This window comes from Pholcus phalangioides, unplaced genomic scaffold (genome assembly GCF_987345545.1).
Source record: "Pholcus phalangioides strain wild (caught in Gottingen) unplaced genomic scaffold, Ppha-v1.0 ptg000009l_1, whole genome shotgun sequence".
NCBI classification, from domain to species: Eukaryota; Metazoa; Arthropoda; class Arachnida; order Araneae; family Pholcidae; genus Pholcus; species Pholcus phalangioides.
This window is the reverse complement of record NW_028301602.1, coordinates 20003349-20074180: the sequence shown is the minus strand read 5'-3', so window position 1 is coordinate 20074180 and position 70832 is coordinate 20003349. Positions and strand designations below refer to the sequence as shown.

Below are 70832 nucleotides of genomic sequence, written 5' to 3'. Positions count from 1 at the left end.
ATAATTCAGGAAAATTACACTAACATTTTTACTCATTTCAAACACAAAACAGTACAATATGCCGCGAGAGAAAGGAATTTTCCTTTCCTAATCATTAGTATGTGCTCCAAGAACAGAATGTTCTACCTTTCTTTCTTTCTTACAAACCGAGAACAACTCAGGTCTATCACTATCTATGGGCGATTTACTACCTAGTGAGTTGTATCGGAAGTGTAACTGTGTGTGTATCCAACAATCTGAGTGCGTATGTAATAGTGTTGTGTTTGATTTTTCAGTGCCGCCATCTATATTTCAGAAGTGAAGTGAGTGATGTGTTGTGATTGAATTACATTTGTACTGTTTGTAGGTCTGTCTCTCTCTGTGGCGAGACTTTTTAAAGGGGAGATCGGCTCCCATTCGCTCCTTGAGACCATGTATGATCGAAAGTGGATTTTTTTTCTTAGTTTTTATTAATTATTATCTAACATTCCACGTACAAAATATGAATACTTAAACCAGTGTTTCTCAGTCTGAAACCATATGGTCATCTTGTGGTCCTGGGATATTCTAGGGGTGGGCTACGGATAAATATTTAGTGGAAGAGTAGCCATGCCAAGTAGTTTGAGGGGGGAAGATCACAGAGCGCTTAAAAAAAATCTAATGTGAAGGGAAAAACTATTAAATGAAATATGATGCGAAAAAGGGGAAAGCTTGACTACTGTCAGAATCCAACAGAACTGCCCTAATAAACAGTTCGATCTTAACGCATTAGTCCATCCGGGCATGGACCGGAGGCCTGGTGCTTGCAGGAGGTTCGACACGATGAGAACTGGTACTATGATTTATGAAAGTAAATATAAAGGTATGTATACGTATAAGCTGTTAACTACCACAACTACGTACAGAATCTCCCCCCCCCCCCTCCCAGAACATCACTTTGCGTGAGAGCCCATGATTTTGAAACGGCCCCTGCATAGAACTAGGGAAAAAAAGAAGCTCACTGAACTTTAGCCCAGGGTCCATGGAGAGTGATTTCATTTATATCTTTGTTCACTACTTAACCGTACTTGCATTTCGTTCCCACTTGGAACTTTCAACAAATCGGTACTTGCCAGAATGTCTGCTCTGAGTGTATATGTTGCCCGCCACTGGGCCGCAATTGGAAACTAAGACTTACTCTTGCGCTTAGGGTCGGAGTTCATTTTGGCAACCCCGTAATTTTGAACGAAAAAAACTCAGTGCTTTACTAATCCAGCACCCGGGCACCAGATTCCCCTGCTCCCTAACATATGTATAGTGTCAAAATTGTGCTTGTATCGTGTTCTGCGTGCGTGCGTGCTCGTGTGCTGCCACCTATACAGGGTGATTCAAAACTCAACGTAAAAACTTTTAGAGGAGGTAGAAACAAACTCATAGGAATGTATGACCGGAAACCCCAACCTGATCAGCTGGAGTATAAACGAAGATGCAGAAATGACAAGCCAATAATGGGTGGAAAAACTCTTTATTTACCGTTACTTTTACATGAGGACAGTACGTATACACAACAAATGCTCAAAGTTCTTACCATCCACGGCTATACACACTTTACAACAGTGACGCATTGATCGTCGAACCCTTTCAAAAATACCCGTCATTTCGCGGACGTTTGCAGCTGCGACGGAGATTCTTGCGTCGTGGATGGTAAGAACTTTGCGCACTTGTGAAACTTGACGTGTACACGTACTGTCCTCTTGTAAAGTATCGCTAAATAAAAAAGTTTTTCCACCCATTATTATTGGCTTGTCATTTCCTTGTACTTCCTCTAAAAGTTTTTACGTTGAGTTTTGAATCACCCTATATAGTCATATGATACTATCAATTTGTATGGTGCAAAGTTCTACTGTACTATAAATTTGAGGAAGATAAATAAATTCGAAAGTATGAAGAATCTCGGTCCAGGATGATGGTGGAGGAAAGGCACTGGATGAAACAGGGACATGGGAAGAGAAATGGTTTAAAAAGGAGCGCCATGTGAGAAAGAAAAGGTAAAGAAACAAGGGAATATAGACTGCAGAGGCTAATGATTAGCTTTCGGAACTGTCTGGTGCTTTCGAAACCATGTAAGAGTTACACACAGTCTAATCCCGTTTTAACGAATACCGTTATAGCGAAAATATCGTTTTAACGAACACTTTTCTAATCCCCCCCCCCCAGAGATGTTTACGTAGGGACATTTTTGAATAACCTGGGATTCTTTTATAACGAAATTTGACTATAACGAAATTATTTCTACGGTCTCTTGGAGTTCGTTATAACGGGATTCGACTGTATACAGTGTACTTACGGGCAGGTGAAATTAAATGATCACATTCATGGTTAGCAATAATGCGAGAAATAATTTGCAAATCCGAGGGAAAAAAATAATGATGGGAGAAGAGAGATAGGGAATTCCCCCCCCCCCTATATATTTTATATGACTGTAATACGTGGCCCCAAAGTGGTTGTGGCCCACAGTTTGGGAACCACTGCGCTATTATTATGCGCGAGTGAAAAAAAAAAAAGCCTTGGACTTATCAAATAAATACAAAACTACAGTAAACTCTCAATAATCCGGCCCATCCAGTAATCCGGCATTTCTTTAGGAGGGTTTTCTTCGAGCATAAGAAGAGGAAAACATGTCACTGCATGTCTGTGTGCAGAAGTTAATACTGTATTATTTAAATGGGCTTTTTCAATTGACTTCCAGTAATCCGGCTATTTCGATAATTCGGCACACCCTGGTCTCATATGCGTCGGATTAGTGGGATTCTACTGTATTCTTACAATTCTGAAAGTAAAAGTAGTTGTTCGTTCTCACAAACCTGTGCAGCGTCAAAATAAACAATCAAAAGAAATTTTTTTTTTTTAATTTTACATATTGGTGTGCATATCAATTACTATATTCTTATGTTTGTCGTAGAATTACAGCGATAAGTCAAATATCTACGTTAATACAAGATATACGGAAGACTGGATGTTGTGAAGATATTTATTATTTGAGATGTTAATTTTTTAAGGAAGGAAAAAACTCATCTCTGCCTCTACCAGGAGTCGAACCCGGGTCCCTCGATTGCCGGACGAGTGCTCTGACCACTAAGCTACAGAGGAGATAGAGATTTTCCTTCGCTAGAGCGTATATATGCCGAACGAGGGACCCGGGTTCGACTCCCGGTAGAGGCAGAGATGAGTTTTTTCCTTCCTTAAAAAATTAACATCTCAAATAATAAATATCTTCACAACATCCAGTCTTCCGTATATCTTGTATTAACAAGTGGAGAGCGACATTCATGTCATATCTACGTTAATATTGCATTTATTAGTATGCAATTTTTTGTAAATAACTTCCCAGAGCCGTTTATGCACTAAAGTCTACCTACCTAACAAGTTGGTCTTTCTATTTTTTATGTGTACGACCTCTTCTTTCATATTATTCTCGTGTTTCTAAACTTATACATAGCAATAGATCATTTTCATGCTAAATGTTTTTATCTTCAAAAAATCAATGAATAATATCATATTCCTAAATAAAGGGGCCATCAATATCTATTGCTGATATACTTGTATATCAATATCAAAATCTATTTTTCACGGTAACTGGAACATGTGAAGCTCCACTGAGATTCCAGTCTATTCTCGATCATTCGGTTCATTATATTATTTATCATTTCATCATGCAGACATCACAAAACAAAACTATTAAAAAAAAAAAAAATTTTTTAATGGGGGAAGAAAAACGAAATAAACTTGAAAATCACGATGTATTCGTGCCTTTACACGTTGTCCTACATATCGTACCGGTTTTGCCGTCTAGATCAAGTGAGATGTCTTTGAAAAATTTATGAAAATAGGAGAAAGAACAGGTTTTTTTTTTTTTGAATGAACAGAAACCAGTGACGTTAACACTTACATATCACATTATTATTTTTTTTTATAAATATATATATATTTTTAAAAAATGGCCAATATGGCCGAGTTCATAAGACACGGCATAAACCGTCAAAAATTCGTCTGTCCTATTTTATATACCCATTTTTTGTTTTTTTATTGTTCGCTGACATGTACATGATCTTGAACTCCTTAAAGATCTGAGATGTTGGGGAGTGGCTCGTGGTATGAGTTTTTCCTGAGAGAATTCGGCTCAGAATGAAGATCTGAATCTCATCCGTCTTTTATTCTCGTTTAATATTATCCCCTCTATGTTGATGAGATGATCATGGCGGAGATCTGGAGATCTTTTGTTGTTTATGTGATGAAAATATAGCCCACATTTTAGTATATTGTTTGTATTATTTTAGTATCGTTTATACCACAATCTCGTAAATATTTTTTCTTAACCCCGTTTCTTTTTTTAAATGAGGACCATCACGAATGAGCTTTCTTTTTGAATTTTGAATCTTAAGAATCGAGTCACTTGGGTCAAGGTGCTGAAAAGATAGGTGTTGGTGGTGATGCTTGATGGATGCTGTGTAATTTCAAGAACTCATACGTGAATAGTTTTTAATATTACCGTGATATCGCTTGTTATAATCTCTCCCTATTTTGATACCTGCGATCCGTTCCGTTCTATATTCAAGAGAATATTTTCTGATTATGCTTATACTTACATCTTTTGTGATGCCCTTACTAAAAGAGGTTTGTATTGTGTTTAAATATAGGCTACATTAAGTATGTCACTATACGTTAGATACCGGTGAATGAAATAGTATTCTTAGTGAACTTGAAATTTCTTGTGGTTCATCAGTTTAATGCTATAAATATACAGTGCAATAAAGTGGAATTTTTTCTAGGGTAATGAATTTTTGGTTTGAAATGAAGAAATGCACACACTGATCAGTGCGCATTGAAAATTTTATCCAGTATATTTTAATTACTGAATATTATATTATGAATATTCTTTATCCAGGGTGATAGGACGTACGTGATTAGGCATTGACTTTGCAAGTTAGGGCAAAGTCCTACAAATTGGACCTGCTTCAAAGCAATCAAATTTCTGTAGGTTTGATTGAAGAGGACGCTTTGTATAGGATGCATCTTTCTAACATGTCAGGAACATTTTCTGTCCGTTCAGATTTAGAGTATGTTACATATCGGAGGGAGGCTTAAGCTTGTCTGGGAAACACTTGTTGGGTTTGTGATATGCACCCGCAGTGTATAACAGGAATTCTCTCTGAATTAGCCTATTGATAGCTGCACCCGAGGCGATGCAATTCGTATTGACGCTTCGTATAACAGTCTCCGGCCATAATTCGCTCCTTCTGTAAGGTAGCGGTTAATTTATCTTTCATTTTCTAGCTATGAAGCTCCCATAAAGTCTTGGTTTATGAAACTCCTAGTGTAGAAACTGTAGCACCTTAGCTCTTTTTATTGTCTTCCCTATCAGCCAAATCGATGGGGTCGCTTCCTTGAAATCCAGGGAAATCTCGTTTTTCTGTATAAAAAACAAAGGCTATGGAGATATAATCAATTTCTGATGGATTGGGACACCTTTTTTCGCTAAACCTGCTGTTCCTTTGACCGTAGGGTGAGGCGCAATATGTGTCATCGGAAAAAGCTTGGAATCGAATGCTGGCTGACCACTTCATTTTCAGCAGATCACCGATCGGTAACTAAATTCGCGAATAATACAATAGGTAATATAAACCTGCCGAGGTATTTGCTTCTGAAATCGGAAGGCAGATGGCAACACTTTTTTAAACGCCTGACAGACATTCCTCAAAAACAAACTTAACGTTTGGTACAGAACACACACGAGTCACATTTCTACATGGCCCCCAACTCGTTGGAAGGTCCTCAGAGGAATATTTGCGAAGGGAATGTGCAGTTTAGCAGGTCTAATATCTCATCAAGAACTAGATTCAATACACGGAGAACTATACAAAAGGGTGCTTGCTTTTCAAGTGCGGTCAAAAAAGTTTCCTCTTCTTCCAATGCGGCGCAGAAAACCCAAGCGGTTGAACACCCCTTTTATAAAACCATGAAGGTTTGTAAGTTAAAATTCTGAAAACTCAATTCGATGGTTGGAGAATCTCCATCAATCGCTTGAATAGTTTTATTCGCATTTCGAATCATTCGTGCATTTTACGTGACAGGGAACCGAATTCGATAGCGCATGCCCTACAACTTCAACAAAATTCATAAAAAAAACAGTTATGGTGGTGATGAGTTGGATAGTCCGGTAACTCTTGAAGGGTCCGTAGATTCAATGGCATTTCTCGCCAGGAATGAAGTTTGCTCGCGCGAGTGGAAAGAGCTCTCCTCAAGTGGTAATCCATCAGAACACCGCTAAGCGAAAATACTCATTTAACCGTGAAAACGCTTCATAGTTGCAATTAAAACTAAAAATTTTCTTCTTTGGCACATCCTTCAAAATATAAATCCTCATTCCACTTCATCTCAAGTGACCCTTTAGCATCCCTCTATGTCCCGGATGGAGTGACGTCAGAGAGAGAGAGAGAGCTCTATCTCTAACGGGGTATCACGCCCTTGACTCTTTCTGCCCGTTTTTTGTTTTTTTTTCACCCTTACCCGACATCTTACCATCAAAAACAATGGGAACAGTCGATCTTATTTGAGGAGCGAGAGTAAATATTTAAACAGCATTGTACAAACATGAACATCCTTTTCATTTTATAGGTTTGTCTTGCAGCCGTCATCATCATCATCACAGCTGTTATTGTTATTAAAATTCTTGTTTTTCCTCTCCCGTGCTCCTCGAACTGAACAGTCATCTCCTGTGCTTTTCTTTCGCTGAGGAATTTCCATAGCATATTTGTATATGTGCGTATTGTTTTTCTCTTCACCACCGGATGTAACAAAAATCGACTCTAAAAGCTTTTGCATAGCATGAATGTCTTTAATATTGCATTCGTAATACTGTAATTAATAAGCATCACGAAACCGACAGCGAGAGAAAAAATCCTACGAGGGTGAATCAAATATAAACCAGAATTATTTTAAAATAATTTTTCAAAGGAATGTAAAGATAAAAACAATTATAATAATCAATATAATATTTACTTCTCAACATAATGTCCAGATTTTGAAATACATTTTTCCGAAAATTGGTATTTTTTTAATCCTTTCCTGGAAGAAAGAAGAGGGATGTTTGCGCAGCCGAGAGAGAGAATTGCTCACGTGCTCCTTCACTCCTGCATCATTATCGAATCCATTTTCTCCCAATGCATCTTTAAAAATAATGATAGTAGCAGGGGATATAAATCCGGACTGTAGGGAGGTTGTTTCAGAGTTAACTGCTTTAAGCATTTCTATTGTTAATGAAACATTTTGTGTGGCCTTGCTATGCTGGTGAGAATATATGCACAAGAAACCTACTTAACAGACATTTTTCGGTTCTCCAGTGTCCAGGTTGTCTTCAATGATAGGTTAAGCCAGGGGTCGTCAACCTTTAACATTGCTGGTAAAATAAAATTTTACACGAAGCCCACGGGCCACCAAGTCATATCGTGATATTCTCGGTTATTATAAACAGGATTCCCAAATTTATTGAATAATTTTATTTACTCTAAATTTACTTTTTTCATCAAATTTGAATTTTTATTTATTTTCAAATAATTTCCTTTCTTAAATTAATTAATTATTTCGTTGATTTTCTTCTTTTATTAAATCTGAAATTTTCCCGATAATTCTGGTATTATTTTTGCATTAATTTTAAATTTCCATCAACTGTGAAGTTATTTCTTTCAAAAAAAATTATTTTTTTCATGAAAAATTACTCCTAACAGTTCTGAAATTACTCCTAACAGTTCTGAAATTACTCCTAGCAGCTCCGAAATTACTCATAACAGTTCTGGAAGTTTTTCCTAAGAATTCTGAAATTACTCTCAATAATTCTGAAAACATTTCTATCAGTGGTTCTGCAATTATTTTTTTCTATAATTCTGGAACTATTTTTTTCATTAACTCATCATATGAATTTTTTCATCAATATTACGAAATTATTTTTTTCAATAATTCTAAAATTATTTCTTTCATTAAGATGATTTTTTAGCATTTCTGTAAATTCTGGAATTATGTATACCTTTCGAATGCCATAAATATGGCCTTAAAATATGCAGCCTATATATATATATACATATGAAATCATAGGTCCCAAAAACTGTTTTTGCACCGGATCCTCCGAATTCATTACGACAGCTCTTTAAATGTATCAAATGCACAGCGTTACTATTGAATCTAGAAATTATATCAGTTCTAAATACAGTAGTATAGATTTCAGTGACCAAAACTCTCTTTAATGATTCTTTTTTTTTTTTAATTTAATCGTTTTTCTATGTGAAATGTTATTTTCTGAAAACGGTCGGCGGGCCACGGCAAAAAGCTCGGAAAGCCATATTTGGCCCGCGGGCCATGGATTGAAGACTCCTTGGTTAAGCTCTCTCTCATAGCTAATACTATACCACCTGCTTATGCTATTTTTGATATCTTTATCTCTCATCTGCTTCAATAATTTCGCAAGGAGCATGAATGTTTTCTGTAGTGATGCTAGTACGTAGTTAGGCTCATTTTCGACCGCATCATATATTTCAAAAATATATATATATTATGTCAATTTTACGCAAAGTTTTTTTTTTTTGAGTGGTTTCCAACCCCCTGAATTGTGCATAGAGCCTCCTTAAAATATCAAATGGTTCATGCTTTCTTTAGCCAGAAATTTTATAACGCATTACACACAACTGATACGCAAGCAAGCGAGCAAGACATGCATAGCTCATTGTGCTGCTACCACCACTATTACTAATACTAAACTGCACATGCATCTAGAAAACATTCCTCTGAGGAACTTAGATTAACGAATTGGGGCATGTCGGAATGTGCCGTCGGAATTACCTAAAATAAAGTTTGTTTCTGGATAATGTCTGTTATGTGGTTTTAAAAAACTCTGTCATCTTCTGAATTCGGAAGAAAACCACTCAACAGGTTATTTTGCCTGATGTATTTTCTGCTTGATTTTTTTCTTTTGGTAGTTAATTTTTTTTTTCAAGTTTTTAATATTTTAGGCCTGATTGTACTCTGGGGAGAGAGCTACTGAATACAGATACGAGTTTCTGGGAATAACAAGAAGAGATACTACAAAGAGCCAAACTTCACCACAGGGGCGTCAGAAGTGTTTCGAACCTGTGGGTGCTCATCTTAAGCTTTGTATAAGAAATGTTGGTTGCTGAATCAATTCTGGGGGTGCTCGGACCTGTTTCAGAAATTCTCGCAGTTGCTCGAACACCCCGGCCCCGAAGCCACTGACCACCAATACTATCACTTTCTGAAATGAAATTCTAGTGTATATTAAATACAGTACAAAATCACAAAATCAGTATCTGGGGATGCCTAGTAATAACCGCGTGAGCCATCTGTCCCCCTTTTTTTCCCAAGTTGTCTTTTACTTAGTTGCTAAAATATCGATCACGTCAAATGAATAAACTGATTTATTCTAACTACCACCCAACACAAAAACAGAGCATAAGCTCATAATGCAAATATTGAGGGCTTGGATGACATTTCATATATTCTTGTTTAACAGATGTCGCAACAAACGAAGCCATCAAATTAAGTCCGTGACTCTTTTTTCCAATAGAGAGTGTATGTATGATATCAGGGATAATTTTAACAACTCTTGTGTCTTAATTAATATCAAGTGAAGCTGTTTCAATTCAGTGGAGACAATGAAAGCGTAATAATAAAGCAAGTTTTCCAAAGGGAAAAAAGATAAAAATTCAGAACTGGTTCAAGGGTGTCAAACTTGAGTTGGTTGATCTTTCCGATTTTTTTTTCTGAAGGTTATCAATAAGAGTCCAAAGATGTCAATCTTTTGATACAGAAAAAATCGGACAAGATCTATTATATTATGACGGGAAATGTTCTCGAGATGAAAAAAAAACGTGATATTGCTTGTCGAAGAATTTCATCTTCTTCTAGTTTTATCATTAATCTGAGTTATAGTGTCCTTGAGTAGACCAGATAGCGATCGTCTTGTAATAGCTGTGAATAACCTGAACAACATCTGTGAGCGCCGGTTTCACAAAATACTGTTTGATAAATTGGAAGTGAAAACACCGAGTTGTTTTCTTCGTCTCGGCTGAAAAGTCGGTTTAACCACGTGAAGCTGATTTGCTGCAGTGATTCTGAAACTGATTTATTTTAGCCAATCACACAACACACGCACGAAATACGTAGTTGACACATAACATAGCATAAGAAAATTTTATTAAACAGGGAAAGAATCATCATTTGATTAAAATAATTAATATATAATATTTATGATTTCGAGAAACCACATATACCATATAGGGGCAGTTCAAGTATTGCGTCAGCAAATTTTTAGCCATTTTTGACCCCCTTACCCCCCCCCCGTCAGCAAAAGTCAGAAAAACTCTGACCCCCCTCCCCCCCGTCAGCAAAATTTCGTCAGCACTGCCCCCTATCTCCTAACGCATATTGGTGGAATCAGAAACGTACGCAGCAGGGGGCATAGGGGCTCGTGCGCCTCCCCCACCCCAGACGAAAAAAAAATATTTTTTAATGCTTAATTATAATTATATTTTAATGCAATATTTTTTTTAATTTAAATTTTGAAAGAAAATATCTTTATATGTTATTATAATCAATTTCTGTTAATTTCAATGCTATTTGAAGGGTAAGAACTCAAAATTTCTCTAAGAAATTCATTGCGACCCACCCTTTACGCTATATATGGTAAACACTTGGTTCCGCAGACCAAATGTAGCACTGAAGGTTATCTGATGTGGCTTGCCCCTTCAAACCTAAGTGGCCCGTAGCACATTTTCAAATCACTGAAGTAGGCCTCAATGATCACTCACATTCAAAAATCACTTAAGTAACCCGCGACACAGTTTCAGAAACGATCCGTTGCACATTTAAAGATCCCTTGAGTGACATGTGGCACACAGAGTAAGATGCCATTAAGAATATTTTATATCTTCATAAAGGGTGGTTGATGACGTAAGCATCATCCAAATCCCCCCTCCCCCCTGCCCAGAAGGCAAAAAGACGAATTTTCCGAAACGTAGGAGGATGCGTGAAATGATATCAAAACGAAGAACAGTTGGTAACCCTACCTTAGGTACACTACACAACACGCACATTCCAACATTACCAATTCGTTGGAAGTTCCGCGAAGGAATGTGGACGAGGTGCATGTGTGGTTTAGTAGTTGTGGTCGATCTCCGCTTATTTTAAAAGATAACGAAAAATACATGCTGGGTGATTCAGAAAAAATGGGAAAAACTTTTAGAGGTGGAAGTACACACAAAAACAAACAAACAAAAAATAAAATGAAACCTCAAAGTTTTTGTTGTTCAGTGTCAACCGTACATTTTCTTTGGACAAAAAAGAAGACGACAAAATGCAAAGTTTTCTGATTCAACCCACATTTTATTTATGAAAATAAAAGCTGTGTTTTTTTCCGAATGAGATTGGTCTTTCTCTGATGCAAATTTACGACCTTCCACTTGGTGCGATTTAAATTCACGAACGATATTCGAAATCAGGGTTCCGAATCTTGGAAGTGAGGCAACTTCCAAGACAAGAGAGGCAACTTCACTTGCATATGTTTTCCACAGATGGCACTAATACGCATGCATAGAACAACAATTTTTCTCAGACGAAAACCGAACCGCTTTTAATATGGATACAGCCAGGGCATAGGCGGAGATAGACTTGGAAGTCTGGGGGGGCACGATGATGATGATGATGTCAATTCATATATGCATATATATATTAGATCAGTCTACTTCATATTTGACGCTGGGGGGGGGGGAATGCCCCCCAAGCCCCCCCCCCCCTTATCTTCGCCCATGAGCCAGGGTCGTCGGAAGTGTTTCGAACTTATGTTAAGATGCTCGTCGTAAGTTTCATGTAGTAAATATATATTGATTTCTGAATCATTTCTGATGGTGTTCGGGCCCGTTCTACAAATTACCATGGGTGCTTAAGCACCCACAGCACCCGTGGCTCCGAAGCCACTGTATACAGAGTATTCTGCTAGGTGATGAGAGAGAGAGAGATGCTTTTCAAAGGAGTGCGTCAAGGAATCAGGCACTGGCTGTAGTTTCCCCAATTGTGTTTACTTTTGAATGGAAGAAAGAAAAAATAATGCCACAGAGGCGTCTTAATGTATCGGCCTAGTGTTAGGGTACATGGGGGCATGGGGGAACTCCCTGATAATGATATCTGGTTGGGGAGGGTCCGCTATTGGGGAGGTGCGATATACTGCAGAACCTCGTTTATACGACTTTCACATTATATTTTTGTCTTCGGTCGCAATTGGTTCCTATATGTTACTGTGTGCAAAAATGATACACCGGTGGTTATGCATAATCATCAATCGTCTCGATAAAGAAAGTTTCATTAAATTTCACTACATTTATTACTTTTACCGGCGATTATTCATAATTCCAAATTAAGTTGGAAAGCCTGATATAAAGTATATGGAAAAATTTATAACCTTTATTCTCTTCATCAAACCGATTAACTATTTTTTTCCCGTACATGATACACATATTTTGCAATAAAAATTGAATTAAATCAAGATGAGTGTGAGAAATAAACAAAAGTTCATAACTATCAGTTATGTTTCCTTTCTTCACACGTCTCAACATGTGCAAGCAAAACCAACATTACAATTCGGAATTAGCATCCTGGACCATAGTTATGTTCAGTTAATCAAGTAATTAATTAATTAATGGATTATCATATTTACCAATACGAGCTTGGGATTATACATAATCACCGTTGAATGTTATAAATTCCCGATTTATGAACAAAAATTCACAAATTAGAGTTTGGAAAAAAAAAAGTTATAGTTCGCCTAATTTTACTATCCGCTATCGAGAGTGTTCGCTAACGGGAAATACATTAAAGCCCTATTCCGCGGGACCGGGGATCAGAAAAGTGTCCACTAACGGGGGAGTGTCCGTTAAGGAAGGTTCCACTGTATGATTTTGGAAGTATGTAAATTGGCAGGCTAGTATTTCCCAGCCCAGCAGAAGGGAGCACGTAATGGTGTTGAGACAGCCCTGGATTGCCTAGTATCAAAGCGAGTAATTATATTCTCGATGTTGTGATTTTCTTCTTCCAAAGCTGTTTTCTGACTGTCTTCTTCATATAGTATAATGAAGCAGGGAAGGCATGTTATGTGTGTCGCTGTGGTGGTCGAGTGGTTATAGTGTCGGACTCGCGATGCGAGGATCCGGGTTCGAACCCCACAGTGGTGGTCGGCTGAAGTTGGTTTTCTGTGGTTCCAACTTAAAGGCGCAAATACGAGCCGATCTCCCCGTTAAAAAGTCTCGCCACAGAGAGCAACAGTCCTACAACGATAAATCATTCAATCATAACACTTCACTCATAGTTAGAAAAACTAGTGGCAGATGGCAGCACTACACATAACAAGCATTACAGAGAAACAACAAAAACTTCACGTCAGGTTTCACTACACGTACACGCACATTCCCGCATGTACCGATTCGTTGGGGGTTCCGCGAGGGGGGATGTGGGCGGGGTGCATGTGTGGTGTAGCAGTAGTAGGTAGGGCCTCCAGAAAATGGCTCGGGGATCCATGATGTTCTTAAGTCAGCCACCTCGTTGGGCAATTTGCCTGTTGTGGCGTTGTATTTGTGTCCTGCTTGAAGGCAACCAGAGTTCTGGTTTTCTGTGAATTTTGACGATGATTGGTCAAAGCGTATGAATAGTTGTGGGGGACAAACACACATTTTACAAATAGCCCCCGCCCAAAAAAATGATGAAATAATTCCGGAAACCAGATTTTAAGGACAAAGGGAAAAAGTTTCAAAGTCATATGAGCAGGGTTATCCAGATTTAAAAACTCCAAAATGAGTACTCACGCTTGTGCCGCAATAGTAACAACCCATTTATCTCTGTAGATGGCAGATGGCACCACTGCACTTGAACCCGAATAGGGTAACATGGATTACCAGATTCCGAAAAATAAAAATGAGGGCACGTTCGGAATGCCATTTTCATATTTTCACAACAGATGGGCCCCTGATTGATTTAATGTATTTGTGTATGTATGAATTGACAATCATCATCATCATGCCCCCCCCCCCCCTATGACTGTCAACTCTATCTCCGCCTATGATCGAAATGAAAATGGTCCTCCTCTAAACGAAATTCCTGGCTGCGGGTTTGATTAAAATATATGACGTCTGATATAAACATCACTATCAGTAACATTACTCGGAATCGGAGTCGTTCGTAAGTCGATAGCAGCTGCAGATACCGCCCTCATTTCATCGGCCATTTTAAAATTGAATATAAACTTGCTCTTCGTTTGGCAACATCTATAAAGTCCTCGATGCATCTGTTCAGTCGATACAAAGTCCACACCGGACTTTGTTTACATTTTACAACAACAACTGTGGAACATGGCGGCGGCCTTCCGCCAGTGCTTATGCTGGACCCTGCCGAAATATCAGCAAACACTTATTGTATCAACCGGTAAATAAATTTGAAATAGATTTTTTGAGATAAAATAAGAGCCACAATTTGAATTAAACGATGAGAAATTTAATGGTTTATTTAATTTACATATCCGGGCTGTTTATAATGAGACATTTTTCTTTTCTTTTTTAAACTTAAAAGTGATAAATATGTATTTGAAATTAAATTATATATTTTTTTTCTAATGGATTCAGGACTGAGAATTGAACACTACAGCACTGTAGGGAATGTGAGGAGAGAAACAAGTGCATTGCTCTATCCTTTGATTGAATCTAACTTAGTTGAGTCCATCAGAAACAGCAGCACTTTCTTGTCTAGAAGTAAGTTGGTTTTTTTTTTGTTCAAAATGATCCATTGGTTTCACGTGTGAAGCATTTATTTTTTACATGAAAATAAGCATATTTGTTGTTATTGTGTAAAAATTAACAAAAGTTCGAGTCCCATCAAGAGTTGAGAGAAATAATTTCGGGTAAATTCCCAATATACGGTATTCCGCGATTTGGTGACTTTTTTTTTTATCGCCAAACCTGCTTTAGCACTAGGGTTACCCAAAAACGATTAAAAACATGTGAAAAAAATTATACGCATTAAATATATTAATAATAATTGTTATTTAATCAATAAACGTCTGTAGACCGTACTTCATACTGGCGTGCCACGCAAATGGCTTTGCCACCAAGTTTATGCTGGTCGCACTGAAAAGAGGTGGGCCCCTGTCCCCAGACCTGAAAATATCAACCTCGGACCACCAGAAAGGCTACGGCAAGGCGCTGTACACTAGGGTTACGAACACCCAAAAACGATTGAAAAGGCCCACTAACACAGGCCCATCTCCATACGGAAGTTGATAACACTTCTCTGCCCTTGAAATTGTAGACGGTGCAGATACATTAAATCTACGTGATTAGCCATAACATGGGGGAAAAACAGGAAATAGCGTGTAAAAACGGCATGGGAAAAAAACAAAGCCTACTTTGAGGAAAACGAAATTGTAACAATAAGCTGGAAAAGAAAATCAGGTGCAGTGGTGCCATCTATGTTTTAGGACTTGGAAGAATTAGGTTGGCCACATATCGCTGTTTTGGCGCATACAAAAATTTGCCAACAAAATGGTATACCATATATTGCGAATTGGCCAAAACAAAATCATTCATTTGAATGTCCACTCAGATCAATTTAAAATGCTACATATCCCTCAAAACACCTGCCAGGTGCTTACACACTACGCACCTTGTTTGGGATGCTCTAGGACCTAGAAGCCACTACTATTCTACAGTACAGTGCAATGTTTGTAGAAGTTTGTTCTGCCAACATGCTCGTTATTCAAATCGCTCATATATGCAATCAAACTTCCTCATAGGAAATAATAGAAACTTGGATGATACGTTTGACATAATTCATTCACATAATAATGACTAATAAAAACGGCATTCAATCAATAATAAAACATGCTAATAATATAAATAATATCTAATAAAATATATGTTGTATAACGTTTCGTTGTATAACCAGCGTTTCTCAACCTTTTTTGACTGATGGAGCCCTTTTTAGTAAAAAAAATTCTATGGCAGAGCCCTATAGGCCAATTTTTTAATTTATCAAAATTATTGATTTATTTTTTCTAATCAAAAATATTTATAATTAATTTTTTTAATTGTAGTTTTTATATTTTTCTCGAGCGGCCGCGGAGCCCCTGGAAAGTGCACGAGGAGCACCAGTTGAGAACCGCTGATCTACATATAAAGAAACATTCTCTGATGCATGCCCTATGTTTTCCAATTATTGGAATTTGCTTGGAAATGGTAGTGTAAATATAGGTCGTGCTGTCTGTATATAGGAGTGTTTCGTATCTTTGACGAGTGTTTCATATAAACTTTTTCCAAGCTGGAAAAAAGTTGGAACCTACCACTCGCAAAATGTTAATACTGATTGCTGTTAATCCCCCCCCCCTTTGAATATACAGCAATCCTCTGAATTTTACCAACAGGTGGGACCAACAATAACTGTGTAAGTCAAGGTATTATTTTGCATCCAAATACATCTAAATATTTGTTAAATGGCTAAATTTAAGGGACTAGCACACGACCAGATTATCGAAAGTCTACTGTATATTTAGGTTTTAAATTTAAAGTACACATACACATTACACACCACTGCCACTACCATGCATTTCAAGCTGATATGTTGAAATATTTGCTCATAACTTAGATTACTTGTAACCTGAAATACCACTGTGTGTGAAACAATGTATTTGCATATTTGAATCACAAATATTGAAAATATTTCAGCTTCTGCTGAACAGTTATGGAAAGGTGTCACCAGTGTCAGTGCTGCTGGAAGAAAAAAAGGAAGAGGGAAGCGTATGGGCCAGAGAAGAGTTGTAGATCTCAATAGAGGTCAAGTCATAGGATTTGGTAAGAATTCTTCTCTTCTTAGTCTCTGTTATTTCAACCATTGACTCTATTGTTATTGAAATTGTTCAAGCCCATGTGATACTGCAAAATATTTTTTATGGCTTTTCCCATCATTATCCCTCGGGTTCATGGTTTTTTTTTTGCACATTGGATATTTATTAAGTTCTCGTCGATCATCTGTGGTTTTTTTCTTTTCTTTTTGTCGGCTGTAATAGGTAAAAAAAATATGCTGTGGCCAGGTTTGAATGCCCCAATCTTGCGTGGCAGAGAAGTTATTTCTCAGCGAGAGCTTCCACCAGACGAATCAAGGGAGAAGAGAATGTTAGAAATGAGAGATCGAATGAATGCCTTCAAACTTAATCGTATACATCCTCTTGAAAGAGGGTGGAGTGGAACTAGGTTGCCTGGACGTAGTCTCGGACCTCCTGATCCTGTTGGTGATGGTGAGAAATTATTTTTCAGTTTCCTCTCTTGCAATGCTTATGTACCGTAATTTTCATCATATAATCTGCAAACATTAAAAAAAAAATCTGAATTTCTTATGTTTTTTTGCCCAAAATATATTGAGAAATGAGATTTTCTCTCTCTGGATGTTATACTGAAACAAATCTTTGGAAAGAGAAATTGTTTGTCCCCTTGCAAGAAGACCCAGATTTGATTCCCAGAGGAGACAAAGATCTTTCAAAAGATTTGTTTCTGCATAACATCCAGAAAATCATATTTCTCAAAGTAATGTGTATAGGCAATTTGCATATCATTGTATATATATATTCCCCCCCCCCCCACTTGAGGACCATCAAAACCATACAAATATACAATACAATGAAACCATGAAGTGGATCAAGGTTTTTCTCTACAAAGATTGGCCCATACATGTTAAGTTGGCCCGCCCTCCTCTCCCAATTTTGGAACAAATTTTTTAACAAAAAACTTTACTCATCTTTGTATATACTCAAATGTGATTCATAAAAAATATTTCTAGATAACAGGTGACATGTAGAACAATTTACATTTTCTCTGAAGGAAAACGTAACCAACAGCCCCTTCCATTCCTTAAGACGTAGTGATGAATGGAATTTGCAAATGAGATTGTACACAAGCAATTACTTTTCTCTTCTTTTTTTTCATTTAATTTTTGAATTCATTATTATTGGTTTGTGCTTTTTTTTTCTTTTTCATTATTATTACTGAAGTTATTACTAAAAACGTTACTGCTTATTACTGTTGTATTTTTCATTTTTCATTCAGAAAAATTTGAAGGATTTGATTCTAGAGTCTTACACGTAAGTGATGTTGTTTTTATGTAACTTTTTTCTTTTTGTGTTGAAGATAATCATATATATACGCACACATCTCGCTATTTACGCATGCAAATTTAAAGGAAGGTATTACAGTAGAACTTCAATTATCAGAATAATTGGGACAAAGCTGTATTGATAAATCCAAATTCTAGCATAATTTAATATTCATGTGTATATAATTAGCATTGAACTAGCGTCATGTAGTTTTTATTTTAATTAGTATTCCATGGTTAACAACTTAATTTTCATTAGTAGGAAAATTTCAGATTTTGACGATACCTTATTGGTAATTAGGCTCGAGTTATATACGATAGTAGGCTCAGGTTATAAACAATATTTATTTTCACGTTATCACAACTGAGCCGATGGTTTCCCGCTTTCAGTCCACACATTTACTGTGGAATGGTGGTTAATATTCTCTGTGGTCTCCGGTAAGCATGGTTCACTCAAAAAATAAATGCACGTGCAAGCATGACTGTTATGATAAGATACTAGATGTAGCATTGTAGCCATGTGTATTTGCACTTAAAGTTTTCTTTTTTGATTCTGCTTGGAGAAAACTGTGGGCTGATTGTATTATTGAACATGGCTTTGAGGGGTTAGCTCATGAACATAACCAACATTTGACAAAGGAATTGTGTCCTTGAGAAAGATCATGGGGACTGGAGGTGAATGGGGATGATTTCAAGAACTAGTGGAAGAACATGGCCAGGAGTTGACTGTAGACAAACTGATGGATCTCCATTGCACGCAATGGCCAAAGCTTATGGCCATGTTTACTTATGGCATTATTAAAGAATTTCAAGTTTTGAGATATTTGAGAAACATTTCTAATGACATTAACTGGTTTCTGTACTACATGAGTATTTGAAGGATGGCAAATTGGGGTATACAGAACATTGTTTTAGTGAAAACGAAGTATCAATCAATCAACTACAAGAAACCTTTAAAAAACTCAATTTTGAGTTTTTTGTCAGTTAATGGGGTTTCTGAAAGAAAAAAAACAATTCAGTTGCTTATTTAGTATAAATTTAGTTTTCTATTTTTTAGTTATAAGTGATCTAAAGGTAAAGGGGGTCACAAATTGAGTAGAATAATTTTATCAGCATAAACTTGTGTGAAGTGATTTCGTTTTATTCAGTAAATTATTGTTTAATTTGGCAGTTCACATAATTTGAATGTGAAAAGCTGCTGTAAATTGTAATAGAAATTCTTATGTTGTTTTTGTTTCTAGTTCAGACCTATATTTAGAATGACTGGAATGAAAGGAAGGGTACGAAAACTATCTGCTTTTGTAGTTGTTGGAAATAAAAATGGTCTTGCAGGTAATGGTTGTTCATTAAAATTTTTGTTCCTACTTCTCACTATTTAAATCACTTGAAGTTATTCTACAAATGAATTACCAGAAAGTAGCTTATAGTAAAATTATTTGTTTCTTTTCATCTGTTTAAAATATGAATCATATTACTATAGATAGAAAAAGTCTTATTTACCTTTTGAACCTAACAGGGCCCAGGCTCTGCTTCTGCCACTGCCCCAAAGAAGGATGAGGCCATGTCAGATTTTAATTCAAGATAAAATTTACATGTAGAATAATCACTAATATAGAATCTCGATAATTATGCCATAAAATCATTAATAAAATTAAAAAATATCTAAAATAAAATCATTAAATCTAAAAAAGCCTGGCATATTTTTCATTGTTTGTTGTCTGTGTTCAGAAAAAATAATCAGATCTAAATTAAAGCCAGTCCAATTTATCGATCAAGTGTTAATCACAATTAAAAATTTCAGTTAATTACCCTGTAATTTAAATCAATCCAATTAATATTCTTCAATAAAAATGTGGCAAATTAAGTTTGATAGGGGTTTTAGATTTAACTAAAATTTATTGTCTCCACTTCTAACAGCAATATTCTTATTTGGAGAAGCATTAGCCCCACCCCCAGTGCCATTTAAGGTTGCAACACACACTCTTTAAGATATTTTCCTACAGTTTCCAAGAGAGGGAGGGAAGCAGCATTATTAAGATTGAAAATAATTTTGGAATCAGTGACCAAACTGAGAAATATAACTAATTTTCTCTAAAACAAATCAATAAGATTCAAGTGATAAAAGTGATTCAAGTGATAAAAGTGATTCAAGTTCAATAAGATACAAGTTTCTGGACTTGACAAAAAGTTCAGTATATTGAACTGCTTCTAACAGGCTGCCTTAATTTCTTCATCTATTTCAGTATTTGTTTAGGTTTTAGAAATGACTGCGAGAAATAAATAAAAGAAATTTTTATAGCAACAACCAACAATATTATATAGTCATCAATAATATTTTCTCACTCCTAATATATGTGCATTTTTTCTCATACATCATTCATTTTCTATAGGATTTGCTGTTTCAAAGTCAAGCAGTGGGAACACTGCAGCTCATAATGTAAGTATTTATATATTTTTTACTGATGAAATTTATTCCAAATAACATTTAATGTGATATTTTGGGGTTTAAAAAGTAATGCGAAAAATCTTTTTGTCATCTAGACCAGTCATCTGGGAGTGTATTTTGAAGTAAATTCTTTTGTCATGAAACAAAATAGTAAAGATTTTTAGATGAATACAGTCTCAACCCCTGCTATTCCACCAAGCACCTTCTCTGGCCATATAGCTATATTGCAATTTACTGCCATTAATGAACCGGGTTGGAAATGAAGGTGCTATCAAGTTCATTACAGAAAATATCTTATCTATATCCTCCCTTGGGTTTGAACCCACTTTACCGCGCACCAACTCCAGTCATATATTGTCATACAGCAATTTCCAACCAGTAGAGTTGGGTGAGAAATGAAGGTACAATCTATCTGTGGTAGCCCAGATTTTGTTGGTAAAGAATTTTCTTCTAACATTCTATGCCTAGATTTGAACCCGTGGACCTTCACAGTAACCTTCATAGTGGAAGACAAGCATCTTACTACCACGCTACTCAGGCACCTCACTCAACTCCTGCTATAACAAATCTTTGGATTTAGCCAGGGCCATAACTGAGATTTCTGTGAGGGAGGTGTGGGGGTGGTACAGACATGATTTAGCCACTCCCACCACTGTCAAATTTTTGTGATTTTATAACAGTATTTTTGTTCTTTCCTAATACAGGCAAACTTGGTTAATTCAAATTTTTGGGTATTTTAAAAAAATGTCAAATTTCAAAATTCTGTCAAAGTTTATATTAACCTGAAGTTTCTGAATTTATTTTAAAAGATACTTTGAACTCTTCTCTATATACGATAAAAAACCAGAAATGTTTGAATCAATTTTTATCTGATATTTTTGCAAATAAGAACTGTTCCATTTATGGAACATTGACCTTCAAACGGTTAAGGGTTTTTATTTTTCGTAAAAGTATAGCTACATTGATGAGTTGGATAATTTGAATTTTGGATAATTCAATCATTTTCCTGTCTGCTTGAGCTTATATTCAAACTTGGATAATTCGAAGTTCGACTGTATTTGCCACCCCCTAAAGTTTGCCACTTGGGGGCAGTTGCTGCTTTTGCCTTTACCTCTAGTTTCAGCCCTGAATATAACGAACTGGTGTTTGGTCCCCTCAGATTTTCTGTATGCAGATATATGCCTATATAGCGATACTCAAGGGACTGGAGAAAATTTCATTATAGAGGAGTTAGTGTCTATAGTATTCTGTCTATAACGATATGATAATGCGTGTAAGGACCAAAGAGTAATATTGTTATATAGACAATTACCATTATTGAGGGTATCATTACATAAGATTTTCACTGGTGTACACAATGTAATTTTATTTGGCTATATTGAATCCCAAATGTATGGAAGTCTCATATAATGAACTTATACCTGCCAATGTCTTTCACTGAAAATTTCTTAATTGTCAAGTTTTACTGTTTCAAAATAGAAATCATCTGTTTTTTCTTTTTTCTTACATAAAAACGTGTTTACTGATTGCAGTCAAACTCTGATTTAACCACCATTATTTCACTGAATTTTGGCACTATAAAGAGTTTGACAATATATCAAATCAGGGTTTAACTCATTTAAGATGTTTTCAACCTTTTCTTAGATGCAAGCACTCATCATCAAAAAAAGAACACCCTTACGGCAAGTTTGGCATATGTATGCATGTAATCAGGATTTCAGCCCTTGAATGCAATTTGTACAAGGTATCTAATTGGAACGTTTTCATCAAGTGCTCATGAGCACAAAATCAGAGAGGAGCATCGAACACTCTGGGTGCTTCAAGGAACACCAGGTTGAAGATGCCTAGTTTCACATGAAAAAGCATCGAAATGGAAGATTTGTTCACTGAAAATTTCTGTGACATGGGAGGGCATTATAACAGGGGTCAACTGAATATATGTTACCCTAAATGTGATAAATAAATATGGTTATGGTTAATGTGATAAAAATATGGTTATTATACATAAATAACTGATTATTATGCATACTTATCAAGTATATTTTGGTTTGATATATTTCCCTACATTCATCACTTTTACCGACAATTATGCATAATATGCAAGCATCGCATTGTTGGTAAACATGATAAATCTATCTACTATATGATATACTATTCATGATAATTCATACATGTATTGTATCATTAGGATATGATTTTAAAATTTATTATCATTATATCGGTATGATCATAAAATTTTTATTATATCAGGGTATAATAAACCTATTATCCCTGCCGACTATATTCATCACATTTCTTGACTCATTTGTAATTTTTTTTTCATATTTACCAAATTCACGAATTGCATTGGTATTATGAATAATCGCTGGTGAAGGCGATAAATTTCAAGTATTTATCAAATTTACCAACGACACTTGGTTATTAAGCATAATCGCAGATAAAAGTGATAATTTTTTTCAGTATTTATCAAATTTACCAATGACGCTTGGGTATTATGCATATCTGCCGGTAAAAAGTGATGTTTATCAAACTTACCTAGTCGATTGGTAAGTATGCATAATAACCAGTTTGTTTGTGTATGTAGCTGTAGTATTTCATATTATGTTCTTTTTCTCTATCGCCACTAGATGGCACTGCTTACACAATTATTATCTGTGTTATTTTTCCCGCCTTTTGAGGCAGATGTTCTTTTGTATTGGCTCGAGTCAGTCGTACCTTTGCTTCATCTCATTAATAAACATTTTTTTTAATCGTAATTTAAACCTTTGCATTCTCCTTATATAACGGCGCATTCATCGTTCGTATACACAGTTATTATGTATAATAACTAATTTATAACATTTATCGTAACATATATATTAATCCATTTACATTATCACAACATTTTCTACTGTTAGCTCATCATATTATTCTTCTAGGTAAAGACTATTTGAGGAATGGGACACTAAAGCTCAAAGTTTTAAAAGTTAGGGATAAAACTTTCTTGTGGTCATTTCAGTTAAAATATAAAAGCGATTTTGATCTTTTTTCCCCATATAGACAAGATCAAGCAAAAACTGCCAAGCTTTATTGCATTGGTTTAACTGACCCTCTTCCTCCTTTTTACCAGGCATTGAATACTAATCATAGCATTATATTTATTTGTTGTCTAATGCGCTAAATAATTTATTCAGGTTCTTACTACGGCTAATGTTTTGAATATCTTATCATTGTTTTCCCTTGCAGGCCAAAAATAAAGCTGCTAAGGTTCTTCGACACATTGACAGATATAAAGACCATACTGGTTAGAATATAATTTTTATGTCATATTCTACATGTATTCTGATATATTGTAGACATTTATACCAGGTTTGACACTAACATGCAGTGCTTTCACTTCAATTGATTGACTGCGCTGACATTACTTGTAGATCTAATGTAAAGTTTTTTTTGAAAAGAAAGTACAAAAGGGGGGGGGGAAGAAGAACCATTCTTATATCTAATGCAGAAGTTCCCAGTGTTTTTGTTCATGTGAAACCTTTGGTGGTTATAAGTTTTGGTAACTCAAACAACAATAATATCTTTCCAATATGGATATCTTTTTGCAGGGTACCCAGTGACTGGTAAAATCAGGAAAAATTTAAAATATGTAACAAATCAATGAAATATGCAAATATTTTAGAAAATTCAGAGTAAAAAATCTGAATGAATTAAAATATAATGTAAGCAAAAACAAAACTTTTGCAAGGTTGAAAATTTTGAGTTATACTTCTTTCTTCACAAGTTTTTTTCCTTCAAACAATAATCAGGTATACAGTCGGCCCCCCGTATTCGCTGGGGTTACGTTCCAGGAGTGACCGCGAATACGGGAAATCCGCGAATAACCGAAACCATACTTTTTTTTGTATATCTCGTCTATTGAACAGCATGAGAAGTACAGGGTAACGCAGAGGTGTAAGGGAATGTAAAAGAGGGTGCAGAAATTGTTGGCGATGTTTTCTGAAAGAACATTGTGATTTCTATTTGCAGTTTCTTCTTCATATCATCAAGTATGTTGGGATATGATGACAAGGCTTCCTCTACCAATTTTTCTACATGTGAAGAGCATACCATAGAGGGATCTATGCCATGAAAACAATCTATTGCTGATTTGAGCGTGCGAAGCACTTCCGCTATGTTACTCATGGTGAACTTGTCTTCTACTTTTTTATATTGATCTTCTTCATCTGGTACCGCTTGAGTTTCAGGAGCAGTCAACTGCATTAATTGTTCTTCGATCAATACCTCTGAACTGCTATTAATTAGCTGTTCGAGACTTATATATCTATATCATTGAACCATTCTCCACTCACTTGTTTCGCTAACGTGAAATGTCTCTTAAGTTGGCTCTGTAGAATTGGTTGTGTCCTTTAGCGCACATTGTGGCCAATGGGGTTAATCCAACCCGAGGTGACCGTTTCTCTCTTGGGAGTTGCCACGGCTCTAGTGATGACAGTAATGCCATTAGCGAGCCATTCTAAAAATGCACAACTCAAGTTTTGTAAACAAAACACATCAATGACAATTTCTGAGTGTTGCAAAAAAAATTTCCAGAAAGGAAAAAACCCCGCGAATATGGGGGGGGGCCGACTGTATTTTGCTTTGCTGGGGACCCTGTATTGAAATGTCAAAGAAAAATTTTTACAACTTTTCGTACCAGAATTTCACGAAACACTGTAAAAAAATCTTCCCAAGATTCTGCTGTACCACTAGTGGGAGACCTATGATCTAAAGCTTTGACAGTACATTAGTTTACTTCATTAAGTTAGATATTATTGTATATCAATGTATTATCATTTTATTATTATCTATATTCAATTATTTATTTATTTGTATATTCAATTATTTATTTATTTGTATATTCAATTATTTATTTATTTGTATATTCAATTATTTATTTATGTATATTCATGTATATTCAATTATTTATTTATGTATATTCATGTATATTCAATTATTTATTTATGTATATTCATGTATATTCAATTATTTATTTATGTATATTCAATTATTTATTTATGTATATTCAATTATTTATTTATGTATATTCAATTATTTATTTATGTATATTCAATGAATACACAGTAAACTCTGATCCTCTCATCTTTAAAAAATATCTTAATGAAACGATTTTATTTCCAAATTGTTTTGTTTTTCAGTTCTGCATGATTTTCATGCATGTTTTGGAGCCCAAAATGTGTTTGTAAAGAAGAAGCCACAAGGTGTGTATCATAATGCTGCTTGTTTGCATTTAAAATAATGTACACTAGAATCTCACTAATCTGAACCCAGCTAATCCAAATGGCTCTTTAAAAAAAAATTATGTGTGCAAGAATGTTGAAGAGTTAACAGAAGAAAAGATTCATAAATTCTGTATTATAACATGTGATATTTTACATACAAGGATGGTTATTTTAAAAGGTATTAATCATTTACCATGTTATATGTTCTGAGCACTGGAAACATGAATGTGAAAAGAAAATATTTCAGTTGATTCAATCAATAACAATTTTTAGATGTTATAGAAGTACTTAACCCCTTCGTATACAAGCTGTTGGCAATAAATTTGAATCATCTGTGCTAGTCGTATAAGTGATAAATATGGTAGCCTGGTTCGCATTAAAAAAAGGAATAATGGTGGGGAGGAACAGTACAGACAGTGTATAATTAGATAAGAGAGATAAGAGATATACAAAAGCATTCTTTTTCACCCTCACTTATGTATTCTTTTTCTCACTTCCATGTGCAGTATATAGTAGAAGAATTAGTTCCGAGAAAGATACATTGTATGCAAGGGGAGAACAAGGAGGGGGAAACTAAGAAATGAGGGGGGAAACACGCAAGTTTGTTTCATAGGGTTGCAATAAAACTTTGTGATGAGGGAAAAAAAGGTTGAAGAAACGGGTTGAATTTATTCCACAGGCATTTGGATGCAATATTACATCCTTGATCATAAAGGAGATCAAACTAAATTAAAAAAATGTCCTTTTTGTGGGCAATGAAAATAAAATTTTCAATTTTTATTTCATTTCTTTGAAAAACTAAATTCAATCCAGAATATTTTTTTTTTGCAAAATAATGTTCTTTCCTAAATGCTCTTGATGTTTTGATAACCATTAATATGTTACATTAATGTTGTGAAATGATGATTTGTGTTTCCCACACAATTAAATACCCTGATTGATGGAATATTGTACAGTGAAATGGTTGATATTCATTTACCATGGGCCAACTTTAATTGCAAATGGGTGCTTTTATATAAATTTTTCTAGGATTTGGTCTCGTTTGTCACAGAGCAATTCGGGCTATTTGTGAAATGGTTGGAATCAAAGATTTATATGCAAAAATTGAAGGAAATCCAAAAAACACTCAAAATGTGACTAAAGCTTTCTTCATTGGACTCATGAGACAAGTAAGAATTTGAAGACGTGCAATTTACTAATACTTGTTTTGGACATAGTTTATTTTCAATGCTAATTTCAGTTTCAGTACATTTTATAACATATTGTGCTTGCAAATATAGCTCATTACTAGAATTATTCAAAATATTTACTTCCCCCCCCCCTCCCTTAAATAAACAGCATTGGATTTTGTTTGACTGGATAAATGAATGAATCCCTTAAGTGAATATTTTGCTTCTAATAGTAGGCTATCCATTTAGATAGGTTTGGTTGAATAAACTCTTTAGCAAAAAAAAACAAAGCAACCCTAAAAAATGCCATGATGATTTCCAAAAAATTTCACATGCAAATTCCTTTGTACCAAGTATGTAGATGAATAAATTTTCAAGGCCAGTGAATGTTAACTTCATAGTGCACATTTCTACTGTGCAACTAGCATTGCATAAAACATGTGACAATTGCACAAATGGTTTATCTTTTCTTGTCATTGGCATTGCAGTTCCTGGAAGACATAACAAGTAACTGTGTTGCTACATTGCCAAAGACCTTATAGCCAATTGTACGACTTTGAATGCGGAAAAGTCATGCATCCCGTTATTCTGGATATGTGAAGCTTGCTGGTCATACCAAGTAATAGGCTGCCACCTGCACTGTACGGACACGGCTGTGCGAAGAGGTGCTGGCAGCAATGGTTGCTGCAAGGAACTTCTACAAAATAAAGGCTCTGGAAGGCCAAGGCGTATGAAGGCAAGATCGAATGACTGTGCAATAGGTCTAAGTTGCCCCAACGGCATAATTGTCTGCTATCCAATATGCTACAGCCTCATCCATACCACCCACGGTATCTTACATCTCACGGCACTTGACTGAAATGGGGATATACTCGCAGTGGTCTTTAAGATGTCTGCCTTTAACCCCACAACTTCGGCACAGTCGTTTAGAGTGGTGTCATAGCTGATTGTCATGGCTGCCAGCAGACTAGCATCGCATAGTATTCAGCAATGAATCCTGCTTCAGTCTTGGAGCAGATGACCATCAGATCTATGTGTGGAGAGGCTGGTCCCAATCAGCCTTTGTTTTACAAAGACATACAGCCATTACCCCTGGTGTAGGATGCTATCTTTCACGATAGCAGGTCTTCCTCTAATCATCCTATGTACAACTTTAATTACTCAACAATACATTGATGGCATCCTTTGGCCGGTTATGTTACCCTTCGTGGCATATCATCCTGGGGCTATTTTTCCAACAAGATAATGCCAAGCTCTGTATGGCACACATATCTCTGGAATTCCTCCGTGCTGTTGATACTCTTCCTTGGCCTGCAAGGTCACCAGACTTTTCGCCAATCGAACATGTATGAGACATAGTAAGCCGCCAGATTCAGGCACCCCAAAATGTTGCAGATCTGCAGCAACAATTGATAAATTCTTAGCAATATGTATCGCAAGATGAGATTAGGAATCTGTATATCAATGTGTAAAGCATGCATTGCCACCACCAGTGGGGGGGTTCACCAATTACTAATTTGAGCATTCAATGTGCAATTGCTATTTATGGATCCTACGGCTTTGAATTTTTAATCATTTCGTTATCTACGTATGAGCTTCATAACACATATTTCATTTCAATCAAAACAGTCACTTTCTTCATGGTACTTTGTTTTCTTTCCTAAAGAGTGTATTTATACACGTGAAAAAAAAACTGTAAAGGGACAAGTCTAAATTATTACCTACATATGAATTTATGATTACTGTAAAAGTATCAAATTCATTAAATGAGGTATATTTTAGCAAATTTGTAAAAAAAAATTTAATAACTATCATTATATATTCCTTTCACTTGTCTCACCAATAGGTTGGTGTGCTAACGTTTCAATGATTGACTTCCTGCAGCAGCAATGTGTTCTATGATCATCTTGTTATTTCTGTTGTACCTCCTTGTCAGAATCCTTTGCATTCAGGGTGCAACAGAAATTGTAACAAAGAATGACAATAGAATATATTTCTGCTACAGAAACTGTCTTTCCCCACATCTCAGCGAGTCACGTGAAACAAAAAATTGTGAAACACAGTCATTTAGAATCGACGAGTCCATGTCTGATTAGCCCTTGTGTGCAGAAAATGAGTGCAGTGCAACAAAAATTTAAAAATTCCATGTGGTTAACTTTTCTTGTTCTGTTTAAAGATGTAAAAGTTTAATTTTTTGTGGCCGTGTTTTATGTATTTTTTTTTTCTTCCTTCTGTTTAAGAAATCCTATAAGCAGCTTGCAGAAGAGAAAGGTCTGTATGTGATAGAAATGCGCAAAGAAAGAGACAATTATCCAGAAATTGTTGGAACGCCTACTAGATGTCGTACTGAAGAAGAGATAGCCGTGGATGAAAATCTTGACTTTAAGTTACATGTGCATAATGAAAAGGTTGAGGAATTCAGAAAGCCATTTGAGCCACACTTCAAGAACCATCCGGGTCATCTTAAACGGGTTAAAGACTCAGAGTTTTTGAGAAACAGTCATGATGTGCGTATCCAACTACTAGCAAAGTATGGTGGCCTTGAAAGCTTTCTGACAATCAAAGAGAAAGAAAAACAAGCACAAGAAGTTGTAGAATCTGTCACAGCTGCTGAAGCAAGCTGAGCTTATGTGTATAAATGGAAGCAAATAAATACATTCAGGTTTACTCAATTAAGACCAAGTATTATCTATTATTTATACAAAAATTGTCATGTTTTGAAACCAGGCAAAGTTTCTAATTTTTGTGATAATATCTATTAGTTGTATGGGTAGTCTTGAAGAGCATGAATTGTGCAAGTATTTTCTAACCAGGGCTTGACAAATCCCAGGCCACCACGCCATAGTGTCTAAAATTTTATGTGTGGTCACTACAGTGTCTCAAAAAAGTTTATTTTGAACTGTTTCACTTGAGGAAAATATGCTTGGCTCGTAAGAAATTTGTCCTGGTACTTAACCCTTTCAGCAGAAATTAGAAATCACTAACCCCCCTCTCCAGCAAAATGTCATATCTTTTTTAATTAAGTAGGTTTTCCTTCAGATTTTTAACAGGTGCAAACCAAGGGATATAGAGAAAAGTTTTCCATTGAGAAATAATTTTTACAAAATGTCAATGCTAAAATAAGAGGCTTTTATGGAGATGAGATATCGAGTCATGGCTGCTTAAAAGGGTTAAAATTATATTTTGGTTGTGATCGAACTTAATTTATTGTGCGAGACTATTCTTCACCATAAATCCAAACACATCAGGAAGAACTGGGACATATACAAAACCCACCTTTAATGAGAACACACTATTGAGACACAAACCTTTTGCAGAGTTATTTAAACCCTCTCAAATGTTTTTTCCCCTTCTCTTTCAGTGAAATTTATTTTTTCTTCTCCCATGCAAGGATTCACCAGAAGTGGAAATGGGTTTTTCAAGAAAACACGGAAAAAAGATTGCAATCTAACTAGAACATTTTCAAGCACAGTATTTCAGTTGCTTCTTGTTTTATATACGAATAGTTTTCTAATCCCCCCAGATGAGCTCAAGCCGGGTTTTCCTAGAAGTAAAACTTTTGTGCTGTGTGCAGCATGAAAACGCTGATTGGTAAAAAAAACCTGAATTTCAGGTTTTTAACCAATCAGCATTTTTACACTACACGCGTTGAAGAAACCTGCTCATAGGAAAACCCAGCTTTACATAGGAACAATTCCAAAAGTCTGAAATTCCTTTATAATAAAATTTTGTTTTAACGTAGTGATTTCTTTGGTCTCTTGGAGTTCATTATAACTGGATTTAACTGTATTTACACAAACAAGTTCTAATAATTCAATAACAATAGACTATGTAAATGTAGAGATACCTATAAGTAAATATTTATCATTAGAGTAGATAATTTTTGGCCAAGGAACAAAAAAAAGTATTTGTGTGTGTGTTATATGTATATTCATTTCTTTTGTTAAACTTACAAAGTTGTATAAACTGTCCCTAATGTAAGTAAAAATTTTTGTATCCGAGACATGGGTGCTGAATATTTTTTGGCACAAGTCTAAACACGCCAGTATTTAAAATCAATTTTTTTACATGAAACTCAAGCCGAAACACTTCAAAACACCCATCTGAATTTAATTGTATGTACTTAAACCGAGCTTTTAGATTTTAGTAACATTGCATAAATCAGTGGCGTGGAACAAAACACATCAAATAAGAAAATAATTCTCCAGCGTAATGTTTTCAAGAAAGAACTATTGAGTATAATAAAATATACTGAATTAGGCATAAATTTGTTTCCAGTCCACTCAATATTTGCCATCATATTAATACATAAATATTGATGCTTTGACCCCCCATTCCAATAGCTTTACATATTATGCTCGATATTTTTAATTTGTGATGACACTAGTCAGCTTTTATTTCCTCTATCAGAAATCATGCTAATATAGAACCCCTTAAGCAAATAAAAGGAAGAGCGAAAAATGTTTTTATTCCCAGAAAAAAAAAAACATTCCTAGAGTTACTTTCTCATCTAATTACCACACTGTAAAGCTAAAAAAATGTTTTGTGTGTAAGATATAAAATGTTTTCTTAAAATGTATAGGATTAAAAAAACTGACAGGGAGAGAGACTTGTAACTTTCTAACAAATGTTTCAGCAGTTATAATATAGTCCCATAAACAGATATATTTCAAGGCTATAAAGAAATTAAAACAACCTTCAATTACGGGGAAATGTTAAATTTAGATTCAAGACCTGCCTTCAAGAGTTTTCAAAGTAAATTTAGTTCATGATGGTTTACTGCCCAGCCACTAAAATTACGGATGGTAATCGCCATCTTTGGTAAGATATATCTTGAACATAAATTCGAGTTAAATAACTCTGAATCTGTCTTAGAAACAATTTCATTTCCCCGTCAGCGCAGCTTAGATATGCGATATTCAAAAAGGGGTGGTTGATGACATCAGCAACCTTCAACCCCCTCTCCATCATCAAACGTCAGCAAATCCAAAACCTCCTCGATGCTGAAGTAATACTTCAATGACCGCTTAGAATGAAATCAAAATTTATATATAAAATAGCATGTCGCCATTCATCGAGCCGAAACCACTGAAGCTATAAATATTAAATTTGGTCATTAGTTTTATAATGCAGACTCACTAAAAAAAGGGGTTTCGAAATTAGACCCCCCCCCCCCCCAAGGAGGGGTTATATAGAAAAATTATGCTGAGCTGAAGCTATATACATGAAATTTAATGTTTTTTTAATGACAACTCACTTTTCAAATTTCTACCTTTAAGGGAGCTCGTAGGTTATATAGAACAATCGTGGCTAAGCCAAACTGCTAAAGCTATAAATGTGAAATTTGGTCCGAGGTATGCACAAAGCTATTCACAAATTCTGTTTTTATAAAAATACCATGAAATTATTTCTTAAATTATATATTTTTGAAAAAATTAAGACCAAAATTTTTTTTAGACATATTTTATTTTTAACGAAAATAATTTTGTTCTTTGTTTGTGGAGGAAAAAACATACATAAAGCTTTAGTTTTCTTAAACAAATTGTTGCTGTTGTTATACTTCAAAAATCGCATTAGTTATTTGACATGCAGTGTCTTGACTGCATTGCTGAATTGGCCATTTACATCTCCAGAAAAGGAACCAGATTTCAAACTTCCTTTCTTTTCCTGCAAATCTTGTGGCTCATGTGGATCTGGAAGTTTATCCAGCGATGGCTCCATATTCCATATGTCTTTAGCATACTCTGCAATGGTGCGATCACTGGAGAAGTGACCAGCACTGCCAATGTTCATGATTGTCATCTTTGTCCAAGTGTCTGGATTCTGCAAAAAAAATTGTTTGATAAAGTTTTTTTTCCCTTTTCTTCCAATGCAGAGACTTATTCATTAGGTGCTAATGATTCAGATTTACCCAGAAATAATTTTCTAACTTATTAAAATCTTCCCGTCCAAATTATTAAAATTTTTTGAATCCTTCAAATTCCTGCTGTGCAAAAATAAAAAAGTCCTTAAAAAAAAAAAAATAATAATGTCTTAGCCCTTGGTGGACTACGTTTTGACAAAAAACACTGGAAGTTGAGATTTCAAAACTTTGTAAATTGTCATACAATGTCAATTATTGCTAAAATCAAAAATGATAGGAAATAATCACTGATTTGCAATAGGTCTTTAAGATGAATTCTACAAAAAAAATTAGAAAAAAATTCTTACCCCACGAGAGAAATGTGTGAGAAATTCTATGTCTATAAATATGAATATAATAATTTTTATAAATTGCACAAAATTATTTTAATGAATTAAAATTCAGGTGGGCTTCATTTTAAATACAGGACATTTAAGGCTATAATTAGGGAAAAATATTAGAATGCCCCAGGAAAATGGGTTACTATGCAGTCCCTCAAAATTTTATTTGTAAGATCAAGATTACACTATAAAATTGCTAAACAGATATTTTACAAAACTTGATAAACAACCAATAAGCCTATTGGTTACATTTGCTCGAATACAACAGTCTTATTGTTTGCATTTTTCATGATAAAGAATTTATAGCTCATTGGTGCAATTAAATGACAAGGCAAATTTTTTATTAATGTATGCTATAATTAGCAACATTTTTTCTCTAATTTAATACATGCATTGAATGAAGTTAAGTTTTTATTTCAAAAATGAAATTTTCAAAAATTAATTTAACTTTCAATATTAATACTTAATTAGAATTAAATTAATTTTATACATAAAATAGCATGTCGTGGTTCATCAAGCCGAAACCGCTGAAGCTATATATACACACACAAAATTTAATAAGTTTTTTTATGACATAACTCACTAAATAGACTTTTCAAATTTCTACCTTTAAGGAGGCTCATAGGTTATATGGAGCAATTGCTGCCAAGCTAAACTGCTGAAGTTATAAATATGAAATTTGGTTTTTAGTTATATTTTATTATGTAGACAGGATTTTTAAATATTCAATCCCAGGGGAGGGGGCATAAGATGCTCAAATGTTATTACTCTGTGGCGATTTTCTCCCATATTTTCATATTACTAGCTGTTACCCAGGGATTCACTCACTTGGGATTTGTATTACAAAATTTAATGCTTACCATATATGTCTGGTTAACCTTCTCTTGACATTTGATGTAGTCTTCATAGTCAGCAAGTACATAAAATCTAATATTAAAAATGTTCAAAAAAATAAAATTGCAATGATTGTCAATAAAACTTAATTTATCAAATCACAGACAAATGGAAATTTATCATGTCAACATCACCAACCAACATATACATGAGCCCCATCTCTAATTCTATTTGAACTTTTATCATGAAAGATTTCAGCTATGGAATTTACATACCTGTCATACTTCAGAAGCACATTCACGATGTCTAGAAACTGAGTAGGATCCTGGGGACTGAAATAGCCATTTGCTATCTGATCTATACACCTCTTCAACTCAGAGTTTTTGTTATAATAGAACATAGCATCATACCTGCGAGACAAGAAAAGTTCTTTAACTAAACCATGAAGACCAAAAAAAGTGAAATATTCTGTATATTTAAGATCAAATTAAACCACAAGGACATTTTAATATAATCTGGACCAATTTAATTTCACCTATAAATTTGCACTTTTAACCACAATTGTCTAGCTAATTTTCTTTTTAAAAAAGTTTGAACCTAATAAAACATACTTTCCTGATTAAGTTCTTTACAAATACTTTGAAACTGACTTCACGTTTTCATAACAAAAATTTTATAACTGAAATAATTAATTTTCAAAAATTGAAATTATACAAAATCAGCACAACGTCCTATGCCGTTGTAGCCAAATGATTAGTTGAGCAAAATAAAAATGAAGTCGGGGGCTAATACCCTAAAAATGATTAGATCATCTTGACAGCAGTTTTTAAATACTTCTTATATAGATATTCTATGATTTTATAGCAAAAGTGTTTTATCCCGCTGGCCTATATTGTAACCCTGTGAAGGATATTTCGTATATACACACCAGGGTTTAAGCTGGATAAAAAAATTCCTTTTGCAAAAAAGTGGAAATGGGGGGAAAGCTTTAGCAAAATGCTGCAATGCTAATGTAATGATTCATGGTTGGACGTCTCGTTGCGTACCTCTGCGACCGTAGCTTAAACCCTGATATACACTCTAGTTCTCCTCCTCTCTCTCTCTTTCCCCCCCCCCCCTCCATTTCATATTTTTCACCAAGTTTACTTATAAAGAATGCGTTTTTAAATCTTTTCCTTCCAAAGAAATGGTACTCAAATTGTGGCAAAATATTCCACACTTGGATTTAGAATTGATTAATAATATAAATCCATTTTTTATCAATCATTTTATTCTAAATCAGACAAGGTAGGACTAATATCTCAATCCCCTGTTTGCGACGAGTTAGCAATATTTATCCCTGCACATTAGCCTAATATTTACCCTCTTTTCTGTAACGCAGCTACATCTTTCACTGTCATTCCAAAAATGAAAATATTTTCAGCTCCAACTTCTTCCATCATTTCAACATTTGCACCATCAAGAGTACCAATTGTGAGAGCTCCATTCAACTGAAAGTGGAAATCAGATTTAGCATTTCCTCATAAAACTGACAGTAAAATTCATTTTGAATTTCAAACTTTCACTTGGAAATCTCCAAATTGAAATTTATTGAGGCTGATCAGAAAGTTTATTTTTTGGCATGTAAATTACCATAAATTTCATATTTCCAGTTCCAGAGGCCTCTGTACCAGCAGTAGATATTTGTTCGCTCAGATCTGCAGCTGGAATAACCTTTTCAGCCAAGGTTACTCTATAATTTTCAAGGTAAATGACTTTCAACTTGTTTCCAATGATCGGATCATTGTTTATCACATTGGCCACTGAACAGATCAGCTTAATAATTTGCTTCGCAATATGATATCCAGGTGCAGCCTATTAAAAAATAAGATTTCATCTTTCTTAGAAACAGCTATAGTTTTAAAAAAAAAAAATGTGTGAATTTGACGAAATTATACTATATAAAGAATAATACGATACTAACTTTGCCGCCGAACATTATAGTCCTTGCTACAAAATTTCCATTTGGGTTGTCCTTTATTCGATTGTATAAGGTTATCACATGCAGAACATTTAAAAGTTGCCTTTTGTATTCATGAATACGCTTGACATGAACATCAAACATGGAATCGTGATTAATAGTTATGCCATATTCTTTCTTGATGAACTTTGCAAATTGCAGCTTGTTTTCCTGAAATAGAGATATTGTGTATGTAAATCGTGCATAGTCTATGTACAGTCATTACAAAGTGAATATATGCGAAACATTCTCTTATTACTTTTTATTAAAATTTTCTAACTCACTTCTTTGACTCTACGAACTTCCCTCATGAAGTTTTTGTTATTGGCAAATGAAATGACTTTCTTCAGCTCATCCAGGTTTGTAATCCAGTTTTCGCCTATTCGCTAAAGAAAATTTATTAATATATAACAATGCTGAACATTTTTGTGCGATTTTGGAATTTCTTCACTATGGTAGTCTTTTTTTTAAAAATCTCATTTTACGTTTCAGCAATTTTAAAATTATTTTTGACCTTCATATTGCTACTTTTTCCCTCTAGAAATTCCTCCCAAATAGTATTTGTAGGAGAGACAGCAAATTTTGGTCTCTTCTAAGGCTGGGTGCACACTAGTTAGACAAGACAGCTTTAAACAAGCTTAGTCATTGGCGTTCACATTGATTTGTATGGCGCTAAGCTTACTGATTAGCAAGACAAATTGAAATGTTGCTTAGTCATTTTTTTTACATTGATTTGTATGATGCTTGTCTAACAGGTGTGCGCCCAGCCTAAAACTGTCATAAAACGCAATTTAAAACTGAAATCACCAGTTTCATTAAATAGAGACTTTTATTTTTCTCCTCCCTCCCATGTCGAAAAATTTTAACCAAATATTGATTCATTTACTTTTAAATATAGTCACTTTTCCGAAATGTTATACCTAGAACTAATGAGACATCTAATAGGTTTTGTCAAACAAATGAAAATTATTAACTTCAAAATTTTTTTAAATCCGATTGATTGAATTAACTCGACTAAAAATTTTTACTGCAATTAACAATTGATCGATTAAAACTAATCTTAATTCTTATCAGTTTGAAATTAAAAATATAGTATATGTTTATAGAGACCAGAATAATTTAGGCGCAGTAACCCAGGTTCATAAGTTTCTTGCCTAAAGTACCAAAGAGTGTAAAAGTGTCACGAATTCAATACTCTGTTCGTCCTTGTCAGCTTTCCTGACACTGGAGTACAACGGAAACGGTTACATGACCACAAAAAGATTGTTACCGCAGGGAGTCCCACACCGAGGGATTAGCGCACAAACCTCTCCGAGTATTAAAAAAAAAGGCTGCCATTCGGAATCGGCAATAAATTGTAGGTCTGATCTAATTACCCTCGTGTGCAGAAAATGACCATGGTGAAATAAAAATCATCAAGAATAATTTACAAATTTAATTCACTGATGTATCGTGCAAGTTTATCCCAATTCATTTTAAAATGTTCCCTTAAGTGAAAGCTTAATTTTCGTAATTTCGGACGATTCTCAATACTTTTGGTTACTGTAAAAAAAAAAAAAAAAAAGCTTACAATTTTATCAGATTTAAAAAAATTAACTTACATCAGCTATGGCATCAGCAAGAGCCACATTACACAACACCAACCAGCGACGAGGTGTAATGCCATTAGTTTTGTTCTGAAATTTCCCAGGATCAAGTTCGTAAAAGTTTTTGAAGCTATAAAATAAATTTCAATTCAATTCTAGTTAAAGTTTAAATATTTGGAAATACTTGATATTTACATTACTTTCATGTGAAGTAATCAGAATTGGAACATTAATTACATTGATGTTTTAAGAATATTGGAGTGAATCTCTGCAACGCCATTAATGGCATGGGATCCCACAATAGCCAAGTGAGCCATGTTGATTGCTTTCGATGGTCCTTCTTCCACTAGGGACATGTCACGTAATCTGTTCATATCATTTGGAAACATTTTCGATACCCTCTATGAAAAGAAATAAAATACATAAAGAGATTGAACTCAATTGCGCCCATACAAAGATTCCGATATCAACTGCAAATTCAGTCTTGAAAATTAAGAAAAATTCTTAAATTTTCAGTGAGCATTACCTCAAGATGGTGAGCATTGATTTCATATATAATTTCCAAATGACGTGGCAATATATTGTCCAGCATTTCGGTTGGCCAACGTTCAAGAGCCTCTGGTAATATAGTGTGATTGGTATATGCGCATGTCTTGTTGGTTATATTCCAAGCCTGTTTTAAATAATTAACGTTGAAGTCATGATTATTTCAGAAATTAAAAAAAAAAGAATATTTATCATCTAAGTAAAATGAATATGCCCGAGATATTAACCTTCTCCCATGGCAGACCTTCAATATCAAGGAATATTCGCATCAGTTCAGCTATCGCTAGAGCAGGATGGGTGTCATTCAGCTGAATGGCTACCTAGTAATATACAGAAAAATATTAAGGGAATTTCAAATGTTAGAAGTAAAAAAAAAAAAAAAAAAAATGGATGGGACATTTACAATTATCAATACAAAAGGGAAATTGAAAATTTTCTAAATACGTTATTCCTGGTGTTAAAGTGACATTATACAGAGACCGTCACGCTTCATTCGTTACACACTGTGCCACAAAGCTTGACTGTAAGAGGTCTCTAACAGGATAAGTCCAGTGCAGAGTTCTGGTGTTCATTGTCACTGCATTATTCATGCAAAATATTCCATAATTCATGGGAAATGGTATACAATGTAGGGACTACTTTTTTGGAAGGGATATCCACATGCCTCTACAGAAAAAACGAACCACTATCCCCTCACAATCAGAGCAAGTGTGCTAACTGTGAAACTACAGAAGCATTGCCAATTTCCTTCCTTGGAGTGCATATAAGCTGAATGAAACCATGCTATGAACAGTTCGATGCTTAATCCAAGGATGGCGTCACACTCTGCTATCATGGGTTGGGGGGGGGGCATTACCCCCCCCCCTCCCAGCGTCAAAGGTGGAGTCGACTGATCTTATGTATATATGAATTGACATCATCGTGCCCCCCCCCCCAGACTTCCAAGTCTATCTCCGCCTATGTCTGCTATCTATACGAAGGTTTTTAACATCTCGCTGATGAGTTTACGAAAAGAAAATTCAACTGCCCTTGCAGGGAATCGAACCCACGCCCTCTCTCGCCGACCGTCTATGTACGGTCCCGTTTAGTGCACACGAGTTCTAAGGAAAGGCTGAAATTCTTTGCCGTCTGGTGCGCTCGCCCGGCAAATGAAAGGAAGATTGTTAGATTCCCCGCAAGGGCAATTGAATTTTTATTCTTTCGTAAATTCATCTTCGCATCAGAAAGCTGTTAGAAAGTCTGATGCTACTCGATTAATAGCTCGTGAATGTCATCGTTTCTATGCACGTCTGCATTTGGTGGCTAATCTCATTCACAAGCTTTTAGCCTAGTTGTACCGACTGTCCATTGCACGTCATTCAGTATATATATGCTCTATTTAAAGAAGAAAATTATCTGCTTCAATCGCATATTAGTTACACATTCACTCAGATTGCCAGGGGACTGGTTTTATTCTCTGTAAAAAACATGCGAATTTTCCTAAAATTCTCTCTTCATTGTATCCAGTTTCCTTACTCTTACAAAGGATGGCAATTTCTGATAAAATCGATATTGTGTTATATTAATATTTCAGACAAGATTCAGACTTTGTCAGGGAATGAGTCAAACATCAATCGCACAGGATCTGTTGAGCCATATTTCGAAGCCTTGAACCTTCTTATGATATCCTGTAGTGTGGCGGCTACCATGAAATACTCTTGCTTCAGTCTTAACTCTTTACCTTCAAAAAACTGAAAGAAAAAATTGGTTTTTTAAACATTTCATTCAAATAAAATAAAAAATTGCTTAAAAATACCTAGAAAAGTAAAAATATTTCTTACGTTATCATTAGGATACAGTACTCTTGTTATATTTTCTGCCAGGTTTCTATCCAACACTGCTTGGATGTAACTGCCGTTATTGACTAGATAAGGAAATATTTGACAGAATTTGATAAGCTTATGTCAAATCATGGAAGCATTCATTTTGTAAAATAAATATGAACTTCCCTTTTTATAAAAAAAGTTACTTACAAAACCTCAAGTTGAAACTGTTTGGAGACTTTGCTGACCATAATCGCAAGGTATTAACTCTGTTATTATGATACCCAGGTACGGGACTGTCATATGGCATGGCAAAGACTATCTGAAAGTTACAGGATGTTCAACGACAAAGTGAATGGGATTATTAGTTTCATGAAAATTTATCTAAAGATAAACTTGTTTAATCAATAACCTGTGTCTCGATCCATTTTGATCCTTTGCTAGTTTTCTCAACTCTCCCATAGAAATTCACCGGAAGCATATACTCTGGCCTAGCCTTCTCCCATGGGTTGCCAAACCTCAGCCAGTCATCAGGCTCTTCCACCTATTTTGAAGAAAAAAACATTTTTGAATATGAAAACCTTACATTTTGCGCCTTTAAGCAGCATTGATGAGATATTTAAGGAGGGAGATGACTAATTACAATGCTACAATAGATAAGACATTTTGTAATGGTGATTTCTCACTATTACTACTAAACCACACATGTACCTCGTCCATATTCCTCTGCAGAACCTCTAACGAATTGGTACATGCGGGAATGTGTGTGTACGTGCAGTGAAACCTGACAAAGTTTGTTTCTGTGTAATGCTTGTTATGTGTAGTGCTGTCATCTACCACCAGTTTTTCTAACTATGAGTGAAGTGTAATGATTGAATAATTAATCGTTGTAGGCCTGATGCTCTCTGTGGTGAGACTTTTTAATGGGGAGATCGGCTCGCATTTGCGCCTCGAAGTTGGGACCCACAGGAAACCAACTTCAGCCGACCACCACTATGGCGACGGTGGGATTCGAACCCGGATCCTCGTGATGCAAGTCCGTCATTATGACCACTCGACCACCACAGTGATTTCTCACTGAAACACTTCCCTATGCCTCAAAAAAAAAAAAAAAAAAAGCATTTTGAGGAGGGGGGCGTTACCGATTTCTGCTGCGCCGCTGAATAGGGTTAAAATCTTACATTGCCACATTACTCAATAAAACAGACGAATAGTAATATGCAGTCAATGGAAAATCCATACCTGTTCACCAAGCTTTATCTTCTGAGTAAAAATACCATACTCGTATCGGATGCCATAGCCGTAAGCAGCGAGTCCTAGTGTGGCCATGGAGTCCAAGAAGCATGCAGCCAAACGCCCAAGTCCGCCGTTGCCTAGGCCAGCATCACTCTCCATGTCTTCCAACTCTTCTATATTCAAGCCAAGCTGTTCGCAAAAAAAAATAAATTCATTTACAATTTCAATGTTTATCAAGTGAAATAGAATTTGGATGAAGAGACCATTGAAATATAGCCAGTCAGATTTAAAGCTTAGTGGTAAATATTGATTCTCACCTGATGCATTGCTTCGTCGCAGGTGCTCTGTATCCCCAGATTCACCATGGTGTTGGACAAGGTTCGACCCATATAGTATTCCAAAGACAGGTAATAGACACGCTGAAAGAAATACAATACCAATATGTATTTGACTATTTGTCAAGCAAAAAACAAACTCTTCGCCATCGAATTTGTGTGCAGAGATCAAGGTATGGTAGGTAGCAAATACGGAATGTGGGTTGCTTTCAATCTCTGCTCTGACTTTTCAACTCAGATTAAGCCTTTCTTGACAAATAAATTTAATTTTCATTGAAGAGCAAAGTTATTAATAGCGTATAATGTATTTTCATGATAAATCGAAACTCAAAACGTCACTTTATACCGATAGATGGCAGTAGTAGCAGGAAAATACTGTGATTATGATAAACTTTTCGTAATGTAACGATAATCTGCATTGTGCTCTGTCATATCTGTTATAGCTTTTTAGAAGAAAACAAATTTACAGGTTTTGGCTCAGTCAAGGAGTCATTCACCATTAAATTACGTATTCATTACTTCCATTTCTTGTTCATACAGGTTCGCATAATCAGTTATAAAATGTCCATCGATGGATAATATATTTCTAATGGGTAAGGAAGACACGGGAGGAGCCTCTGCTTGAAAGAGCAGAAGTGTCTGCTTTATAAAAGCCGGGAAGTTTCTATAAACTTCATTATGGGAAGCTTGGATTTGAGCATCGCTTGACGATTTTCTTTTAGCACTTTCGAAATAAAGTTTTCATTCTAAATTCTTCCGTTTTGTAATGAAATTGATGAGCTAATGAATAATTTCTGGTCAAAAAAGATGGGTTATCAGATGCGTATTTATGGCTTTACCGCCCTTCCAAATCTGCCACCCTGGGCCCTACTTATACATAGCCCTTCCTTATGAATACGCCTCTTGTTATTATACACCTTATTTTTACATCTGATTAGTTAAAGTTTCTAAAACATTTCTGGGTTGACTCTGTACGGTGAATGTCTGTTTATAGTTGAACACATACAAAACTAATATCACGAATTTCAATCTCTCAATAGTTTATCTTGAATTTATAGAAATATAGTATTTCAAAACTAATATTTAACGGAGAAAACGCTTAGATATCTCTAAATCGGTTTGCATATGTATCAAAATCATTTTTCAAAAATCACTTCAACACTGGGTCATTTACCCATTTTCTACTTACGATTTGCCTCGATTTCTTTTATTGTGAACGTAATTAGGATTTTAAATCAAATCATGGTTTTACAATGTTATCATTGGCAGCTGCTCTAATTTGATTCACGAGAAACTCAATTCATCGGCAAAAATTTTCACCATGTATATACTTTAGTCCCAAAATCGCTCAAAAAACATGCGGTGATAAACAAGGCGGTCAATTTTTATCCGGTTAGTTTTCCATTCGATACATTTTTCTCGTGCGAAATGCGTGGATGCAAATTTTTCGGACACTTGTGTTATCTCGGAAAATTTGAAATGTATCCAACAATTTTGTTTCAAAAAAAATTATGAATAATTTAAAAAATTTTTCGGCGTATACCGAGATGTATTTAGTTTGAATTCCGAAACCTTTTTAACTTCGATCATTGTTCGATGTACGCTTCGCGAAAATAAAACTTATGTATCATGCATGACTACAGTAAAACCCCCTCCTAACGGACACCCCTCAGATGTGGTCGCACCTTTTTTTACAAATAATTTCCCCTTGTACAATAAAAGTATGCATTTTAAATTCTTGATGAACGGTCGCCCCACTTTTACGGTCAAATTCTTTTGTTTTTAGCACATAGGTTCCCAAACGTTTCGTTCCATCGCCCCTTCCTCAAATTTTTTTCCCTCATCGCACTCCCCCCAACCCATAGGATTCTATATTACACCCATAGCTTCTACTGCCTCCCTGGACTTATCTATCGCCCCCCCCCCCCTCCAGGGGACGATACTACCCACTTTGGAGAATACTTCTGGTGGATTGTTTTGGTATACAAATCGAGATTAGAATGATCATAAGTTTTATTAGCGCGAAATGGATTTTTCTTTTTTCATTCTTCTCGTGTAAATTAGACCGGAACAAGATATTCTATGCCCTAGCCATGTCTAAATCCGGTAGCTCAAAGTCACTATCTTATAATCGCTGCAGCCAGATCCGTTTCCTCCGAATCTTCCGGATCATCTAGCTCGGCAACACAATTTCCTCATAAAAAAAAAGGCCACATCTACACCTTTTAAAAATAAAATTTGCTCATCATTTTGCATGACTACACTAAAACCCACTCCTAACGGGCACCCCTCAGATGCAGTCACGCCTCTTTTACGGCCAAATAATTTCCCCTTGTACAATAAAAGTATGCATTTTGAATTCCTGATGAACGGTCACCCCTCTTTTACGGTCGAATTTTTTTTTTGTCCCGCCGGTGTCCACAGAATGAAATTTCACTGTATAAACCTTTATTCAACATCCTCGCGATAACAAAAAAAATGCAAAAAAACTCGTGGAAAGAGTGAAAAAAACTCGCGATAACGGACTATCATTTTAAAAGAAGGTTAAGCAATATCTCCTATTTACGGCTAGAAACCTAAATATACGAAATGCATTCCTCTCTTCTTGAACTTATCTCGAATCGTCATCAACTTGCAGGTGAAGATAAAAATGATCCGATATATACGATCTCAAGTGCTTTTTTAAATATCTTTTCGGCTTCAACCCAAACCCCAAAATATTCAAACGTGTTTATCTCTGAAAAGTTGATAGCCAAGGTGAACGGCTTTTTCAAGTTCCTGCTTTTCTCCACATTCTGCGTATCCTTGAACCTCAAAATGAATTTACGAAAGATAAGATTTGTTATTGTTGAAACGAGAAAGAAGATCGATTGAGAATTTACGGAGCCGTAAAAATTACATTAAAACGTCAAAAACATCAACATCAGACTGTCGGTCGGGACTTTGTTTACAATATCCATCAGTTTTTATTTCAGATAGAATTGCATTAGTTACCTTGAAGAGTTTTTCCATCATCATGCGGAATAATCAGATCAATTATGACGTCAAAACCTCAATTTGAATCTCAAGTGTCGAACTTCAATTGCAGGACGCGGGAGAAGATAACTCCCCCCCCCCAAAATGGGGATTGCGTTTAAATCAGCAAAAATGATCTGGAGAGCTAATCAATTTAAAGTAAAATTTTGTATAAGGGTGGCCTGCCTTATCGAGCCCACCAGTGTCTCATCAAAGGTGTTTCCCGCGTACGCCCTTGGGCTATGCACCCTGTATATCTGAAAAATCCACTTGCCTCAAATTACTGGCGAACCGTTGATCCTAGAGCAGGCATCTTCAACCCGTTGTTCGCGAACACCACGGTGCTCCCCGAACTACCCAGAGTGCTCGACGCTCTCGTCCGATTTCGCGAGCACTTGATCAACAATTCCAATTAAACGACTTGTACACACACACATTCCATTCAAGGATTGAAACCATCCCGATTTCATGCATTCGTATGTCAAACTTGCTATAAGGGTGCTCTTCTTTTGGTGAAGAGTACAACAGGCAGTGCTCGCGAATAGAAAAAAGGTTGAAAACCTCCGTCCTAGAGACATACTCCAATTAGAAAAGTATGCAAATAACGTATAGACCTCAGATGCGTCATATTTCAAGGTGTTTTAGTGTTAGTTAAATAAAAAATAAACCTTTATACGGACACCCTAAAACCCACAATTACAAAAGTTGTTGCCCTGTCTCTTGAGCTCAACAAAAAAAATTCAATGTTTCCAAGGGCAACATTCACCGAGGTATTCGATTTCGAAAATGTGGGAAAGAACGGCGTTAACTAACGGGCAAAGCTTCTTTTCCTCATTTATGCGGTTCTTTCCTACATTTTTTGATTTTTTTTCAATTCAAATATCTTTACGAATATTGCACTTAGAAACGTGAAAATGGTTTGCCGGCCTCAGCAGGGCCGTTATGGAGGGGGGCAAGGGGCAACTGCCCCGTGGAGTGGCAATTATGGGATCAAAGAACACCGTTATAAAATTATCGAATTTTAAAGTTCTAGGGGCGACAAAATAATGTTTGCCCCGAGCGGCGAAAATCATAGTTACGGCCCTTGGCCTCATGAGGGACAGGTCACCATTACCTTCGACAGAAATTTCTGGGGAGAAATCGTGCATCTCTCTATTCACGGAACTAGGCGAGGAGTTGGATGCTTTGAAACATTTCAGGTAACGAGCTTTTTTTAAATTGATTGTGAATCGACGATTGTGATCGATTCGATTGATTATTTCAAAAGCGATCTCGTAGGACTGCACGAGAATCCTAGAGCGATTCAAAACGTCAGATTGCCCGTGTTGTTTTAACACGAAACTTGATTGGCAAATATTTTGTTACCGTGCCAGTAAAACCATGATAAGACATTCGGTGATGCAACACTAGTTGGACTCTTATCTTGTGATCAACTTTTTTTGAAGAGCGCGTTCTTCACGGTGAAATGAAAGTTTAAGGGAGGAAAATAATGTAGAGTCGCGACGGGCGCGACGCGTGTGAAGCCACGCCCACCTTGGATCTAGGACGCGAGATGAACGTGGATGGGTGACCTACACCGGTGTTGCGGAGACAGAAGTTTCAATCAAACTCTTTCTACAAAACCAGTATTCAAATCTGATGAATATTCACCACTTGGAATTTTTTTTTTAAGCTTTGAAAAAGGTTTGCGTTCGTAGGTCAAGTTCCTTGACAATTTTCCTGTGATCAACAGCCAGCAGGGCCCGTTTCTCGCATGAACAAACTGGGCACCTGTCCAGGGCCAAGAAATTGGATGCCTTATTTGAGGCACAGCCTACATGCTCTCCTCCCTTCCCCCCCCCCCTTCCATAAGAGGCCCCCGAAAATTCCTACTTGTGTAGGGCGGGAACTTGTGAGGAGCATGCCCCGACTGCCAGCGCGTGTGATCTAAAGCTAAGGCATCCATTCAGAACCATAACTGGGAGGCAGCAGGTGGGTCTGGTTCCCCGGTCGCTGGACCAGAGGGGGCACCGAATTCACCCTTTAACTACTGCATTACACGGGGCGCCAAAATGAGTGTTTGCCCCGGCTGACAAAGTACCTAATTCAGTGCCGTCTTGACGCATGGGCCCGGGGGCCTCAAGAGAAGGGCCTCACAAAAATGAGAGCTGGTTAAAATTTGAGAAATTGCCAGGTAGGGCCTCAGAAAAATCACTTGGCCCGGGGGCCCACCACGCTCTTAAGACGGCTCTGACCTAATTGTGGCCTTGCCACCCCTTACCCCATTAGCAGAAGATAACCTTTGGTCTGATAGTGAAGTAATGTGATCATCGATGTCCGTACATAGCAATTATTTTCTGGAGACTGCTAGAACAGGAACATAGGGGGAGATGGACATGAAAGTCTGGGGGGGCCGCAATGATGATCGCTGGTAGGACACTATGTCAATTCATATGTACGCATATACATCAGATCAGTAGGCTCCACCTTTGACGCTGGGGGAGGAAAGTTACTGCCCCCCCCCCCGTATCTCCGCCCATGAACAGAAATTACGATTACTTAATAGTTTTATTCGAATACCGCTAGACATCTCACATGCATGGAGGGGGGGGTGACTGACCCAATATACATGCATATATATATGAATTGACATAATAATCCTCCCCCAGAATTCTAGAAGTGCTATGATCATGTGAATTTAATAACTTATCGTTCTCACTCACCTTTGGATCTTTCTCATAGTAATGCTGCTGGGTCCTTATCCATCTGCTGACCAAGTGGTCCTTGACCGTATGAGCCAGGGCGAAATAGTAATCTCTCGGTGTCGCGACATTGCGGTCCTTGACCAGCGTATAGTGAAGGTGCCGGTTGAAAGTCTTCTTGAACGTCAGAACGTTCTCGACTTCGGCAATGCCTTTCACGGATATCCGAGTCCTCTGTTCCTTCTCGGTCGGCGGTGGCAGGGACATTTTATTATTTGCACCAGGGCGAACGGACAGCCGAATCCACTCAAGACTGACTGACACCAAAACGCGTCGTCTTTTCCTATATAGGAGGATTGCCACCAGTAACTGCAGCGCCGCTCTACGGATTTTTTATTTATTTATTTGGAGGGGGTGAAATTTAATTAAACTACCGCTTTTTTTATATACAAGCGCCTTTAGTAACAGCTCTTTTTTTGCAAACACATTCCTCTCAGATTTCAATAGATACACGTCTGGCTATTATGTGTTTTTCTCTCCTCTTGCATTAATCTGAAAACAGTGACGTGAAACTCGTCACTGATATTCTTCTTTTTTTTCTGTCTTCCCTGTTAAACGAGTAGATAAGGAAGTGTGTTTTCGCCTTTTCTCTTCCTTTTTTACCAATTTCTTTTTTCATTCATTATACTGACCTTGAGTTACTCAATTTCTACTGCGAGAGTTATTTGCTGGCTATTTTTGTATTTTCATTCCCACCCTCGCCTCGCCTAGAACGTGACAAACCTACCTGGAAGCAGGTGCCACTGGCGTGATTTTTCATAGGCACAGTGAAAAAGGCATTCATTTTCCACGCCATGGATATGACAGTGGCGTACATGAGGGCACCTGCTGAAGGTAAACAAATTTCGAATTTGTTCACATGCGATGCTCAGTCACTTGGTAATTTTTCAAGGGGGAGGTGATATTATTGGTTAGTAATTCCAGGGAAGTCGGAAATGTTTTGAACCGGTGGTTGCTAAGGCTCTGTGGAGTCTTGGGGCCCGAACCCAGACCATGGCGTCAAACTGACTGAAGCCTCAGAGTTGTTGAAGACTGTTAATTTGAAAGCAGGGTGTTGAGAAGAGCCACGGTGACCTCCCAATATTATTTCTGCTGAGTATATTTTCAGAGAGTCCTTGAACATTTTGAAATCTATCTCTCTCTCAATGGGTTTCATTGCCGCTGTGGTGGTCGAGTGGTCATAGTGACGGACTCGCATCACGAGGTCCGGCTTCGAACCCCACCGTCGCCACAGTAGTGGTTGGCTTTCTGTGGTTCCCGACTTCGAGGCGTAAATACGAACCGACCTCCCCTTTAAAAAGTCTCTCCACAGAGAGCGACAGACCTACAAATATAATTCAATCATTACATTTCACTTATGAAATATAGATGACAGCACTAAAAAATCAGACACAACATAGATACGCACTCAGACCTGTTAGGTACACACACGTACACTTCCGGCACAACTCACTAGGTAGTAAATTGCCCATAGATGGCGGTAAACCTGAGTAGTGTGCTTGGTTTGAAAGAAAGGGGGTTTTGCATTTCAGTAGAACCTCTCGAATAGTTCTCAAAAATAGTTCTCTTCTCTCTAAATATCTCTCTTCAGTAGAACCTTGGAACCGAATATTTTGTCCACTAACAGGCAATGTTCGTTTCTTGGCAGTAAAATGTGTACATTGGGGCCCCTTTACGTGATGTGACTGCTAACGTGGAGTGTCTGTTATCGGAAGTTGCAACGTAATACAGTCGAATCCCGTTTTAACGAATACCGATATAGCGAAAATTTCGTTTTAACGAACACTTTTCTAATCCCCGAGATAAGCTTACATAGGAACAATGCATAATAACCTGGAATTCCTTTATAGCGAAATTTCGTTATAGTGAAGTGATTTCTCCGGTCTCTTGGAGTTCGTTATAACGGGATTGGAATTTTCCTTACAGACAATTTTTTTTGTTTTCGGAATTAAAATCAAATATAAAAAAGTTCTTAAATTTATCGCTAGGAAGCGTTGAGATGGTGTTATCTGATGAAACATGTTTAGTTCATCACGTTTAACCTTTATTCTACGTCTCTATCTGTATCCGTTCGAAAGATATTAGTTGTTAATTATTCATACATGTTTTCTATCGCAAAAATTTATATTGTTCCGATAATTGTATTGTTGGAAAAAATAATTGTTGCGCCTGTGGGAAATCAATGTTATAATGTAAACAAGGCGAGTTGAAGTTCATATATCATGTCATTGTTGAGCTCTGACCTTGCTCAAGGTCATCAAAGCATTGTTGTTGTGAATAATGTGTATTTACCAACACGGTCGCCAAGTAACAATGTTATTAGTGGGAAAAGAAAGATTTGGCGGGTAGCGCCTCTAGCGGAAAATGAAGGAACCTATCTCAACCAAGCAAAAAAATGGGGGGGGGGGGTGATATTTACAGTCGAATCCCGTTATAACGAACTCCAAGAGACCGGAGAAATCCCTTCGTTATAACGAAATTTTATTATAAAGGAATTCTAGGTTTTTGCATTGTTCTTATCTGGACGATTCAGAAAAGTGTTCGTTAAAACGAGATTTTTCGCTATAACGGTATTCGTTTTAAAACGGGATTCAACTGTATAGAATTTTTTTTTTCTTTTCAGGAAGATTTCCAAGTGGCACGCCGCAGCACATCAGCACCACCTATACATAAAGTTTTTCTATAGGTGAAAGAATTTATTTATATTCACTATTAATGAAAGAAAAAATCTACAATTGATAAAAATTCAGAATTAATGAAAGAGAAAAAAATCTCAGAATAGTTGAAAATTCAGAATTAATGAGAAGGAAAAAACCAGAGTTAATGAAAATTTGGAATTAATTAGACTAATTCCAGAATTGATCGAAATTCAGAATTGAGATAAAAATTCCAGAATCAAATCAGTTAAATCTCAACCATCTCACTTACTACGAAAAAAAATGCTTGGTTTTTATGTATGTATATTTTTATGCACTACATTTACCGTAATTGCGGAGCCCCCCCCCCTCCCCTTTCCGAAACCGCGGGGCCCGGTGCGACCGTACCTGTCGCCTACCCCTAACCGGCTCTGGATGGATCAGTAACCATAAAGTTTTTTCTGTTTATTATTAATAGTCAAAACTAAAGGTTGCTGACCCGTTGTTGGTTTTCAGCGTGAAGGTTCTGTGGGGAATTTTAGAGCAGCCCCCCCCCCACCTGGAAGGCAGATGGCAGCACCAACAAAACCACAAAACACGCACAACTCTGACAATAAAAATACTTTTAGTGCCACGCATGTCACAGACACAACACGTTATTGCACGCATTGGCGTACGCAAAGTGGGGCGTTGGGGTTCTAACACCCCCTTGAGAAAAGATTATAGTGTTATTTTGCGGGAGGAAAAAGTAAAGCCCCCCCCCCCCTCAGAAGGAAAAAAAAATTGGAAACCTCTCCTCGAGAAAATTCTGCGTACGCCTATGCCTGCACGTACCGATTAGTTAGAGATTCCGCAGAGGAGTGTGTACGAGGTGCAGGTACGGTAGTAGTAAGACCCCCCCCCCCCCAAGCTAGGATCTCAGGCGTGCTCTGACAAGCGCGTATCTCCAAGGCAATGTATCGAAAAGGACGATTTATTGCCTCGTTTCCTTTGGATACTGAACTCATGTGGGGCCCCCCTGGAATCATCTGATGGGGCTCACGACCTCAAATTAAATTTTGTAAAAATCAACTAAGTGGCACATAAATATAACATATCACTCAAGTGACCTGCGGCGAAATTCCACATCACTGAAGTGGCCTATTTCAGTTGGCCAGTTTTCCTACGGCAAATTTCCAGATCATTAAAGTACTCGTGGCACATTCCCAGATCACTCAAGTCACTCACGACGTATTTACGTATCGCTTGAGTGACCCGCACAATATTTGCAGATCACTTGAGAGACCTGCGGCTAGGTTCCAGAGCACTTACGTGGTCCACGGCAAATTTCCAGATCATTTAAGTGGCCTGCAACATGAAGTTTCTTGTGTTGAAGGCTATATATACTATTTATTCTTGGATTTTTGTTTCATTTATTCCATACGGATTGCCACCCTGGTATGTGAAGAACACCATTATTTTTTCGTCTTTCAAATATTTATGACGGTGTGTATAAATTCTTTTCTGTGTGAAATGTATTTTCCTGAATATATCATACTATAAACATTTTTTAGAAATAAGTTTCTTAAGCAACCAATGGGGACCGAAGAGAAAGCAACACAAGATCGAACGTTTCACTTTTTCTTCACAATCACTTCTTTTTTCATTAAATGAATACTTTTCTCTGTAACATAATGTAGAACTGAAAGCTCTATGAATTTAATAGAAAACTTGAATAACACAAATTTCTGCGTAAGAAAGTCATTTTCAAATTTTACAGGCTCAGGCCTCTAGACGACAAACATTGAGATTTGAATGTTTTATGTGTAATTTAACTTTGGAAACAAATGAACTTGAAATTTTGAAAAAAATAATAATAAACTATATGCTTTAATTTATCATCATTCTCTTGATCTAGATGCCTTTTTCAAGACGATTAAATGAATCATGTCATTTAATGCGAAATTTAGAAACGTCTCCAGCACAGACCCCGGCAGGTCCCCATAACACTATAAAAACATATTAATAAACATATTCTAATTTCTTCATTAGGAATCAAAAGTCGCTAGTTTTCTTGCAATACACGTTTCGCACCAAAAATTACGAAAGTAATTCGTGTTTTATTTGGTGATAAAAAAAATTATTTCAGAGTTTCATCGATTTTCTCTCCCGTGACAATCGACTTAGATCGTGAATTCCTAAACCCTAAAACTTCGCGTTATTTTCATGCACCTCTAATAGAAATTATAAATTCAAATATATCGAAAATGAAAGTCAAATTTAATGATAGTTTTTCATATTTCGTGATTGACCAAAATCCGAACGATTTCCGCTCTGACGATCACGATCGACGAGTTGCCGATCGCTTGTCCTTATCTCGCATATTAAGAGAAAAACCCAAGTAATTTTTGACGAACAGTGGGAATCTGGAATAAATAACTTGAAAATTCGGTCTTTATTTTTCACGTATTCATTTTAATTCATTCGTTAACTAGTAGTCTTCCACTGATAGGTTGCTGTAAGTTCAGGACGTGAAACCTTTCTGCAACGGCAAATCTCTGTTTCAAAACTAAGTGAATGAAATATATATTTTTTAAACAAAATGCATAGTAATCTCCCATTTAAGTGTCGGTGCAAGGGAACAAAAAAAAAAAAAAGACGCATAAGTGAGAGAAACGTATAAGTGAATATCAATATACAGTCGAATCCCATTATAACGTACTCCAAGAGACCAGAGAAATCACTCCGTTATCACGCAATTTCGTTATAAAGGAATTACAGGTTTATTGTATTGTTCCAATGTAAACTTATCAGGGGGATTAGTTCGTTAAAAACGAAATTCGTTAAAACGAATTTTTTTTTAGTTATTCGTTAAAACGAGATTCGACTGTATTATATCTTTGACCGGGAGTGCAGAAAATCCTCTCATAATAGAGAGAAACGTATGAGCGAGAGATCACTGTACGTAGCTCAAATTATTTGAAGGATTGTTCTATAAATATTCAAATTACTCGGAAAGTAAAGTAAATTTTTACTTTTTTTAATGAAATGTTTTATAAAATTATATTTCTCCAACAATATTGTAGAACAGTTTGTGCGGCGATAATTCTTCTAATTAATGAGAATGTTATAGTGTAATATTTTAATAATAATAATTTATTAATCGCACCTATTACTAAATGTGTTTTAGGCTAAAATCCCTATCGGCAATTCGCGAGACACATTCATTTCTTTTGGTGTCGAACCTTTGCTGAGAAGAGAACAAATTATTTCTACTAATCAATGTATTAGTATTTTCTGAAATAGCAAATCAATTAAACACGTAATTATTAATATATTAGTTAATGAAAAATTTATATATTAATAACATGTTAATTTATCAGTTACTAAATACCTATAAATTTACTTCAATTGCTACTGTTTACGACAACCGGATCCCGTTGAAATTCCAGGGATCCCAGGATTTCAGTTCTCATCCCGCTTTCCCGGGATTGAGAAAAACCAGGGGAACGTTAGTCCTTAGTATGAGTATACTTGCTTGATGAGCAACGAAACTAGAGATGCGATGGATATCTTATATGAGAGAAACTAAGAATAAATTTCACACCGTGTATATTAATAATGAAACTACGGTTAAATCTCGATATAACGATATTATGCAGACGAAGAAAAATATCATAGTAGAGGTATTATCGTGTTAAATCGATAGAATTTGACATTGAATACCGACCATCAAGACCGCAACTAAATGCTTGATCAGCCGAGGCAAGCACACATTTTGGCGCCCCCTTGTAATGTTGAACGAGAGGTTAAAAGGTGAAATTTGCGTCCCCCACTGGTTCGGCGTAAGAGAAACTCTTGCCCCCCATCCCCAATTCAATTCTGCCGACCTCAGTTCATGCAAAACCCTCTAAAGCAGAAGCTCTAGAAGGTGTTGGCTCAGCTCACTGCCGACCATGGATCACCGGAAACTTCCATACCATAAAATAGTTTACCGCACAACACTTTTAAGTACTACGCAGAAAGTGCCTTCAAGGCAACTTCATAAACACTTTCGAAAGGTAGAGAGTGCAAAATACCAATGTTTATTAAACACGCTCTAAGGAACAAAAACTGTTGAAGAATTTTAAAATAATAGGGAATTTAAAAATGTAAAAGCATGGGTTTTTTGAGCGTAGTATAAAAAAATAATTCTTTGCATATATATTATATACTGGTTTCAAATTCTATAAAACAATATCGTTATAGAGGGAGATATCGTAGTAAAGGATATCGCTGTATCGTGAATTTAATATTGTACTAGGCGATTCCAAAAAAGATTTGAAAGAATATCATAGTAGAGAAGGCATTTATCAACGAATGTCGTTGTAGCGAGGTTTTACTGTATATACAAACTCTGTAGCGTACGTTGGATTTTCCTATGGGGGGGGGGGGCATTCATTCGACATTGTTTTTCTTCCCGAAAGAGGTTTTCCGTTTTGTTTCACTGCAAAAATACACCACGATCTCGGCTCAAGTTGGGGGGGGGGGGAAGGGGTCCACGAAAAATCCTGGCCTAGGGGTTCGGCACTAGGGTGGTGGCCATGGGTTGAGCATAATTTGAATTATCCGATATTTTCCGGGGGTGGGGGGGGGGGGGAGACTAATTTTTGCCGTACTATTCGGCTCTCGCACAGGCGGATTCGTGGGCGTCGGAAATGTTTCGAATCTGTGCGTGCTCGTCTTGAGCTTTATGCAGGAAATTTTGATTTCTCAATCAATCCCATGCCACAAACTACTAAGTACCCACAACTTCGGCTTTGACGCCATTGTTTAACAGAGCTTTCTCCGATTCCACAATGAAAAGGGGGAGGGGGGGTCTTGTCATTGCATTTTTTCGAAATTTTGTAACTACAGCAGCGGAATGCCAGATATCTTGAGGGCACGAGCGCTAAAAAAAAAAAAGATTTCCCAAATTTGTAATCTATTCACTATTCATTCATCACAGCCAGGGCCCGCTTCTCACATGGGCAAACGGGGCACGTGCTCAGGGCCCATAAATGTTCATGGTTCCGAAATTGGTTGCCTTTTGTTCAGAAGCACGCGCGGGGCTCCTCTCCCCTCCTCTGTACCTCAAAGAACACTTGCAAGAGGGCCTCGAAAATTCATATTTGCTCAGCGCCCGAACTTATGAGAAACAGGCCCTGATCACAGCCTCCTGCTGGATCCTTCAAACCAGCAAAGAAACAATTTTTTTTTTTTAAAAAGAACCAGTAAAAAAAGATAGTTTCCGAGAGATACTATAAACTAGCACGTCTTTCAACAGCTGCCATTCTGCCATACATAATCCTCAACCCTATTTCTTTTGTTCCCCTTTCTGCTGAATGTAGTCTGTAGTTAATGAAGAAACATATAATCATTATTCTGATAGGACTTCAATAGAAACGAACCATGACCTGGAACCATCACAGGAAAAATTATTTTTTCAAACGGAATAAACATTGCAAAATACATACATGGTAATTAACACAATTTAATGGTCCAAAAAAAGTGAAAATCATCTCTCTATAATATATAATATATTGTTTTAAATTTTTTTTTCTCAAAATATTTTGAGAACAGAAAAAAAAACATGTTACGCTAAATGAACGACTAGAACAAAGTGGTAAATAGGAAAAACAATGATATGGTATCATGAATGATTGCACAATATGGCGTTGACTAGGCTTCCTCACATAAATACCGAATACAAATACCATTGTAAAATGTGATATAAGTCAAAACCAAAATGTAGAGATAAAATAAGCTAATTTGTAACAAACGGTCAATTAACAACTGTTTCAATTCAATACATTTTTAGGCCTCAACAGGTCCTGCAAGAACTTATCATCATAGGCACTATCGAGAATTGGGACGGAATCAGATTTTTATCATACATTATACACGAAAATATGTATAATGTAGGCGCAGAATCACCACTAAACAACTTATCATCAAGCTATATATAAAATCGTCAGTTTTCCCATTCACAAAAATATATACAGTCAGACCTCTGTATGATGTAACGTAAATATAATAACTACTTCATAAGTAGGGCATGGCCCCTACAAGGGTGGGGCTGACAGGGACCCAGCCCTGGGACAGGGGTTAATTACCATATTTTCATTTTTTCATGCTATGAATTCATTAAAGGAGGGCCCGTGAAAAGTCCGGCTTGGGAGCCCGCCAAAGATCTTAGTCTAGTGGCCCTGTTCCAGGATGTGGGCCATGAAGTAAGGTGACTTATAATCAGAATCTAATTCACGGTTTTGCCCCCGTGTAGGTTACACTGATTTTGCCGCCCTTCTCCCATTCCAGTCTGTAATTTTCTTGACTACCCATTCCCCGAATCCGCTGCCCTGTGCTATAACTAACTTGGCCTCCAACTTTTGTGCATACGCTTGTGTTTCCAAGTCACTCTTTGGGTCACTCACATGCTCACGCGCACACACTCTAGATCACTCTTTTGATCATCCCCATGCTTGCCCACTGTTTTTGGTCACTCACATGATTGCTCACTATTTTGCTCATTCACATGCTCCCACACACACTATCTAGGTCAAGAGTGATCAATCTTTTGGAAAGGGGGAGCACTTCATTCGCATGAAAACATGTTGCGTGCCATTTGAGTGACCTGAAAATATGTCGCGGGTCAGTCAAACAATCTAAAAATATACTGCGGTTCCAGTGTTCTAACACTGTACCCGGGATCACTCAAGTGATCTGAAAATGGCCGGATCACTTAAGTTATCTGGGAATGCACCACGGGCCACCGAAATGATGTGAAACTGCACCGCAGGCCTTCCTTCATAGATTTGAAAATGTGCTGCGAACCACTTGAGTAATCTGGAACTGCACCGCAAGTCACAAATGATTCGTAAGTGTACTAGGGATCGCTCAAGTGATCTGTAAATGGTGCTGCGGGACACTCAAGTGATCTGTAAATTGTGCTGCGGGACACTTAAGTGATCAGAAAATGTGCTGTGACCACTTAAGTGATGTGGAATTGCACTGAAGGCCGCTCAAGTGATCTGGAACTATGTGCCGCTTAGCTAATTTTTACAAAATTAGGTTTGAGTTCACGGGCCAAATTTAGCCCATGGGCCATAGATTGAACATTGTATGCTCTCGGTCACTCTTCTTCTCATGCTCGCTCACTTCTCGCATGTAACACTCTTTTGATCATTCACATGCTTGCACGTGCTCTAGGTCAGGGGTTCTTAATCTTTTTCAGCCGTGACGAAAATCAAAAAAAAAAAAATCAGCTTCGCGACCCGTGGGACTGGTTTTTTCTTCGAAATCAGTGACACCAGTGCATTTATAACAGGACTTATACAAGTATATACTGCATTTATACAAGTGACTTTGTACGACTCATCCAAGAAGCTCCTGCGAATCAAATTTGGGTCGTGACCAATGGCTGAAGAATCCCGGCTGTAAGTTAATTTCTACGACTCATCTCGGAAGTCCATGTGACCCAAGTTTCGGCCCATAACCGGTTAACACAGAAAAGTCCTGATACATAGGAAACCCCATCTCTATCCAACAACATCGCACTATTCGACGTCACAAATACAAATCACATTTCCATGCACAGCAGAACCTCTGAATAGCAGACACTCTTGGGACCAAAAAAAGTGTCCGCTAGCAGGGAATAACCATTAATAGAGATAAGAAAATACATTGAAACCCGTTGACATAATCTTTATTTCATAAATTCTACAATTAATAGTTTTTCAATGTCTTCAACCATTTTCTAAAAATGATCAGCGGGCCACGACGAAAAGCTCCGAGGGCCGAATGTGTCCCGCGGAGCTAGGCGTTGAAGACCCCTAAAGGGTAAGTTTTAAGCGTAATAGACCCTGGCCTACCCTTTCCGCATTCCACAACAAACCGTAGGACTTTGGTCGCAAATAGAATATGAAATGACTTCAATTTGAATGAAATAATATTTTATTTTATGCATACGACGAGGGTTAATTAGACCAGATTATAAAGGTGACTTGTAAGTCCTAATTCTGTCTTTATCTCACCTACCGTTCGTCGTAGAGGTATGGTTCCAGTTTAAGGAATGTTCAAAATGTGTTCGAAATTCATCTTGTACCATTTTGGGGAGTGAAAATACAGTGTGACACAAAATAAAAAATCTAAATTTTCATTTGACCACCCTGAAAAAACAACACGTTTCTAAGCGCAATATTCACTGAGATAATTGGATTTGAAAATCTGAAGAAAGTTGGGAAAGAACAGCATAAATGATGGAAAGAAGCGTTGGGTCCGTTAGTCCATGTGACCCATGCTGTTCTTTCCTAACTTTTCTCCGATTTTTGAGTTCGAATATCTTAGCGAATATTCCACTTACAAAAGTGGAATTTTACTTTTGTTAGCCTCAGAAGAGACAGGAAACCACTTTCTCTATAATTGCGTTTTTTTTAGGATAGCTTGTCTATATGAAAATGTAGATATTTTTTTTTTTTTGACACACTGTTCCTTCACTCTCAAAAATGGTGCAAAGTGATTTTTTAACACATTTTGAGCATTTTTTAAATTTGAACCATCCATCTGCAACGAACGGTTGATCAGATAAAGGAGGAATTAGGACTTACATGACACCCTGTATACAGGGCCGTCTAAACCAGTGTTTCTCAACCGCCGGGACCTAACATCAGTCAGACCGGGTCGTGAGTGGTTCGCCGTTTTATTTTTTCCCGTTTGTATCCCCATCATTCATGTGTATGGCCGGGCTTTCCGCTCACAAGAGAAAATCAACCGGTTGATAATGAAGACTTCCAAAGGTTGATAACCACTGGTCTAAACAGTATAATGGGGCCCCAGGCAAAAGACTTCCGGTACATTAAATGGATGTGTAATCGGCCTTGGCTACGGATTCCCGTATTTTAAATGTATACATTTGTGTATAGTTTTGAATAAATGATTTGGGGGCAGCTCTGGGTCAGTAAGCCCACCACCTCAAAACCCGGCACCAACTGGAACAGTGACCAGAAAACACTAGCCCGTGTTACCATTGCCACGACGATGTTAAGTGTAAGTGGCAGAGCAACTGACCTCCAATGATGCGAGAGATATTCGAGAACACAAAGGGTTCTCGACTCAACCAGCCAGGTGGTCAAGAAACTCGGTACCTCGCTGATCCACAGAGCTAAGCCCCATCTAACAGGGAACACAACGAGCCACAAAAACGTTAAACGAAAACATTGGGAGATCCTTCCAAAGCTACCTAACCATGTCAAGCCCCCTCAAGCCCAAGAAACTGTTATACTTACGTCAGTTTAGGTTAGATCTCAAAGAGAGGCCTTTCCTTGAAGGACAGACGCAAACGCGTCTTACCGGAATGAAATCTGCAATTTGAATGATCTTCCAACAGACATTTCAATACTACAGAAACGCATTGTAAGATTTTACTCAAGATTGAGAATGGTCCATTTGTTGAATAACATTGTTGCTTTACCCAGTAGATAAATGATTAGCACTCGAATCTGAGCTTTAACTTTTTTCATTCATTGGGATCAGCTAATTCTAGGGTTCTTAACTTTTTTCAGTCACGTTCTAAAATCAACAAGATCAGCTTTGTGACCCATGGGACTGTTTGTTCTTCAAAAGTAATAAAACCAGTGACGCAGTGCATTTATAATAGAATGTAAATCGATTTGTATGACTTACCTTGGAAGCCCCTGGGAATCAAGTTTGGGTCATGATCCATTGCTCAAGAATTCCTGGTGGTAAGTGGATTTGTACGACCCACCTCAGGAGCCCCTGTACACAGGGCCATGAAGTCAGAGCATCATAGGCCCCCAGAGCCAAGTGATTTTTTCTGAGGCCCTACCAGGCAAATTTACATACCACCTCTCGAAAATTTCAACCAGATCTAATTTCTGAGGCCCACCTGAGGCCTTCTGATGCCCACCCCAAAGTTTGGGTAGTGACCCATAGCTCATGAATTCCTGGCTGTAAGTAGATTTGTACGACTCACCTCGAAAGCCCATGTGACCAGCTAGCAAGGAGTCACTGTTTTGGACACTCACTGACATAGTCCCTGATTTTGTAGACCACTCTTTTGGTTCATTATCATATTTGCAAACTCTCTATGTCACTCGTCTGGTCACTCACTGGCCCAATCCCCCTCGCTCTCTGAACAGAGGCAGATCTATGATGGCTATACAAATTTTGCCTCCCTTCTCCCATAGCACAAGTTTTCTCGGCCACTTATTCCTCAAAAATTTGCCATCTCTCCAAACTTACCGCTCTAGGCTATAGCCCGCTAAGCTTCCGTGTAAATACACTGCTTATGACCAGTGAACTGAATTTAGTAATTGCCCTGGCAGGGACGTTTAAGAAACTGAATTATATGCGGGGTGGCATTAAAAGTAATAGACATTATACTGAGGTCTGAATGTACAATATTTGTTAAAATAAGATGATCACATTTTTTTTCGTAAGCTATGGGTACAATAATATAAAAATCAGGTGTTAATTTTTCATTAGAATATAATTATCTTTTAAAAATATTTATATTTTAATATAAGCTTTTTTTTAAGACCACAGATGATATAAAATATCGGCAGGCATTTATAATGATAGATTTTAAAAGAAAAATTCCCTTGTTATCAAATATCGTCAGACAGGTTCATTCATGATTTTTCTCCACTATGTTGATTTCTCTCACTCCATTTCTTACGCATGCTCTTAGCACTGTTATCAGAGGCTCCTCCTCTACTTTCTTGTGAATCAGACTTTCCAAGACTTTTCAAATGTAGAGGTGCTCTTCCTCTTGGTGTGGCTCTGAGATCGTTTCCAAGAGATACTAAACTAGCACGTCTTCCCTCAGGTACCGTCCTGCCATAGTCCTCATTTCTATTTCTTTTGTTCTCCTTTTTGCTGAATGTGGTCTGTAATTAAAGAAAAAACATAGTCATTTTTCTGATTGATATATAGTGCTTTAATCCACTGTATATTTCCAAAACAAGGAAAACCTAAGATCTTAGCAAACAAGCAAATTAATCAATATTACACTCGCTCAAATAAAAACAAAAAGGAAGAAAATTCATTACTTGGTTTAATTTTTTCAGTTCGAAAGATTGCATCAGTATGTATTCGAGCATGTGTTTTCCATCTCTCTTGTTGAATGGAAATTTATTAGAAATATCCAAGATGTCTCCACATTCTCTTATATAATACTCCAAATCCTGATCAGTGCACTTGTTTGTGAGTTGAGCGATTCTTGCTTTCATCGAACTGAATGCTTCACCGAGATCGAACAGCTCCAAAGATGGTTTTGGTAGCTCATGGAAAGATGGGGGGAAAACCTGATTGAAAAAGAAAACTTCGAGTATAAGAAAAGTAAACAGATTAATTTGAAGCTATAGTTTTAGTAGGCATAAAAAGATTGAACTGGCTCTCTTAAGCCAATGGGGTCAGTCTGGGTGAAAAATGAATGATTTATCTCAGAAAGCCAAGTCCATTTAAGCTGAGTCAACCTATAAATAGCAGCATGTTTTCCCCGACTTTGTAATTTTTGTTTAATATCTTTTGTGGTGACAATTGCTGGAGTTGGAGAAACACCCAGTCAACACTCAAACTCTAGCCCTCAAATGGCTTGCTTTGTTCGAAAGACTCTCAGGAGTCATTCAAGTATTGTGTCAGAAGAATTTTGGCCATTTTTATTCCTTTTCAACAGAAATAAGCAAACCACTCACCCCTCTCTTTGTCAGTAAAATTAATTATTTATATAAGCACTTCTACCCCACCTCCTACTGCATATTGGGATCAGAGGCGTAAGCGAGGGAAGGCTTGGGGAATTTGTGTACCCCCCACCCCCTCCCCCATGAGACGATCAAAAAAATATTTTTGTAAAAGAATTCAAATATCGAAAGAAAACATCTTTATGTATGTATTATAATAAATTTCTGTTAACTTTGTTGCTATTTAAAGGCCAAAAAAACCTCAAAATTTCTCTTTAACTGGGATTACACTATAGAAGTTTTAGAAAAGTTATTTTATAAAACTTGAAAAATGCAACCAATAAGTGTCAATAGGCTTATTGTTTTTTTTAATTTTTTTAAAGGGTCTTTTAGCAAACTTTTATAGCGTAATCCCGGCCTTTTTAAGGAATTTTTTCTGGCTACCCCCCCCCCCCATGGCCCCCACATCCTGTAGCGGGGCCCCTAGGCTGGGATCTTTTGCGGGCCCCTGGGTCAGATGATGATTGATGATCTTTTAACGGGCCCCTTCTGTAGTTAATATGTAGCGTGAAAAAGTAAAAAAATTATGATAACCGTCCCGGGCCCCAGGGCTAGAGCCCTGTCAGCCCCATCCCCACTATGATTTTTGTGTTCCCGTTGAGAGGTCAATCCTGTATACTCCCTGATTGGGATTGCCCTTCATAGTGAGTCTGATCACTGCTGTCTGACACTACTGTTGCAAACTTTACTGTGTATGCACAGGGATCTTTTTTTACATGATTACGGTTAGAAAACACTATGTTTTTAGCTTTTGTTTTCAGTTTTTGAGCATCAATCAATGGATGGATATATATAGTAAAGAGGAGGGCATGGTCTATATGCATGGGCATGGCCTGTAGGCCTCAAGAGAAGTGGGGCCTCACAAAAATGAGAACTGATTGAAATTTTCGAGAATTTTTTAGATCTGGGCTCAAAAAAGTTAATTGGCCCATGGGACCATGATGCTCTTAAGACGGCCCTGGGGGGGGGGGGGGGGAGTAAAGAGGCCTTTAAAAATATTCACATACAAGGTGTTTTGTTATTGGACCGACAAACTCAGACGGTTGTTAGTAGACATCAAGGGGGAACAAAAATTGCAATGGAACATAGGGTCGCAAACCACGTTGAAGGCGAGAATCGCGAAAAGCGCATGCAGGTCACGCTGGAATGACAAAAAGTACAATAACAACTACAAAAAAGATTTATTTGATTAATTATTACAAGTGTTGAAAGTGGCAGCCAATGATGTCATTGCACAGTCTACAACGACGTAAAAACGATTCCTGGATGCACTCCAAGATACCAGATATACTTTTCATGTCTGCCTCAGCGTCGATAATCTGCGCTATGAGATCGTCCGGTGACGTAAGCGACGCTGCTTACATTAGATATGGTGAGCAAACCCACGAACACATTCACCGATCAACTGACATCCACCTTTCGTCTTCTCTGGACTCAGAGCCTGCATGCGTTTTTCACAATTTTCACCCTCTCGACGAGATTTGCGACACCATGTTCCATTGAAAATTTTTGCTCCTCTTGATGTGTGCTAACAACTCTCTAAGTTCCATTAACAGAACACCCTGTATATTTTCATAAAGAGTGATTGGTGACATAATCACCATTTAACCCCCCACCCCCCACGATTGATGCTGATGTAATACTTGAATGCCCCCCCCCCAATTCATAAAAATTTTAATTAGAATTTTTTGGAGAGAGAGAAGTTAAGATTTTAAATTAAAATCAACACTTTTGAGGATTCCAGTAATTTTTGTTACACCACTACAATTTTCACCCACACGAAAGTGAATTAGACTAGGGCTAGCCAATTCCATACACTGATTCTTCCATATCTTTCCCAATTTTTTAATTACAAAAAATGAACCACATACTAAATAATACATAATTTTCACACATTAATCACATTCACTAATTTTTTTGATTAGGCATCTCATAATGGCATTCTGCTATAAACAACTTACAGCTGGCTGAAGAGGAGCTAAAGGAGTTTCAAACCTTGGAGTTATGAGTTTTAGCGGCTCGTGCTTCATATTCAGTTCTTTGTAAGCACTGTGATTCAAGAGAAAATAATACATAAATGCGACATAAAAACACAATTTTTACACAGTTGTTATGACAGAACCCCAAAGGAGTTTTACTTTAGCTAGCAAGGAAAAAATCCCACATATCCACGTATCCCCACACATCCATCTACAAAGAATAAAACTGGTGTCATGAGAAGAAACAGCTGCACCTGGGAAAATACAAATGTGTATCTCGGAATTTGAACTTACTTCAAAACTTTAGGCAAAGACCTGTTATCCATTTGATACAAATTATTTTTGAAGAGCACAGACATATCATTGGGAACATCATCGCTATCTTCCAGACATCCGAATGGGCGATCAGCTAATTTGCCAATGGATGGTATCATGTTATAGTCTGATATCTGAGTAAATTAAATTTTGAATATGAGCACATTTACTTGCACATAAATTTGCATACATATGTACACCTTCAATATAGTAACAAAAGTTTGCTAAAATGCATAAGCAGACAACCACCATAATAGCAATATAGGACATAAGCATTCTTCTTAATTAACTAAACGTATTACAAAAACGGTTATTATTCAATGTGACCATCACCTCGGGATCTTCTGCATCAATGGTATTCAACTGAATTCCTGAAGTTGTGAGGTGCTCGAAAATTACACGCTGAAAAGAAAACAGAAGAATTTAAGACAAAAGCCATTATGTATTTATACTGTTCCTGAAACATGCATGTATGATGTTTGTTCAAAAAGTGTCCGACCATAATTTTTCGTGTGTAAACCGATGAAGCTAGGGAGGTGTAGTTTGGTGCTAGTATGTAGGTAATCCTAGTGCACATGCTTGAATTTTTTCTTGACAGCAGAAACTGCCAGTTGATGACAGACCGCCAATGAGTGCAAATGTGTAAATCACCTTGAATAAGCAGCCCCGCATTTTTGTTTTTGACAAAATGGCAGGAAACACTTGAACAACACTACTGCATTAATCATGATAGAACTACCAATTGCAACGCAACATCTCTTGGTAGTACTATTTGGTGATGGTTGTGCCGTATAGTGCATACTCATGGTGTGACCTATGCCACTGGAATCAAAGAAGATAATCAGCATGACTTTGGCATTGCATCTCCTGAAGAACAAATCATCAGTCAAAATGAAATGAATGAATCCAATGCTGATGCTTGCCTCGTCTGCAAGTTCTCTGATCATAATTCGACAATCCTGCATCACCAGAATCCTCACTTGGCCAATAATGATCTCATTTCTGGATGTTTAAAGCCTAGCAGGACGTGCTTCTCTCCATTGATATGCCACCACCTTTGAAGAAGTTGTATCACTCCTTTATCAGTGTAGTGCCCATTTCTTCATCTCCAAAAGTCTGTTAGATCTTGCAGATGGTTTCCAATGGGGAATCACCAAGTTTCACACAAAACTCAATGCAGTAGCAGCGTTGTTCAAGTTTTTCCCGCCATTTTGACAAAAATGAAAATATTAAGGTGCTCTTTTTCACACTCCCTCACTCATCTGCAGTCTGCCAGCGCCTGGCAGCTTCTACAGGCAAGTAAAAATTCAAGTTAAACCTCCCTAGCTTCATTGGTTTATCCCCGAAAAATTATGCTCGAATACTTTTTGAACAAATAGCGTGAGTCAATGTTACCTCTAACATGCGCAAAGGGGCGCTGGCCTGCTATGTTTCCTTTCCCTACATATGCCTTGAAACACAGCTGCTGGTATTACAAAATTTGCTCCAAGAGTACAGTTTATTTTTCCAAGAGTACACAATGGTTTCTTCCCCCTCCTCATACAATCAAAAGAGTGGCTTGTTGGTCAGAATACACTGCCTTATCTCTGGTATCAAGGCATAATTGATTTAGCTGCTGGTTTTCTCCCTTTTGAAATGACCATGAGCAGGTGGAAAAAAGAGCTCCTAGAAATACCTTTTATAGGGCATTTACTGAAATAAAGTAGTGTACAAATATTGTAAAGTCACAAACTCCTGGAACCCAAGTGACTGAATCTGCTTATCTACTAGCAACACTGGTGGTCCTCGATACGTCACCAAAAGAAATTTCTAAGCTTTTTGAGACTTAGACTGTTTCTAAGATTTCTAAGAGGGGACAAAAATCGATCTCAATGAAGACCAGAAGGAAAAAAGATTGGTAAACATACCTCATTATTCGTCACAAACACTTGCTACATATATTCATAATTTTCAATATGTTCAAATTGGTATGTTTTGTCACGTTGCACGTGACAAAACTGCAAATGTTTACAGTTATAAAAAGTTCATTTTTGTCTACGAAGACCTATCCCAACCCATCTTCGAAGCCCATAGCAGGGGTCAGTAATTTAATTCAACTGATGATCTACTTATGACTCTTCCATTCACCAACGATTGACCATCTGATGTGATACAAGACTGACTCTGATACAAGACCCTGATACCTTCATTGCTTATCAGCAAACATACCAAAATTAATTAATGTTATGCTTTTTGTGTGGAATAATAACCAACGTCTTGATTGCAAAATGCAAATATATTTTATGAATTTTTATTGTACAGATTTTCAAAGAAAAATTGTTAGGAAAAACAATGGTCTTGTGATTGACCAAAATGGAAGTCATAATCTATATGGATGGATCATAAATTGACAGGTTACCATCTGCTATCCTAAGAACTCAAACAATATAAATAGAGTAATTAATATATTAAGTAAAAACTTACCATTATTTTAACATTATCCTCACAATCTATGAACATATCAGAAAACATATGGACAGATCCAAGAACAACTACCTTGCCTTTTGAAGACTGTTTTGAAAAAAAATATAGCAAAATTATTGTGTTATCGTCACATCTTCAATGAACTAGTACAAGAAGGAAGGTACTAAAAGAACTATATTGTTTTAGTTTTATGCTACATGGAAACATGGAATTGTGATCTATTTTAATGTACTATCATCTTTATCTCTCCCTTAAAAAATATTTCTTAGCTGCAGCATTACATTATAACACACACACCATTTCCATGATAATAATCACTTACTGGGTGTTGATAAAATGCACACACTGGACGGTTCAGAGGAAAAGCCACGCTACCAGTTGATAATACCGGAACTGCTGGCTTAGCAACATTCAGAGTAGCACCATAAGGGAAAAGAAAATTCAGAGCACTAAGGAAAAGAAGGATAGGTCAATAGTTGTTAACGATAACCACAGTTTGTGAACTCATATCGGCTTTCATGAGCACTGTAAAAATGATTTTAAAACACCCATTTCCTCATGGAAGTGCACAGGGCTCAAAAGAAAGTAATTTCAATCTGAAATAACTTGCGAAGGAGGAGAGCTACAGCTATGCAACTTAGACAGCAGTATAGTAAAATGACTATCCCTGATTAGATTAACAAACAGCAGCACATAAAATAATGATACTGGGATATGAAAATTAAAACTTGTATATGTCCCCTCTGCCAATGTAAAAACTTCCTCCCTATTATAACAAAAAAAAACTTTCCCATAACATTTGAATGAGAATTCTCTGACAAATCCATGATTGAAATTTCTGATTTTTTCTACTTTTGCTGAAATGACCAAGATTCAAAAGAAGTACTGAGATTGTCATAGAAATTGAAAAAAAATCAAGGATTTTAATTATCAATAGCAGAAATTTTATCCAAATATTACGCAGGAAATTTTCTTTCCTTCATTAATAGGGGGTGCACATTTTGCCAAATGACCTTTTTTTTGTACTAGATGACAGGATATAACAAAATTTTAGTTTTTATATCCCCCTACACAATTACTGTGTTTCATAATTTAAGTTGCAATTCATTCACAAGCTATTTCCAAATGAAAACGACTTCCTTATGTACCCTGTACAAAAATTAACTGCTCAATAATATAACTTGCTGATAATATTTTCATGATTTGTAAAAAAAACTTACACAACAGCATTAGACTCTGCATATGAATTCACTTCGATACCAATTGATTTCTTTCCAGCCGATAGAAATATGGATCGGTTCAGAACACCATTTGAAATCAGAGCTTCTTTTGGATGGTGGTACTTGTAATACACTGTTCTTATAACGGAATCTGTAACATGGGAAATGATGTGTGTGAACAATATTTATTTATTTATTTAAATACAAACTACAGGCAAAAGCCCAGTTACAGTTTGCATATATGAATACAACAAAAAACATGTATATACAAAATTCAAAGTTTAAAAATATGCATCATCAGTATTACTGCATCTCAGAAATCGGTACAATGGAGAATTTTTCAAAACATCGGAACGATATGGAGGAACATAAAAAAGATTACGACATCTAAGATTGATTCGTGGGCAATAAAAAGTAATAAGGTTTAGAATATCAGGTGCATCAATATCAGAGTGAATAATTTTTACAAAAAACCTAGTAAGGGTCCTGAGACGGCGAGTTTCAAGGGAATCATAACAGAACGATGAGCGAAGTATTTCGTTTGGTAAGCAGTGATTATATGACTGATGTTTCTTAAAATATACATAGCGTAAAAACCTGTTTTGAACACGTTCAATTTTAACTATATTAAATAAGCAATGAGGATTCCAAATTATGCTACATTATTCCAAAACAGATCAAACATAGGAATTGAAAAGTAACAAAATAGTTTCAACATTGTGAAAAAGCTTACTATTACGAATTATAAAACCAAGACTTCTGGATGCTTCAGACACTATATAATTAATATGTTGGTTAAACGAAAAAGAACTGTGAAATATCACACCTAAATCCTTCACACAATCAACCCTTAGAAGTAATTGACCATCAATACTGTAATCATATATAAGTGGAGAATGCCTCCTACTATAGGTAATGCATTTGCACTTATCAATGTTTAAATACAACTTATTATTTACACACCATAAATTCAGTTTGTTAATAGATTCTTGTAATTTAGTAGCATCATCAGCATTATTAATAACATGAAAATTTTTTACATCATCAGCAAACATTAAGCATTTAGTATTGATACAATCAGGTAAATCATTTATAAATAAAATAAAAAGTAAGGGACCCAAAATCGACCCCTGGGGAACACCAGAAAAACATGCATTAGAAGAGGATTTACAACCATTGAAAATTACTCTCTGAGATCTCCCAGTAAGGTATGACTCAATCCACTTGAGCAGATGTCCAGAAAAGCCCCAACCCCTGACCTTCTGAATAATAATAATAATAATATAGTTTCCCCCCCCCCCATTTAAATTATTTCAGGAACTTGCAATTTTTCTGCAGAAAAATACCAAGTAAGCAAAATATGAAGAATAACTACAATTTACGAAACAAATAGAATTAATTCTAAAAAAGATTATTTTAGGCTGAGGAATATCACACATGTATTGCAATACATGCTTATAACACATATTTTTGCATTAAAAAATAATAATCACATAAATAATAAACTTAAAGAATTAAAAAGGGCAACTATTTAATTTTTGTGGGGGTTTTTTTTCTGTTCAATACGCTAATACAGTCAATGCTGCTTATTAAAATCATGGATAATGTATCATTCTGGTATTGTTATCACTTTCACAAGGAACAGAATGGATCGATACCATAACATGGGAAAAAACTTATTTACAGTTATATTAGGATTTTGATTTATGTTATTACATTTCCTTCTATCCCACATTTTTGTGGGGTCTTTTTTGTCCCTGGGGATTTTTTGTGCTTTTTGAAACTGAAGTTGACCTACACTTTCCCTTCTCCTCCATAAGTTATCTTTATTAGCCTGCAGATATGGTAGAGGTAGATTGCACCTCTACCCCCATTAAAAAACATTTCCCTATTCCCTTATTGGACCATACACACTGTTGCAGCAGCTATGCATTCCCTTTCTCTGAAGAAAAAAAAACACCTTCGGTTCTTCATCAGTTGACCAGAATCGAGTTCCTCGTACAAGACTTCTTCAAGGAATCTATGGTATGTACATATATTTTTAAAAATTATCATATAATACCCATTAAACAGCTCTCATTATAACTCCTCACTACAGTCAACTAAAAAAAACAGACATGGTCTTTGAAAAGTTCCTAAAAGAAAAAATATATATTTTCGGAAGAATATGTTAAATTACCAAAAATGAGTCAACAAAATGCTACACCACAGTTAATGAAGACAAGCAAAGTTTTTAATGTTGTTCGTTTTCTTCATAGTTACATATGTATGAGGAACGTGAGGTGTTATTATTATGAATATTATGTGAAGCGTTTAACTGTTTATCTGTTGATGTATACTAAACATTGAATGCTCAATTTTTTTTCTTTAAAAGTTTATTCTTTTTTTCTCGTATGTTTACTGTTTAGTCCAGTTTCAAAGCTGAGAAAGCATCGCTAAGGCTAAGAATGAAACTCATGGTGACAACTTTATTTTAAACTGGTTTGATAAAATATTCTCAAAGGCTTGATCATAGATATATGCCAGTTATTAATACTTGCGATATCGATATGATGGAAGGCAATATATTTACAATAGTTCATTTTAAAAAAAGACTGGTGCTGAAATATAAAAGGAGGGGAAAACTAAACATCCAGTTTTAAAAGGACATATGGTCATAATACTTGCAACAGGGACCTTTTTTTTGCATATACATACCAGGGTTTTGCATCAAAACCCTGGTTTTTTGATGCAAAACCCTGAATCCCAATGCAATCACATTATGCGGTGTTGGCAATAGTATTAAAGGAAAATGTAAATAGTTTCACGACATATTTTGACACTTTTACACTTTTTTAAATCAGATTCTGGTTTATTTAGAACCCTCAAAATAAAATCTATAGGTTGCTGTCATATTGCGATGATTTTTTGGACTATTAAAAACAGTTTTTAACACTTTTAAATGGTTTCAGATTTCTTCAGACCAAGATATTCGGACAATTATAGAAAGCTTAAAACAATAAAACCATGTGTCCTGTCCAAATTGTAAAATGTCATGAAGTGCGGTGTT

At 36.5% G+C, this 70832-nt stretch overlaps 3 protein-coding genes across 3 annotated transcripts in view; 1 reads left to right on the top strand and 2 right to left on the bottom strand.

Moving 5' to 3' along the window:
- The first annotated feature begins 14366 nt into the window (after positions 1 to 14366).
- On the top strand, positions 14367 to 29749 carry mRpS5 (mitochondrial ribosomal protein S5). Its single transcript, XM_089235723.1, has 11 exons — positions 14367 to 14490; positions 14688 to 14813; positions 16782 to 16907; positions 17123 to 17350; positions 18156 to 18190; positions 19443 to 19533; positions 20592 to 20638; positions 23873 to 23930; positions 25825 to 25887; positions 26938 to 27077; positions 29318 to 29749. The coding sequence occupies exons 1-11, from the start codon at positions 14418 to 14420 to the stop codon at positions 29699 to 29701; spliced, it is 1371 nt and encodes a 456-aa protein (XP_089091849.1). The 5' UTR covers positions 14367 to 14417; the 3' UTR covers positions 29702 to 29749.
- Positions 29750 to 32530: 2781 nt separating this feature from the next.
- LOC149082206 (glycogen phosphorylase-like) lies at positions 32531 to 47908 on the bottom strand. Its single transcript, XM_089235722.1, has 18 exons — positions 47376 to 47908; positions 41641 to 41742; positions 41330 to 41512; positions 40500 to 40631; positions 40298 to 40409; positions 40106 to 40188; positions 39872 to 40015; positions 38513 to 38605; positions 38266 to 38412; positions 37977 to 38140; positions 37755 to 37869; positions 36438 to 36539; positions 36118 to 36324; positions 35787 to 36008; positions 35517 to 35644; positions 34430 to 34564; positions 34181 to 34247; positions 32531 to 32900 (listed from the first exon to the last, which is right to left on the bottom strand). Exons 1-18 carry the CDS (start codon positions 47619 to 47621, stop codon positions 32655 to 32657), a joined length of 2628 nt encoding a protein of 875 aa, XP_089091848.1. The 5' UTR covers positions 47622 to 47908; the 3' UTR covers positions 32531 to 32654.
- Positions 47909 to 60271: 12363 nt separating this feature from the next.
- The window catches only part of IFT52 (intraflagellar transport 52), a 13683-nt gene continuing 3122 nt past the window's right edge, over positions 60272 to 70832 (bottom strand). Inside the window, exons 5-12 of the mRNA XM_089235721.1 lie at positions 67784 to 67934; positions 66886 to 67012; positions 66564 to 66650; positions 64434 to 64502; positions 64080 to 64234; positions 63768 to 63855; positions 61117 to 61371; positions 60272 to 60954 (exon numbers count right to left, since the gene is read on the bottom strand). Coding sequence (XP_089091847.1) covers positions 60697 to 60954; positions 61117 to 61371; positions 63768 to 63855; positions 64080 to 64234; positions 64434 to 64502; positions 66564 to 66650; positions 66886 to 67012; positions 67784 to 67934 — 1190 coding nt within the window. The 3' untranslated portion in view covers positions 60272 to 60696. The remainder of the gene's footprint in view (positions 60955 to 61116; positions 61372 to 63767; positions 63856 to 64079; positions 64235 to 64433; positions 64503 to 66563; positions 66651 to 66885; positions 67013 to 67783; positions 67935 to 70832) is intronic.

Bases quoted from the DNA above. Each gene is read 5' to 3' on its own strand.
- LOC149082206 (XM_089235722.1), bottom strand. From the start codon at position 47,621: ATGTCCCTGCCACCGCCGACCGAGAAGGAACAGAGGACTCGGATATCC. The intron at 40,632-41,329 runs GTATGGATTTTC...TCTTCAAAATAG, and splicing joins AGATAAAGCTTGGTGAACAG to GTGGAAGAGCCTGATGACTG. The intron at 34,565-35,516 runs GTAAATATTAGG...CTTGTCTCGCAG, and splicing joins GCTGCGTTACAGAAAAGAGG to GTATGATGCTATGTTCTATT.
- mRpS5 (XM_089235723.1), top strand. From the start codon at position 14,418: ATGGCGGCGGCCTTCCGCCAGTGCTTATGCTGGACCCTGCCGAAATAT. The intron at 16,908-17,122 runs GTAAGAATTCTT...CGGCTGTAATAG, and splicing joins AGGTCAAGTCATAGGATTTG to GTAAAAAAAATATGCTGTGG. The intron at 20,639-23,872 runs GTAAGTATTTAT...TTTCCCTTGCAG, and splicing joins GGAACACTGCAGCTCATAAT to GCCAAAAATAAAGCTGCTAA.